The sequence below is a fragment of the Mytilus trossulus genome, chromosome 6 (genome assembly GCF_036588685.1).
Source record: "Mytilus trossulus isolate FHL-02 chromosome 6, PNRI_Mtr1.1.1.hap1, whole genome shotgun sequence".
Lineage (NCBI taxonomy): Eukaryota > Metazoa > Mollusca > Bivalvia > Mytilida > Mytilidae > Mytilus > Mytilus trossulus.
Genome location: NC_086378.1, coordinates 23,831,469 through 23,903,557, shown reverse-complemented (window position 1 = coordinate 23,903,557; position 72,089 = coordinate 23,831,469). Strand labels below are relative to the sequence as shown.

Below are 72,089 nucleotides of genomic sequence, written 5' to 3'. Positions count from 1 at the left end.
TTGTCGTAAAAGTTTCATTTAAAATACCAGAATATGTGTCATCCTCTGAAAAAGTTGACATATTACAAGTTGACATTTATGAATTTCTATCATTTTATAGGCATCACTGATTAAAGGTACAGTTGGATTTTCCAAAAAATTATTTATAAATAACGACTGTAAACAACACGATTTCTGCTTTAAAAAAGAATAAAGATAAGTTTAAGACCTCATTGATTGTTTGTTGCTATATTTCCAGTTGCATATATTTGACATATATTCAGGACAATCAGGTCAACGAATATTTTGGTTCTTGTATATCTGATTTTATTTGATAAATAAACTGTTCTCTGCTGTTCATCGTTTTTTTGTTTGTTTCTATTTCCATTCTCAATTATATTCATCTGTAAACCCGTGGTCTTGTTAGTCTTGATTGTTGAAGCCGGCCTACGGGTGCAGTACACTCTCACGTCTGGCTTATTAAATTATAGTCCTGTACATTTGATAACTTATTAAAGATACATTGGTAACTTAAGGCTTGTTTCGGATTTTGGGTCGGTGTGTTGTCTCTTTGGCACATTCTTTATTTCCATTTTCAAGGTTATCAATTTTCTCTGAATACCAGTCATGAGCAATTTCATGAAGAAAGAAGTACAGATTTGTCGCATGATATTGTCGTTTTATAAAATATACCATGATTATATATAAATAGAGATGATACTTCTCAATTAACATTATTTCCAGATAAACTGATCTATAAAATTATTCTCAAAAGCTATAGTCAAACGTGCGCTACATTGGAGTCAGGTGATAATAGCCTAAATCAAGTCAATATTAGTCTACCGTATTCCTGTTTATTTGTTTTAAAGGGGGAGGTTTCTTTTAAAGAGCTAAAAAGGATTCAGTTTTCTAAAAATAAATCGCTATTATATACTATATTTCTTTGTTCAGTTAGTGACCATCATGTACGAAGCCGGACTTTGCAAGCATTTAAGTATGTGTGTTAGTTTTCCGATATACGACTTGCACGCAATCGCAACTAATTCAACACCTCAACATAATGTGTCTTTAAAGATTTTATCAATGTGCAGTTCCGTTTTACTTTTTTAATAACTTTTGCTATTTGTCGTAGGTTTCAGGTGCTGAAAGTTGACATAGTCTGTTGTACTTTTCAATATGACTTTTTGTTTATCTTTCTCATAAGATTGCAAGAGATATTTTGGTGTCATAATGATTGTATTTTACGAATCTATATAGCTTATTATATATTATTATCTCCTGTGACAAGATACCAGACTTTAAATAATGCAATAGTTTCCCGAGAGTGGTATAACATTGAAGGCCTTAATGTTAATGATACTAACAAATCTAAAGACTCAATTATGTTATAAACAAATTGGAACATACAACAACAACGTAGGGAAATAATAAGTAAATAAACTCATCAAAGATACTAGAACTGAAAATGTGAATTAGCGCCAGACGCGCATTTTGTCTATAAAAACTCATCTGGGACGCTCGAATATTATTTTTTTTAAATCCAAACAAAGTAAGAAGTTGAAGACTGACGACCGAAAATTCTTAAAAGTTATGTCAAATATAACAAAGTCAATGTATGATAAAAAAAAATTAGCATTTATAAAATATTGTAAACAGTGAAATTAACGACAAAAGTTAAAACTTAGAAGGCAGAAACAAAAACGATTTATCTTAAGGGTATAATTAAGTATGTGGTTTCGGATTCCAAATTTCCATCGGTTATTTGCTTTGATATATACCATAATGACAGTATATGATTCGTTGATTTAACTTCGAAACGGCTAATTAAGTTAAATTTATTTGAGTATGTTTTTGAAAGATTGTAAAATTTAATGGCAATTAATTAATGACACCGGGCTTATAATTTCAGAGCTTTATATAATGTTTCATGGTTAAAGTATAAATCATAAAAGCAACAAATCGAATCACAATTTACTCAGCAGATAATATATAGGAGACACACAGTTTCTGACTGTACCAAATAAGTTGTCGTTATAAAAAATTCTTCTTTAAGACTCCTCTTGAAAGTGGTGGAATTAAACACCTTTGATTATTATGTGTCCTTTGTATTGCCTATTGTTGGTACACAATGTTACATATAAACAATCAATTCAATAACTTAGTTCAACTTTGCTTGGTGTTTCTCTTTTATATAATTGAACGAATACATTGATAATTAATGTGTCATGTTTTGTTTTAAAAGTAAATAGTTTCAAAATATAGAATTTCAGAGTCAAAGATTGATTATATAAAGTAATTAATTGATTAGAAGTCGGGACCAAAAGTTGTAAATAATACTTCAATATAGTCTCTTTGACATTTTCGCCATTTCCATTCCCAATTTTATTCAATAGTATTGCCATTAAAAGCATTCTAAAAATTCTGAAAACATTGCTGTATTTGTATTTTAGTTTGAGAAACATTATTTTCTATTATTTAAAACTGGTTTCAAACGAATATTCCAGTTTTTTCGGATCGTTCTTGTATGCTTGTGATTAATTTAATGTTTGATTGGTATGCTTCGTTTCATTCTAATGGATGATAGGATGCCATACAGATTTGTATTAATTGGTCCTATGTTACGTAAGGAGAAGATTACTCGATCACAAACATGTTGAACTCTATCATTTCATCTGTGTACCTGGAGTTTTGTGACTTTTTTTTTTTATTTAAGTATTAAACATGCCGTCGGTTTTCTTCGTGAGTGGTTTTCATGTTGTCATGCTGGAGCTGTAAACTTATAAATACACTGCGTAAGGTATTGCGTGTGGTAAAAGTCGAAGGCTGCAGGTGAAGAGTAGTTATTAGGTCTTTCCACTTTTCTGTGGAAAGACCTTTTGTTTTTCTTCTTCTGTTTTTTTTTCTTCCGCCTTATTTTGTTCTTGCAATGACTATTTGTTTCGCAATATGTCGCTTAGATATTTGGTATGTGATATCAAACAGTTTATGCGCTTTTCAAATTCACCCTGCGTACCCGAATACTTTTCTTTGTAGCATTTATCTCTCCAAACACTGTTTTTCTTGTGTCCAAGACTCCTTCGCAACCGTAAATGATTACGACACATTTATTTTACAAAATTGCTCGTTATATCCTTCGCATGATTTGTCCTTTTTTGACCGAAGCGATATGAACGCTCCATATGAGAGTTATTTCCCCTTATGCATTTGATATAAGTGATATGCATTTCTATCTTGTAAACCATAAGTGATAGAGACCTAGGATCTTTTGATTTGAGGTCCTTGGTCCAAAAAATGAAAATTTGGTCAAGGTCAAAAGTCATGATCATTTTCTTTTTTTTGAATTTGGCTTATTTCCACTCATTTCCAGAAACCGTATAAGATATCGACAAATTATTTTTTCTAAATTGTTAGTTTCGACATGTCGTAACACGTAAACTTTGATTGAAAGGGCATGTTGAACGTTAATCTGAGTTTTCTTCCCTCTTGTATCTAAAAATACGCGTATGGTAATATAACTGGTTAACCAAATATAATTAAGACCGATGGTCTTTTGATTTGAGGTCCTTGGTTTATGACCTTGAAATTGATCTCAAGGTCATAGCTTAATTTGACGTTCTAGATTTTAACCTTTGCTTCTACCTTACATGTATACATGATAAAGCCATGAGACTTTTGGCAAAAGGTATCAAACAATTTAACCTTGAAAAAAACAACCGGAAGTAGCTATTTTTTGTACTTTATTAATATAAAAGTATATAGAACCAGATATTTTTGGAATCAGTGTCAAACAAATACTTAAATATTATCGGAAGTAACATTTTTATCAAACCGGAAGTAACAAATCATCTCCCTTATTTATAAAAAAATGTATAAAAACCATATATTTTTGGAATCAGCGTACATTAAGCTGTCATTTAACGATTGAAATGTCATTTCAAACTTAATTTTACAACTTTCATATTAAAACACATTGTTTTTGGTGGAAAGACCTTCAATTGTTCTCTGAACAATTGGTTTTTAATTAAAATTATGATTGCATTGTATTAAATGGATATTTGTATCATTGACAAGGAAAACACTGAAAATTAGATTCATATTACTAACGTTCTCTATCCATGCATTTAATGCAAATTCGACCAACTGGATAAATGTTTCGATAAGCCACACTTTCATAGAACTATCGGCCGAATAGATTTGTGAAATTATACTTGCAGATTGTTTAAGTACCACTTTACCCCATTAATTCTGATATTCATCTACCCAAGATAGATTGAAATTGTCAATCTTAAAATGCTTTGAAAGTCTTAGAGTTGCATTGTACATTATGAAAATTAAGCTGAATGAAGTGCATTAATATCATATACAACTGAGTAACATGATGAAATCTTAATACAATTAATTAATTAAAAATGGAATAGCTACATCGATTTTATCAAAGTAATTTACTGAGAAAAACAGGAAGAATCTCGAAATTTTTCTATAGGTTTGACGATACAGAATCAATCATTCTTTCAAATTCAAAAGGTAATTTTGAAAATTACATTTAGAAATAGTTTACGGTGTTGTAGTTCGAGATACATATAGCTGATAGAATTGAAAACTATCGTTATGCAAAATCAGCTGTATTTTTATTTATTGTAATAGTAATTTTAGAAAAGGACATTACCGTCATTTTGTAATTAAGTACGAAGCAAACACCATACTAAAGGAAAAATCAAGATATTCTACGTGCAATTAGAAGAGTTAAAGGTGTTAATTTTATTAATAGCATTATAGTAGGCGGTTTTACAACAACGTCTTCAATTATTCATTTAATGCAACACAAAATTGTTTAAGTAATAATTTAGATAATTATATCTAGCATCAATTTGTCGGAAGAAATACTTCCGCAAATATCAACATGTATCTTATGTATTTCAATTGGAAAAGTACTAGTCTTTTATTGTCATGGGAGAATGTTGCATAATAAATTCAGGTTATTGTAATATAAAACAAAAGATTTGGTATGACTGTTTACAGTAGAGACCTTATGACTTTGATGTTGGGATCATAGGTCACCGTACGTCTTTAGCAATGAACCAATCTCAGACTAAATAGCAAGGTTTAAAAGTCAAAACCATATGAAAATTAAACAAATTTGAGATAAAAAAACAAAACAGGAATTATGTAAGCGAAAACAAAATTAAACCAATTATGATTATAAAACCTTACAATTTAGAAGCACTGAATTACATGCTCCAACTCAAGGCAGACACACAATGTGGTGGAATTAAATGTGTTTAGTGAAGACGAGGAACCCGCACTCCTACATTTACCACAAAATTGTCTCATCCAATCGATATAACACACAAACACAACTTTCAAAAACGCGTCATACAGAAAGTACGGATTTCTGGGGCATTGTAATTTTTAGAAGTAAGCAAAAAACAAATGTTTCTATTCAGTTTAAACAATATTTTATTCAAATAAATTGAATTGGATTGGGCAACAGGCATAGCCTATGTAAGCCCTCTCCACTCTATTCAATCAGTCTTGTATCTTAATCAATTATCAATGTTAGTACTATGATTAAAACATTAAACGATATGTGATTAATATAAAATGGACAACCGTTGATGCTCATTTGATTCAAATAATCAATGATCTTACATGGATCGTATTTGAAATGAGGGGCTCTGCAAAAAACATTACCGTTACAATATGGTTGCAATATTGCGTTGTAATAGCGTTATCAATTAATGACTTAAACTTCAAAACTAAACTAATTGATTTAGGAAAATGTGTTGTGAGTGCCAATGAGACAGCTCTCCATCCAAATAACAATTTAAAAAAAAGTAAACCATTATATGTCAATGTACGGCCTTCAACACGGAGCCTTGGCTCACACCGAACAACAATCTATAAAGGGCCCAACATTACTAGTGTAAAACCATTCAAACGGGAAAACCAACGGTATAATCTATATAAAAAACGAGAAACGAGATAAACGTATTAATTACATAAACAAACGACAACTACTGTACATCAGATTCCTGACTTAGGACAGGTGCAAACATTTGCAGCGGGATTAAACTTTTTAATGGATCCAAACCTTCTTCCTTTTTCTGAAACAATAGCATAACATCACAACATAGAAAACCACACAATAACATATCAATTGGCAGGCTTAACTCAATCAAAAACCTAATACACTATGAACGATTAAATTTGATCGGCAATATCTGAATGCAAATGCACAGTTAATAAAATATAAGGGACACACATTCGAGGCCAAAAAGCAAACAAACAAGTAAATCTTGAAGTTATTAAAAATGTAGTAAAAAGAAGTGAAATTTTGAGATATTCCAAAACATCTAAGCTGGTATAAAGACAAGACCCATATAAATATAAAATAACAAAAAAGCATTATAAATAGTATCAACAAATCCCATTTTAAAAATAGAAAATATTTTACCATTAAAACTGCACTAAAACGCTGTTCAGATCAGAATAATTACTCGCCACAAAAAAAGATCTTGCCAAAATAGTAGTGCATTACTAAAAGCTTCTGATTTATTATTAAACCATACAGGGAAAATAATATTTACGATATATGGTAAGCATTGACATGTTATGTATATATGGTGTCGTCCATAAATGTTTTAATGAACTCGGTCTACCATTTATCATAAATAATTGTCTATAGCTTTGACGGATACTAATTAATTTTCACCGACCAGAATAAGGAAATAATTAGATAACAAAATTGCTGGCTTTTGCTTTTAATTTTGTTTTTCATTTTTTGCTGCAATTTGATAAGCAATAATTAAACACGCAGATTAAGTTTGGGATTCCGTCTGACTACATGTATGTGCAATTGATCATAAATTTCCTTCTTGACAGAATTGTAAGAAGTGTATAGAGAAATTTTCATTTAAAACGAAATTATTTGCATTGGTTTAATTTAAGTCATTACTGTTATTATTCAGATGTAATAGTTCATCAAAAAGAAAAATCAGTCATTTCTATATGATATTCGATGCATTTAAAATGCGTACGGCACATTTTATTGAATTTTCTTCTTATATGTAAAAACTCACAAGACAAAACAAGTAGATAGGTCGAATGCATAACAACATAGTGGACCAATATTACTGCTTATTTAACAAAATGATTGTGTGTAATGGTACATGTAAATGTAAATCAAAATTATAGATTAAAACATGTATATTAATTGTTACCACTCATTTAATGTTCTTTTCCTATACTGTATGAAAAACAGTTTGTTAATTTTATGTTAAAATGAAATTAATGTAGCATGGGCTTCATCTTTATTCTATCTCATTAAATATACATGTTTTTCTATTGAAGCAGTCAATTTAAGTTACAGACATTTGACTTTCATTTACTTCTGGTTTTTTTACCCTTGCCGGTGCAATACTTCTGCCCAAAATTTGCAATACTTCTGCCCAAAATTATTGAACCCAAGATTATACTGACAGTAAGTGAAAAAAAAAGGTATTCTTACTTTTTCTATCATTTTTTTTTTTGGTGGTTGGTACAACATTTTTCTAAAGTAAACATTTCACTTAAATAATAGAAGCTGAATAGGCATTGACTGCAATCTACATTTTTATCAAAAACTCAAAGTTATAGAAATGATTTTAACTCTTAATTTTAACTACCGTTCTACAGTCATAACGATGTAATTGAACTATAAAAGTAATCAGCGACAAAAATATCCAGGAAGAAGTTATCATAAACGGCTACAGGTCTTTGAAGTAGGGACAATATTTTCCATCCCAATAAATCGGGAAGCCAGAACTAGAATAAGAATATAACACTATATTACTGACGCTTGAATAAACCGACGCATGAATACTACACATACATGTATAGGTGTGTTCGAATATTCGAGCTATACAAGCATATCGAATAAATATGTACGCAGATTGAAGTCGAATTACATAAAATAACGTACACTTCCTTAGTGTAAACCGAAGGACAAAACAGATAGGCATCGTTGTATATATGTAGTTTCAATCAAATGCAACATGAATACAATTACTAGTAGCATGATCATGACTACAAAATGTGAAATAATTAAGAAAAAAGAACTTCAATGCAAGAACTTAGTGTAAAAGGATTTGCATTATTTACTTTTGTGTTTCATGGGAAGCTTCCTGCAAGTATTCTACTTAATACGAATACAAGAGCAATTGACAAGTGATGTTGCAATTAAGTATAGACAGAATGAAAACGGACTGTTAGGTAAATATGGATCATTTAAAACATAGTCGGCTAAAAGTAAATAGTTATAAAGGGTTTTTCCCTATAAAACATTACTCTTTGACCAGTTATTAGTCCCATCCTGTTTCCTGAGAATAAAATCATGGATTTATTGACATTTCAATAACTTAGTCAGTAATTCATTTTTCTTTTGCATCACCAAAAGGCCATTGGAACATGACAATTATCAATCCTGTTATTTCGAACCATTTTGATGTGGTTATAATACAATATGAGTAAGGCAAATACATTTTGTTCCAGACGTTTTCACATATAAACTGTACCAGCAGCAGTAAAATCTACATGTCTCGGTGCATGTTATGTCCAAAAAGAAAAAAAGAAAAGTTTAATCGACATTTATCATTTTTTGCGATGTCGATTGACATTGTGTTTGTTTTACTGTAATAAGATTTTACAAAACCCTTTCACATGGTCTTGTTTTCATCATAATAAATGGTTAATAATATTTAAGGAATTCGTTGAAATGTATCTACTCTTTGTTTAACTGTTTCAAAAGAAAGAGTCCTATTCAGTCGGCACAATAAGTACTAAAGACTTGAATATCTTCGGTTATTTTGATTATAGTCTTTTCAATTCTGAAGGGAGCACTTATGGGTTTACTGGTTTTATTACTAGTCATATCCAACGTACAATAGTTGCAACCTTAGTGGGTGACTCGAGCTTGACTGATCGGTCAATGATCGGTGACAAATATTTGTCTGGTTCGGTTGACACGTCTTCCGACTGGTATTTATCTCTCAGTATAGATGCCGAAGAAGATGTACAGTGAACATCAATAAGACAATAACCATACAATAAACACTACAGATATATTAGTAGAGGATAAACATAAAATATTCAATGCAAAAAGGTGAACAAACAATATTTCAAGCTAAAAATCTGCCTTAAACTCACGCCTTTGAACAATTGAACCTTGAAAACAACATACATATACGACAACTGATTCATGACTTACAGGTACACTGACACGTATCTTGTTGTTTTTTATCCTCTCTAATATCGATCATAAGGTAACAAAACCGTTCAACAAATACAATGTAATCATACAATAAACACCACAGAGAAAAAAACAATAAACTCTACAAAATAAACGTAAATAATTACATGCAACTGGACGATACATATATATATATATATATATATATAATGAACTGGTAATTTACAACAGTGACAAGTAAATTTTGATGTAGATTGAAGTTGCATCAATGATGTCAGTGATTGAAGATACTAGACTTAACAAGTTATACCGATAAAACACTTTTCGTCTGCCAAGGACTCATCATTGATACTCGAACATAGATAAAATAGCCAAATAATTTCATATACATCCCTCAAAGTAATATATTGTATATCATGATCATATAACATAAAGACAGAAAGCTGTATAAAAACTGAAAAGACATGTTAGTAAAATTTATAAAGTGGTAATTTTTCAGACGGAAATAATTAAAATATGACAACATTTTGTTGCATTATAAGCTCTATGATTATTTTTGTATAGACAGCGTACTCATGAGTATCAATTCTGTTTCTATATTATTTTCCTAATAAGGACAGTTCATGTACAGGACATTTCAGTTGATTATATGAATCTAACATTGTAGCATATTGAAAAACCATTGATCACAGAAGAAATGGACTACTGGAGTGTAACAAATTGAAATTATAACGAATGTTTAGTGTATTTTATTACATTTTTATTACTAGGTAATATGTTAATAATGTTTGAGATCAAAAGTTCACACGAACTCGTACGTGTCTGACAGGCAAAAGTTATTGTCTAGCGTTGACCATATATAAAACCATTGACTGGTGGTGTTTATCGGATACCAGAACTCCTGACTTTCGATAAGCATAATCAGGACAAATCTAGTCAATTAAGAAAAGAATAAAAGCACCTTAACGAAGCGGGATTTCAAACACAGAACCACAGCATTGACATTTACGGGCATGAAAACTGTAATTGAACGGAAGTAATAAATCATATCAGCAGCAAATTACATTTTTAACAACACATTTTAGTTTTCCAAGCGGATCTAAAGAGATAAAATTTCAATAAGTTAATTTAATAACATCTTAAGATAAGTCCTCTCCTGATAGTTATATTTTTTGAAATATATATTCTATCAATAGAGCAATATGTTGCAACCGTAGCTAACGGAGTATTCAAGTTGTTTTAAGCAACCATACCATTTCTTCTTATTTTTATATTTATTATGTGGGCCTATCAGTGTTTTACCCAGCATTAATAATATTCAATCAAATTGTGTAGGTTTGATATAAAAAGCCATTTAAATAGAGTACAAATTAAAGCTTACTTTTCTACCTTTAAAGGTGCATACTTGTAGTATAAATCATGCATGTGTAATTTCCAGAGGAAATTGTTTTCGTATTACTGATACGACGATGTCTTGTAATGATTGGACAGTGTTGAAATCCAATTTGATTCTTTTTGGAACGTGATTGATTCCACTGCTTTTCACTTACCAATTTAATCACAGTCATTGCATTCAACCTTGTTATTTCGTGTTGACATAAGAAGATATTTATATTGTTTATAGATTTGTTTTAATCAAAGGATATGTCGATATAAGTCAATGACCCCAAGAGGCAAACATTTAACCAAAAAAAATGGTCATACCAAATTAAAGTCTATAAATAACTTATATTAGGAAGATCACTGATTGTTTTTCAACAAGGACTCTAAAGAATATGCCATCAACAACTAATTCTTTACGTTACGTTATGACTTAAAACAATTAAATACACGATTTTTGATTAGTGACTGGCTTATAACGGAGAAAGAAGAAAATTGGTACGGGACCAAGTGAAATGCTTTCTTTCATGTATATATTAAGAATTATCATTGTGGATAATTTTTATACATAAATAAGGCCGTTAGATTTTTTTCGTTTGAATTGTTTCACATTATATTTTTGGGCTGACTATGCGGTATAGGCTTTGTTCCTTGTTGAAAGCCGTATGGTGACCTATTATAGTTGTTAATTTCTGTGTCATTTTGGTCACTAGTGGAGAGTTGTCTCATTGGCAATTACACCACATCTTTTTTTAATATATAGCCACTGGTATTAGACAGTAAACACATGTAATTGTAGTGTTTGTGTATCGTAGTACTACACAGAAAAACACGAAAATAACAAATGTTGTTTCAATAGACTAATTTTTTTGTCACCAAGTAACTGGTTTTTTTGGGTCTTTTTTCATTTGTGTAGACTATATTTAGCTTTTATACTTTTATCATCTAAATTTGAAAAGGCCAATTGTGCAATGTTCACATATGCAAATTGTCAAATCCGCAATCTTCTATCTTTTTGAGAAAAATAATGTATCTGGAAATTATTTTATACTCCACCTTGTTGTGTAGTTACAATTTATGAAATACTGTTGATATTATCTGATATAAAGCCAACATAAGTAAATAACCATCCATCACTGATGACTAGAATCATTTGCTGTATGAATAAGAAATGCGAATTACAAGTAATGATCCAGAAAATTGGAAGTGTGTTCATGTTATTCCAATTAATGGAAAATTAAACAAAACACATCAATTATAAAGAATCTTTTGACTAATAATACAACAATTATAAACCGTTTATGTGTGATGTTATGTAGAATGATGTAATTGAAGTAAATGTATATGTCTCATGCAGTTGAAAGAAAACAATTAATGAAGGATGAAATAAAAAAAATATAAATAAATCTACATTCTGTTATTTGCGATATCTTTAGGCTGTTCAAGGTAAACTACTAAGAACGTTTAGTGCCGATCTAAACGCACATGTCATTGGCCACTGCTTACTGCCTTTGGTTTAATGTATTGGAGTTGAAAATTGTCTTCTTAAATAGTATATTTTAAATCAGCCAAACATTTTTTAAGAAACTGGACGGCAAGAAAAAGTCAAGGAAGACTACTAATGCCAGGGCAAAAAGTAAAACATTAAAACCATGCGTTGCTCGTGATATTAGAACTTTGTTGTCAATAGACGATTTCGCGATTTCAAAATCGACGCGTGACCTGAGAATATGCAACAACTGCACTATTGAAATCATTCAACTATCAATCTTTGTGAACATACTCTGTAGGTTAATTTATTGTAGTCAGTTAAAATCTAAAAGAAATCATGTTTGGTGGTTAGCATTCAATGTTCTGCATCTGATATGCGTAATAATTTTGTCACACAACAAAGAGTGTGGAATAACTAAAATTGTTCCCGTCCTGAAGATGCATCTAGAATTTTTCCAGTAGACGTAAAACAACCTTTTATCAATCAACCAATCAATCAATGAATCAATCAATCTATCAAATAATCAATTAGATATTCCAAATCATGCTGAAATGTTCACAATGTCTTTCTTATATTCTAAGTAACCATCAATAATTTCAGTGTAAGAACTTTAAAATTTGCTAATTTAACTCTATTTCTTAATTGTATGCATATGTGTACTTTCTTCATTTTCGAAAACAAATCTTTTTATTAGTAAAATCAAGGAATGACGTTTAAAAACAACAGATAGAGGATCGAAGCTGGCGTATGTCTTTTCATTCACAGTTAAAAATATATCAACTCTATAAAAAGTAGAAATCCCAAATAGCAAGTTTACGGGAATTAAATGTCTTTGTTATGTCGATATTTTTTCTTCAGTTGCAAAATGTGTGCAAAATAACTAATTATACTGGAAAATGACAAGGAATATTGTCAATACAAATACTGAGTTATAAAACTTTCCAAAATATAATTCTAATAACCGGGGGTATTAGAATAAGCTTCTTAATTATCAAGATATTTATTGATCATTCATAACAGTATCTACTTATGCGATAATAGAAGTTATTTCTTATTCCAAACAGTTTCGCATTTTCATGAATTAGATTGCAGCTGACTATATCTGAACAGAATTTCAGGACATATGACTTTTATCTAAATCGGATTATTAAGACTCAGCATCAGCATGTATTATACTAATTAATTAGTGTAAGATATGACAGTTGGGATATTGATGTAAATACAGAAAGCAATAGGTAGGTCTTGATTATCATTATTTAAACATTATAAATATGTTTTTGCATAAAAACAAACTTCATTCAATTTAGAAAAGTAATTTTGATTAATTTGAATGCTTTTCTTTGCAGTTTATATTCTGACGTATTTAAAATGTATTTAATATTTCCATATATCTTTTAAAACCGTTCGATGTTAAACAAAGTATACTTAAATAGAAGAGAACGCAAAATGCCCGGTACATCATTTGAAAAATACCTTTTAAATAAATCTTCCCGATTGCTAAATAATACATGTATTTACTACGCTTGTAAATACAGTCAAATGCAGTTCGTTAGAAAAATTTTTAATTAAAACCAACGGTAAAAAAGATATCAAGCAAATGCAGATAACATTCCATTGTTCATTATCAAGTCGTTTTGGTTAGTCTTTTTAAAAACCCTTTAACGGTCAATATAAAATACACCGTTTTAAGTAACACAACACAACGGACATGGTTTACTCAAAATCTTCATAATTGGAATTAAACTATGATTGAAATTGATAGTTATTGTCGATGAAAAGTGTTAAAGTAATACATGTTTCGGCTACTTTCTTTTTAAAAGACACGTTCAAACAGATTTCTTAAGTTAGATTCGCTCAGTTAGCATATTTGGCCATCATATACAAATACACGTATTATAAAACCTTGGTTAAATAATGCAACTTGCAAACTGTTAAAGTATTTGATAGGGATATGCATATCGTGATTGTGTTTTGATGGAATAAAATAGTCTGACATTGTCTCTGAAATAAATATATAATATAGAACTCACAGATATTCCGTAGCTTAATGTATACATTGTCGTGTCATAAACAAGGATTATGTAGTACGTTTATCTCAACATTGACACCATTATTATTGTAGCCGAACATCGATTAATGGTAGTAGTTCACAATCAAAGGATTCAATATTCCAGTAAAAAATCTAAGAGAACTTAGAGAAATAAATGAAAGTTGAATATTTTCATGCTTTTTCTTAACCAATAAAGTATCTCATTTCACTGAAATAATATTGTTACAACAACAACAAAATCAAATGATAAAAGAAAACATCACTATAGCAAAAACATTAGAAAAAAATATGTAGGGAAAACAATCAAATACAAACCCCTAATAGTATCAGTAAAAAAAATGTATCATATCAATAGAAGTAAAATGCTGATGATTGTTTCAATTTAAAACTAATAACATTAACGGTACCAATTTTCCTGCACCGGATGCGCATTTCGACAATACATGTCTCTTCAGTGATGCTGGTGGTCAAAATATTTTAAATCTAAAGCTTATAAAAAAGATGAAGCTCAAAAAATATAGCAAAATCTGTGAAAGGAATCAGAGCTTTGCATCAGGGAGATCCATTTCTTAAGTTATAATAATTGTTCCATTTTGTAACAGCAAATTACTATAACACGAAAAATCCGTATTTTCCAAAAGGTCAAAAATCCGTATTTTCCTAAAGGTAAAAAAGTATAGCAAAATCTGTGAAACGAATCAGAGCTTTGCATGAGGGAGATCCATTCCTTAAGTTATAATAATTCTAACATTTTGTAACAGAAAATTTTAATAACACGAAAAATCCGTATTGTCATGCCAGTACCGACGTACTGGCTACTGGGCTGGTGATACCCTCCGGGACTAACAGTCCACCAGCAGAGTCATCGGCCCAGTGGTACTAATAACATTACCGGTACCAATTTTCCTGCACCAGATGCGCATTTCGACAATACATGTCTCTTCGGTAATGCTGAATTGTAGTGTCAATTGAAATATGGCTGCCTTCTTCTGTGTTTCCTCTAAGCTTGCTTTGTATTTCATTTAGACAAATATATAATAACAATTCGTTGAACACTAATTTGAAATGACACAAGTCTTATTTTGAGGACAACCTGCATCGTTTTAATTTGGTTTTTATTTATAAGATGTTTTACATTTCCGATATCAGTTTGTTCAACGTGAGTCTTGAATTATCTTACAAATTAAAGTGCACATGGAGCAATGCATTAAGGTCGATAACTTCTACCTTTTTGTATAACGACATAAAGTTTCAACAATTGTCTGAAAACTCTCTGAAGTCTCTGTCTATAAAAACAACAGTAGTATACCGCTGTTAGAAACTCATAAATCGAAAGAAAGAAAAAAATCCGGGTTATTAAACAAAAACTGAGGGAAAGGCAATAAAATTAGAGGAGAACAACGAAACAACAGAAACATTTAAATGTAACACACACAGAAACGAACTGAGCATTAGACAAAATCCGAAGAGGAAAACAAATATAAAATCAAAACTAAATACATATATTTGGGTTAGAAAAGTACCGTGACACGTCTTATAGCAATGCAAATTTACACTCAAATAAAAGCGGAAGCAAACGATACCAAAGAAACACAACGTAATAATGTAACATTCACAGAAACGAACTAAAATATAACAATGGCCATTTTTCTGACTTGGTGCAGGACATTTTTTAAAGACAAAATGGTGGGATGATCCTAGTTTTAACGTATGCCATACCTCCCGCTTTAATGGCGATGTTAAATATAACATTTAAATGATAACATAACATAACAGGACTACAATCCAAAAAAAAAGGAAAATATACTGGACAGAGAAACACACTAATAATAGCTAACAAAAGGCACCAGGTTTAAAATTTCAAACGCTAGAAATGCGTTAATTTCGTCCACACAAGACGACGCTTAGATGAAAAAAAGTGCGAAAGCCACAATAAGTACAAAATTGAACAGCACTAGTACTGAGGGCCAAAACTTCAAAACAGTTTTGTCCAATACGGCTACGGTTTTCTGCTTGGGACAAGAACATCCTTATCATTTAGAATATTGTATACGTTTCTTCGGACATAAATTGAAAAAAAACTGCAACAAATAAAAAAAAACCTAATATTTCTAATATGTGTAAGCCAGTGATGTTTAAAAACCGAAACAGTTATAAAGATTTGGTGTTCATCATGTCAGTACCGACGTACATACTACTATGCTGGTGATTCCCTCGTGGACTGAAAGTAGTCCAGCCCATGTATCAAACCAAAGTGAAAAGCAGGAATCTATTAGTCCACTTGTCTGGACTGTTAACGGCTGATATAATTCAAGTGATTAAAAAAAAGCAATGGAAGCGGTGTTTAAAAAAACTTTTACATGTAATCCTTTATTTGTCAATGGCAACATTATTAATTTGTCTTGGATGGGTTTAGAAAAAAATCTAAATAACATGACTAAATATATATGTGTAAGGAAACAAACGAAACACATTGTCAATTAGTAGTGCAAAACAAGGTAAATCATTAAAGTAAGCTATGTCTGTCAAACAGATCAGTGGTAATACCATTTATGTTGGTTTAGTGGTCAAGATCGCAAACTAGAGAATTTACAAGTTCATTGGCTATACCCCTGTTGACCAATAGTGGTTTTTTGTTGTAAATACAAAGTATGTCATAGGTTATGTTATAGATAATGCATATTTGAAGGTTTTTCTTGTCTTAGAACCCACCGAGGGGTGTCAGGATTGATCCAATGAAAGAACGACCTGCGGCTCATTTAAATTGTGAAATAAAACTCACTAAATAATTTAGATATAAACCTTTTAAAAATTGTTATCCATACACAATAGAAATATAACTGTAACTGCATGAAGTAAGACACAAACGAATTGTTACAATTCAATAACGGTGTATGACAAATACAAGACGCATTGTAAGTTATTTATTGTACCACTTAGCTTCTGGAAAAGGGGGAGGGGGTATTTTTTTTCGTTTTGTTATGTTATTTCTATCGCGGGAAAGTTGTTATTTATTTAACCATTTTACATGAATCGAATGAAAAAATCAGAAAGATTGTTTTTCGAATAGCAATACATTTTATTAAAAGATAATCAGGATAAAATTATATACCCTCCGCACCCGACCCTTTTGTGAGTTACGTTAATGTTATTCAATAGAATATAAGATTATTTTATTAGTTGATCATTTGATAGAGTAAAATGTATACATTAATTTTAAAAAGTTATGAACTGACACGAAGACGAATATAAATACATGTAGGTTACAGTATGAGTTCCTATTCAGTGTGTATCGTTCTGAACATGCATGAAATATTTGCCACTGGACGTTAAGCAATCAACCTATTCAGTTTGACTCAATAATAGTCATCAAAGGTACCAGGATTATAAGATTTTCAAAATCTTACACACGAATATGTTAAATCTGGATTTATTTTATGAAAGTCTATGATAATGTTTCTCTATTATAGCGATAAATCAACAAAACTTCACGTTATTTGTTTTTAAAATTAAATTGCGGGTCTACAATGACGGTTTATTTTACATCTATCATCCGTTGAACTTTAGAAAATAAATTTCCAAATCGGCAACAAAAAACTATTAGACGAATAAAATTTTGAAGTAAATCATAGATTGCATGTTTATCAAGGAAAATAATGACCTTACACAGGTAATTATTTTATGCCTTGGAGCATATACCTTTGAAACATGGTATCGTCCGGGTAGATTCTGAAAAAGAATGACCTGACGTTCTGAAAGAAAATAACTCCATATAGGTATATAAGAAATAGTCTGATGTTGTCTCGATTAGAAATGTATGACATAAAATTCTAAAAAGAATATAGACTTCTTTGAATAATGTCTTTTGTAGAAGAAAAAAACAAGGACACTACCTTTGTATTGTACTATAGTTTGCCTGTTTGTCTGTTTTCTTTTGAAGCCATGGTTTTGTCAGTTTTGACTTTGGATTTTGAATATCATTGTAGTATCCTTCGCCTCTCTGGTGATTGTTTATAATTATATCGAGTATACACATTCAGATTATGCTTGCGTGCACTGAAATAGTTTGACATTGTCCGTGAAATAGACATTCCAGAGTTACCGTAGATTTATGTAGATTATGCTGTTGTCATATCCAAGGATTATATAGTATCTCAATCTCAATATTGACACAACTGTGTTTGAAGACGAGTATTATGAATGGTTCAGAATCACAGCATTCTAAGTTCAAGGAAGAAATCATACATCTAGGTTAATGCATATTGATCTGGTAGTTTCCGTCCATCAATACAATTAAATTCTTTGACCTAAAATTATTTCATAAACTTATAGTAAATTACAACCAGAAAAGACAAAATAATGCTTCAAAAAAATAAATTATATATTGAAGAAAAAAAATGACAAAATCAGCTTGATCATATGAAGTCAAGGAAGATTTCAATATGACACAAAAAAAAGAAAGAAGCGAAACGAAAGTTATAGTTTAAAAACACTAAAAATAACAGTAACCACAAATTTAATTTACCAGATGATCAATTTATAATGATTGTTTCGACCATAACTTGAATTGCAATTTATATAAAACGTTTCTTCTATCGTGTGTTCGTTCAGCATGGTTTGTATATGATCAAAAGATAAATATCATAACAACTCGTTAAATACAAATTAATGATGACAAATATTTTTTCTTTGAAACAAATCAACATCATATCATTGTAAAAACACGTGTTTCTTAAAAATTGTAGATATAAAAGTGTACAAGGCATTACATTATGTAAATGTTTAATTTTAACATACATTTCCAACGACAATATAAAGTGAGACAGCATAATATTATTGGTTTTGACATAGTGCTATAGCAAACTGTAACTGTTTTAATATACGTACGGTATCCATAGCAAAGTTCAATGATTATATAAACTTCCATTACATATTAATTACGACATTATCCGTCAACCAGATCAATCTCAGCTTGACACATTTTTTTTTTATTTGAACACTATGTAAAACGGATTGCTCTTTATATACAGCGGATTCAAAGTTCAAGTTACAAATCTTACATATCAAAGAGTATTAATGATCGACGTTATCTTTATGTTCTCGCTTACTTGATGTTATTCGGGTTTAAAAAAATAAACTGTTAATTGTTATCCCTACGTTATCTGTGACAAAGATGTTAAGACAAATTAACAACTTGTCTAGGTGGGGTTTATAAAAAAACTCTAATTGATATGACTAATATGTGTGAGGAAAAAATATATTAAATGTCATCTAGTAGTGTTAAAGCAAAATACCACATTCAAGAGAGCTATTGTCCATCAAAAGGTTCAATGGCAATAAAAAAGTATATTGGTTTACTGGTTCAGATGGCAATTTAGGCAGTACACAAACGCATAAGTTATACAACTGTTGATAAAAAAGTATTTATATAACTTTATAGTTTATAAAATAGTCTGATCTAGTCTTGATAATAAATGTATGACAAAGAACACTAAAAAGATCCATAGACTATTCAACATTGTCCTTTGAAGAAAAAACAAGGACAATACGTTTTATGATAATAAGATATGTTAATATCAACGTTGAACTAATTGTGTTTTTAGCAAAACATTTGTGATTGATTGTTAATCATAATCAAAGGATTCAAAATTCTAATCTCGGAACTATAACAAAAAAGATACACAGAAGGTTTCTTCTGTCGGTAAACTAAATGATTTTAATTCCAAATTGTTAGTAGGCTACAATAATAAACGTTACATGTGTATAGATGATAATTGATATTGACGATCGTAAAACACCAATATCATGGAATACAATATATTTGGACAAAAGTTAAACAGTTGTTAAAACCATCATTAAAAAAGAAAAAAAGTTTATGATAAAAGACGTTCTATTGATAAGGACTATATCAACCGCAACCTGTATAAGTTAATTAAATGTAAAAGAGATACATAGTTTTTCTTTTTCCTCTACCATGCATATTTTATTGGGATAGATCCATGATAGCAAATCAGTAAATACGAAGGTGAAATGACGTATATTTCTTTTTGAGGTTAAAGACATATATTATCGATAGCAGTGTAGATAACCATGTGTCTGAAATTACATTAGAAATAAAAGCACAAATGTAGCAATGCATTACGTTGATAATTTATTTCTTCTAATTTTTGTTTTGATAAAAAAAATGTCAAAGAAAACATTACCTGCAAGTTCCTATGTAATATCGTTTCAGACAGGATGCTTACCTTAAAATCTATGAAATATTATAAATAACATGGTCATATTTTCTTATATTCGAATTTGAAGTGATAGATTTTAAAGAAGTTTGGACGTTTCGTGGTGCGTTAAATATAATTAAAAAAATAGATGCAGGCTTTTATAAAGCATGTTATGTGCGGGTAGTGTTTTCATACCTGTTTGATTCTTTTTCTAGCTTAATGAACATATGAAATAAAAGCAGGAATCCATATGTCAGTCGTAATAGACCGCTTACGGTTTATGTATATAGTACAGGTGATTTGAAATATAAAACAAACTGTCATATGTAATCATTACGTTATCTATAACAGAGTTGCTAATTTATCTAGGTAAGGATTATAAAAAACTCCAAGTAAAATGACTTTAACAGTTTGAATAAAACAGTTTACGTTGTTTAGAATTAGAAGTTAGCAATAACAAACTTAAAAAGTATAATGTCCTTCAAACAGATCTTTGACTCTTTAAATTCTGTTTATAAACCGGTTTATGGACAGCGATATGCTACAATTACTTTATTAAGGTTTTAATTGAGAATAAATATACAAATGCACGTGTTATCAAAAAAAAAAGGTTTTATAATTTCTTTCGTTCGAAACGCTTTTATGGATTTACCTTCATCAGGAACGCTCAAAACCAAACATTTGAAATCCGAAGATGTATAAGTACCAAAACTGTTTGTAAAAGCTATATGTAAAAAATATATAGAATTAATAGCCAAATTCATTTAAAGCCAACTTTGCCTGAGGTAGTTGAAACCTTAGTTTCTTAATCAGTTCAAAATTTATAATTTTAGTAAAGTTTGTTTAATCATGTCCGTAACAAAGTACTGACTACTGAGCTGAAGATACCTTCGGGGATTAATAGTCCACCAGCAGAGGTATCGACCCAGTGATAATGAAATTGAAAATAACACTTTTGATAATTTCTTACAAAGCTGTGGATTTGTAATCTTACCTATTTACATTATCTAAAAGGCTATTAAACTACTCGGGCAGTATCTCAATACCAATGCATGGTATAAAATGCGTAGGCTATGGAAAACTCGGACATTATCTCGGTACAAATGCATGTCTTAAATGCGTAGGCTATGGTATTATCTGGCATTATCTCGATATATATGTCCTGCATAAATGCGTAGGCTATGATATACTTTGACATTATCTCGATATAAATGCATGGCATAATATGCATATACTATGATATTCTCTGACATTATCTGCAGATTTATCAATAATGTCCTTGTCAAAAACTAGAATTATAAGTAGGTGACTGTTTTTGTTCAACGTTGACGCTATAGTGTTTGTATCCGAACATATTTTGAATGGTTCAGTTCCCAAAAAAATGATATACAAGTAATAGTACTAAATTGTTTCAGAGACATATTTTATATTTATAAGTATTGACGGTATACATGGTACAACGGATAACTATACAAGTGTTTTACCCATAACTATTTAACTTTGAAAAATAAGCAATACAATAGATATATATTTATTTATAAAAGTAAACATTCAAGAATAACACGTCTTCTAAATTGATTTAAAAACCAATTACAGTGGGCAGAAAGGACGATTAATAACGATGATCAAGTCTTTTAAAAGAAAAACATTATACAATTAGGGACCATTGAAAAGGTGAATATCCAAATTTGTGAACACGAGAAGGTTAGATTTGTATTTCAATGCGGGCGAAGTAAACAAACTTTTAAGGGTTGACAATTTTGGATATTCATCGATTCTAAGTGTTTTATTATATCGAACTGACAGTGGAAAGGCCTTTCGAAGAAATACCAGAGTTTTTAGCTTTTACATAACAAACACAAGCTGACGTTAGAAAATACATTTGCGTTCTAGAATAATATCTTTGTGAAATATAAATGGTCCTGAAAAGGACCGTTTACAAAATACATCACCAGCTGCTGGCACACTATTCATGTCCAATGCCTTATTTCCTCGTCTCTCGGTGGGCTTCCAGTGTAATATGAACGCCGCTATTTTTTTTCGTTACGTCTGTGACGTCATTTTTACGGGAGGTAACTCAAGTACAAATCAACATATTCAAAAGGTTATTCGCCGGTGAATGTTTAGGTTATTCACCGCGGGTGTAAATTGTTTGGGTTATTCGTCCTTCCTTGCAATTCATTGAAAAACAACTAAATTAATCCATGCCTCATGTTAACTTTTCGACCAATATAATTGTTTAAAATATATGCAAGGTATAATAATACAAATTATATCAAGGAGTACATCACAATGACTTATACATGCATGTTACATGAAGAAGAGTCCCGCGAAGATAAACATCAGTTGAACATAAACACAATTCAACAGTAACATTTATTTTTATAATATTCAATCTGTTATTCCGTTTGACCTGAAGCATTCAACTGTTTCTTGTAAATCTGAACGCTATACCAGCATGAGCTGTTAATATGTGTACAAATGGTTGATTATCATCCTATAATTATTTCTACTACAGAAATTGTGAAAAGCGAGTGACGATAAATGTTGTTAAAGTAGTAAACACTTTTGAAACAGATATGAGAGATCATTGACATTAAATTTTCTTTCAATTGAATGGTTATACTTATCCAACGTATAAATATGAATTAATCATGAAATTTAATGGAACTTGATGTTTGGTATAAAGTGAACATGTTCTACTTAAAATAACAACAATTCCTTACTTTTTTCTTCGAATTGTAAATATATGACATAAAGAATCTTATATCCAGATTTTGAGTTACCAAACAAAATATTTCTAAATTTCTTATTTATCTTATCGTCGCTTTTATTGTGGTTTTCGTGTCGACTTTTCTGTTTTATCTAAAAATATTAAGTAGTTAATAGTCTATACACAAAACGAGAAGGCTTTTGTAAAGAGAAATAACTAGTCTTTGACTTGGGTAAATGCATGACATAGAGCACACTAAAATATCGCAGATTATGCAAACCGTCCTCTTTTAAAGAATTTTTCCTTGACCATTGTTGAAACTCTCGTGTTTGCAGCATAACATATTTTGAAATGTTTTGTTTCTTATCAAATTCAATTTGCGATGAAGATATAAATGTATATCAAAGTATTAATGTTGTATCATAATGTACAAATGAATATAATAGCAAAATGTTTACGTCCACCTATAAAATGCAGTTACATGTTATTGAATTTTAAGATAATTTTACACACTGGCGTTTTAATTTTACCAGGAAACGTACAATTATTAAATTTAAAATGGTATTAGATATAGAGTTTTCAATCCCTCTGATATCTTCCATCTTTTACATAAACAACTATGATAAATATATTAATAAAAATCATAGAGATGTCTTTTTGTATCTTATTTTATTTTACTTTTTATCAAGTTTGATGTTGCGGAATGGAACGTTTAGTGGAACCTCTCAGAAATAATAAATGAACAAAAAAAACAGAACTGTCAAACAATTACCAATGAATGAATGAAAACATTACAGAACGGTTCATATAAATCATAACTACATACATGTATGTCCCATTTTAAATCCAACAAATTTTTCTGTTATCAAATTTATACTCAACGAAATATCTGATTGTTTTAATATTCACAAAAATAGGTCTGGAATAACCATGGGTTTGCTTGGTGACCTAAAAAACAAATATAAAAAAAACAAAAGAAAGAAAATATTAAGCTGTGAACACGAATTATAAAAAGTCATAAAATGAAACATAACATCCCAAAAAATAAAACTCAAGATTTTCAATGAATTGTTTATGTATTTTTATCTATACCATCAGCCAAACTCAGTCAAACCGATTGTCAAAAATTATGTCTGAATAGAACAAATACAGTTGTACTGCTAAAGATGTATAATCAGCTTTAAATGATCCAAAAATAAAAATGAATTATAAAAACTATAAAATTGCATTCAATGACAAGGTTCCTGACTTTGGACAGACACACGGGTATATGAAAATGATAAAGGTGTTAAACCAGTGTTAGGATGTCCAAATCCTCTTTTTTAAATCGCTATCTAAATAAAGGGAATAAAGTACAAATAGAGAGAGGTAAAATTACAAAGTTCAATTTTACAAAAGACGGAGAATGATAAAAAGATTAATATACAGCAAAATCAAAACAATACCTCGTTGAAATATCTTTAAACATCATTTGCATTTGTTCTAAAACACGATATGTAAAATTATTTGTACTCTAACAGCAGATACCATTTCATGACAGAATAATAACAGTTAAAATCAAATGTGAAAATTTTATGTAGCTTAGACTAATTTTCTTATGTGTTCTTCGTTTTCTTTTTACCTTTGAATTAAATGTCACGTCAGTTTTCTAATGAAACAAACCTTTTACTTTCAACATGAGACTGTCAGCTAACAAATAATTAAGTTTTCTAGACAAAGAAAAACTGACAGATCAATTTAGAATTATATGTTATTTCGAGTCTGATAATTGTATATATTTTCAACAAATATTTGTTTTCCGACTGTAGGTTAATTGCTGCTGTGTAATATTACATATGAAACAGTATGCAATATATATTTAAATGGTGGGTATTATTTCGAAGAATGTCTACCATTTCCAGGTATAAATAAAATACCTGATCAAGATCTTTAAAAACAATGAGTGGGATTTCTTCAGTAATAAATAGTACTGTATGAATAAAATGGCTGCTTTTGGCATATAAAATTCTACTTTCAATTAATTCAAGAATAATATTATTCAATGATCATATAATTTCGCGATTGTTTCCCCACTGGATTGTTTGGTATACGTTCAGTATCAAATATATTTATCATGATCCAAAGGTATATCATGCATTGTGCTTTGTGCGATCGGCCTGGATGATTGGGAGGAAATTCGAAATGTCACTGCAAACTGAGGAAACCTCGGTTATGAACATACATTTATCGTGGCCCTCATAAGGCTGTAATCTACATATTTACACGAGTACGGTAAAATATACGAATAACCGAGTGTCAACATACATAATGATTATGGCGAGACAAATATAACACGTCAAAACGAAAATCAAGCATTCTAAACGAAAAACACATAGTTAAATATAATACGTAGACAGGTTTGATGTGTTAACACTTGATGTGACATACTTAACATATACTAGTCAACAAAAGAAACGATACACGACTTTGAAATAAAATTAATCAAAACGAATCAAATATAAAACAAAATGAGATACACTATTTTAAAAAGATTTCATTTGCAATGTATGCACATGTGATGATGAAAATCAAAACCACTCGGAAAGTTTCTAAATTCCGTGTAAACGATCATAGGGTGCAAATTACTTCTGCGGAAAGATGAATAAACAATCGACACATAGTTTTCGAAGTACTAAATAATATTTCAAATTTGTTTAAAATATTCATTATGCTAATCAAGTTATGTTCATGTTGTAACTAATTGGTTGAAATGTTGTTTTTTTTAAATTTGTGGGAAAAAAAGTCTTTTTTGAAATCCCAAAAAACGCAAAAATATTTTTTTTTATTTTCATCTCAAATCAATGCTTTAGATATGAATACAACACACAGTAAATTTGGAACCTTTCGAATTTGTTTTAAGATTGTTACCGCTTTTTGAATATCACTTTACACATACTGTCTATGGTAAATCAGTTGATAATGTAAATATTTTAACGATTTCTCGTGGGGCCGAACTTTGCTTAACAAATAAACGAAGAAACTGTATGATATTTAAAAACAAATTGATGGCAAACATTGTCTTTACCTTTAAACTTGGAACTTCTGTTTTCAAAATTGTCGTTTTATGTAAATTTTTGTAAAAAAAAAATCGAAAAAAAACGTCACGAAAGCAAAGAAATATATTTGTAAACAGATTTATATTTCCATAATAATTAAGTATTACTACCTTCAATATTAGTCCAATGAACGGAAAACTTTATCTTTAATTTAAAAAAAAGTCTTGTGTCGGTTTTTTTGTTGTTGACTAGTATACATTTAGAAAGGACAAACGTTATATGTATTAATGAGGATTAAATCAGTTGAAATAATATATAAGGCAAGCCAATTAATGTAAAGAAATTACCGAATCTATTAAGAATAGCATTTGCTCTCAGAAAATTTCCGATTTATCATTGCGCACCAGTAGCAAAAATTGAGTGTGAACTATTTGTTTATACGTATTTATAAAAGAAGATCAAGTCTGGATTACTTGAATTTACCGTTTGAAGAACGTCAAGATTTTTCAGACTTTGAGACGCCGGTCCGATCGATAGTTCTCACAGGTTATTCAGGCCATTCATGCAAAACTGAAATCTTGCTTCAAGTGACACGTTTAACATTTTCACATCTAGATTTTAATAGCCATGTGAAACAATTTGCAGAACTCAGAAAAGAAGGAAACGTGGTATGATTGCCAATAAAAAAATGAACTATCAACAAAAGACCACAGGACATCAATACGAAAAATAGTCATGTCACAGTGTTGATGTCAACAATGCACAAAGCCCATAACGTTTAAAGCATGGTATTAAATTCAAGGCATTACATAATTTGATATCATTTTAAATTAAAAAAAAAGAGCTAATCATGATGATGCATCAAACAATTAACCGAAATTTATCACAGCAACCAACAAAAACCACTGAACCATTTACTAGTACACAAAATATATATAAACGTTCCTGACTTTGGACATTAAAGAATGCTTTGGGTGTTTCTGTTATTCGTTTGAATCTTTTTCTTTAAATGTTGTAACAAAATATACATGTTATCACATAAATTCAAAGAATTTTCGTTTAATACTGACGTTATCATAGTAACTTGTTTCTTTCATTTTGGCACCATTAACGTTAGATGTTTCTACTGCGCTACCGATGATGACATGATATATCACTTAAACGGTCGTTACTTTTCACAAAACTTAAGTAATAAAGTTGTGTACACCCAGGCATAATTGGCGTGAGACAAATTCCTCAATACTCTTCAAATTTTAATCGATTTGGCCTTTCAACTGATTTGATTCGGGTGCTTATGATGAGTCATATGAAGATGGAAATCTAATTTGCGGCCCGAAATATAATCTACTATCTAACAAAGTATAAAACTACTGAGCCTATGCATCAACTTGAACGCATTTAATCTTCAACGGTATAATAAGCCCATTAGTCAGCAGTTGGAACAAGAACATTTATCCTTATATTTGTAAATAATTTTAAAATAATTTTTAATGGTCTTCATAATTGATTGTACGTTCCGTCCTGTTTGAGTGGCTCATCACTGATGAGTAACTTCCTTCAATTTCCTTAATTCAAATACAAACAAGCTCCAATTTTTCCAACTGTTACCTTAAGTTCTATTAATCAACCCGTTTTGTAAATTATAGCAAAGTTTAATCGAAGCAATATATGTTTATTAACACGTTATTCAATACTTAATTTCTCATTTGCTATTTCCTTTTTAAATTAGCATGGAAAGGTTGAATCGACACATACACTTTTAAAAACACAAATTTAATGAACAACTTATTTGCAATTTCCGATACATTTTTAGAAAACTTTTTAAAAATCTCTTGTAACAATCATATTGTTTTCAAATACTAGTATATAAATCACGAATCATCATAATGATCTTGCAATGTTTATATATATTTTTTTTCAATTTAGGACAAACTAGAAATATCAGATTTACAATATACATAGCAGTTGAAGAGTTGAATTTAACATCGGCAGTTCAAATATGATTACAATAAATACAATGCCAGTCTTTTGATGGTCCTCAAATATAAAAATGGTACTCCATAAACTAATCTGAACCATAAATAAAAGCATTGATATAACAATAAGATCATCATGTAGTCCTCCAATACAGAAAATATAAAACTAATGATAAATCTTTAATTATTAAAATTTACAAGTAAAAATGAATGCATCTGATGAAAGAAAGCATTCATTTACTTCATCATTATAATAAAAGTGATCACTAATAATTACACTACATTTTTTATGTTAAGTTGAATGCTTCAATCTGTTTAAAAGTTTAAACCCACTGAATTTGTATGCACCTGTTCTCAGCCAGTTCAGTGCTTGTTTTGAACACGGTTACCAATCAAAGAAAGAATGAAGTTTACACAAATATAAAAACATACATGTTGATATAAAACGTACGTTGAAAAGGCAACACAACACTTGCGGTTTTCAGTTTATAACGAAAGCAGAATCAGAAGACGGTCTTAAATAGGTATCATATACAAGTATTGTATGTCCTTATATTATCATACCTCAGTTGTTAATTAATATATATAAACATCTAAATTTATTAAAAAAAAATGCACGCATGGACTGGTCGTTTGGTATGCAGTGTATACAACATTGTACAAGAAAACGCAAACTTATTATACAATAATACGGGTTATATATTTCTCTTATATTTCATGATAATATGATACTAAGCTAGGGATTTTGCTTCATCTTCGTGTGATTAAGAAATAACCTTCCAATGAATTTAATTACGGTCAAATATTGGCAGGTTAGTAACTGCTAGTAGAATACTTATTAAAATTATGTTTCCAGTTCTTACATTCTGACTCGGATTATTTCAAAGCGAGTTTTACTGTGCTTTGTGATATGGGTATGATTATTCTACATTGGCTTTAGGTGAAGGGGATGGTTGAGATGATTTCCTAAAGATGTTAAATCCTCGCGCATTGTTGTGCATGTCCGAAGTCAGGGGCCCCTATTATTTTTTGTCTTGTATTCTTTAAATGATAAATTGATAAAAGTGTATTCCATTTGTATTTAAAGAAATATGCCAACGACTTTCCAACAGTAATTCCATGAAGGTTTGTATTGTAGAGACGAAGACAAGTAGATGACATAAAATAGATGTATGAAAATCTATCAAAACTATTTTATCTTTTGACGTACTGTAACAATCCATTTTATGTATACAAAAGACATATATTCTCAATTCCATCATCAGTAAGATTATTCTCTTATAATATTATGTAAATAAATTGAATCAAAATATAATGCATTAACATTATTAAGATATACAACTTATCTGAACGTGTTTATATAGACGGAATAGATCTCTAAAGTCATATATATTATAGACAAAGATAGATAGAAAACAATAATCAAATGAAGGACGACTTCTTGGGGTTTGTCTGATAATTTGATTATGCTTGAGAAATAGAGTCATTTAAACTAGCAATGCCAGACTCTGATCAATCATGTAATAAAATACCACAAAAATACTCTCGATAATACAATCATCTTACAGAATAAATGTTTGATATTGACATATTACAGTACAAGTGAGAGAGTTTTTTTGTGATCTGTTAAACTGATATAGGAAGATTTGGTGCGAGTGCTAATGAAATAACTCTCCATCCAAATAACAGTTTAAAAAACGTAACATTATAGGTTAATCATGTTAATTGTACACATCATATCAGTTGTGAAGAGAGAGTCACAAGGTCAATGTTTTAAATGAGGAAGCCGAAATTCCTAAATGTTACTTAAATTTTTGGTCTAAAATTATGTAAAATTTTAAGCTCTCAAAAGCTTGGTTGAATATACGGGTATCTGGCATATTTAAAATATAAAAAATGTTTTGTTAAAGTTAAACAAAAAAAATGCCAATATTCTCTTTTATTAAAAATGGGCCGGTTTAGAAAATTAACCGTTTGCAACTTCTAAACTGTGTGCCATTTCTGTAGTGTTATCCAACAGATAATAATAGTTTAGCGGGTTATATTGAATTATGATGGAAACGAATAGTTTTGTTTACACAAGTTGGTGGTACATAAAATGAAACATTAGTTCAACTCATTGAACAAAATGAAATTTTAATATCGTATGTACAGTTGGGGAATATGGTTATATTGCTGTTTATTCATATTTTTTTTATCAAAATAAGTAAATCTGGAAAATACATTGGAGATATATTTTTTTTTAAATCAGAAACTTTTATATTTCATTGTTATGTATGCATTGCTTATGACTATTATTCAAAAATAAATTTTAAAATACAAAAAAAAACATGCAATTATATGAATAAGAAATTATTTAATGTTACTAGTACATGCGTATAAAATGCTAAACATTCGTTCTTATTATGGAATAACATTGATAAATGTATCAATCGATGAACGTTAATTAGATAAAGATGTATGTCAGGAATAGCAGCTGGTAGTGGTATTTTACAAACAATTAACTTTCTCCAGATTTCACTCCAACCGGAAGCTTTTTCTTGATTCCACAATTTACAATGTTTAATAAGCGTTTAATTGATCTAGGAACATATATGGACAACAAGGGACATTATAGTACATCGATTAATGTTGCCGTACAAAAGCAGTCATAAGGTTTCAATTTGATCACATCAAGCAAGATTCCATACCAAGTCCATAGCTACATGTATAAAACTTCTTTTACAAGAGTTACTTCTTTTGACAAATTAGGTAATGCTATCTGTTTTATAAAAGCCAGCTGCTCTTTACGAACATTAGAAAAAGTTTAATACGTATTTATTACTTCTATGTTTATTAGGGCTATCGCCCCACACATATGGAAAGCCTACATTTAATACATACATATTACAATTCATGGCTATATTCATTTTACCATCTTACCATGAGATATAATAAAAGACAAACGTTCTTCGTTGTTCATTTTTTTTTACCAACTTTTAGAGCATTTTATTTCTTTTATTATTTAGACACACGTACTTAAAGACGCATTTATATTCAATTATTTAATGATGTAACTAATCGGATGTATTTATAAGCAACGTACAATAACATAGCTGTATTTGGAAAAAAAACCTTTAGGAATAGCCATTCCTCAATGCACTTCAACTTTGTACTTTATTTTGCCTTAAAGTTTTGTAACTTTTTTTTATTCGAGTGTCACTGATGTGTCTTTTGTAGACAAAACGCAGGTATAGCATGAATTAAAAAAAAAAACAATCCTGGTATCTATGCGGAGTTTATTTTTGTTAGAATGTGTTATATTTAAAACCAATTTAATAATGCAAGTCCTTCTTGCAATGGTTTTCTTCAGATCATGCCATGTCTTTGCCTTTTGGTCTCTATGGAAAATTATCTCATTTGCAATCATACAATATTTAGATCTCGTTATTTATAATTTTTGTTTTTGCTTTGGCTTTGAAGATCTGGTCGTATTTTACTAATACTTTTGGTCTCAGTTAAATTAAACGAAGCCTCTTCCAAAACTATGAATCTGTTTTAGACATATCCATAAGAAATGAATTTATTGTCAATCTGATAAATTGTTCTTTTCTGATAAATGAAAGGATATAATATATAACATTTAATGAACCTTTTGATTAGCATATGCTTGCAAAATAATCAAGAATATATTTTAATGTCGAAAAGGAAAGTGCAAACATATTAAACCCGTTGAAAAACTTGCAAATTAAAACGACAGAAAACATAAGTATCAATATAAAATAAGAGGAGAAGGTAATGTACGATAATGTTGTCAAGGATACAGCTGTCAATAAAATTATCTATAAGTATTAGTTTATAATACATGAAGACGACAACTAATTAGTTTGTACAGCTTCTCAAATAATAAAGTTTAAGCATGTTAGCATGTTATTTATTATAAAGTACTTTTCGAAACCGTTTCACAAACACATATAACGTATAGATTAGAATATTTTGAATTTCAAATCAAATCTTTTCGTTTGTAGTTTTTAAATTTTTATTGCGGAAAGAACAAGTCGCTGCATTATTATGTGGGAACCCGCAAATGTAATTAAATTGAAAACATGATAAAAGGTGGCAAACTATCGCCATGCAGAGGACTGTTTTGTAAGTGTATGTAAATGTTATCAGCATGAAATAAGAACATAAAAACTACTAAAATCAGCCAGAGACTAAACGGCATCGATGTTAGAAACACTACGTCGCAGTACAGTATTGATAAACTAGCAAAATCCAGAGCAAACAGAAAGCAACATAATGCCCATAAATTACAAAGTGTAAAATTATTAAAGTAAAAAAAGAGAGAACTAATAGGTTCATTATCTGCAAAATAACAAACGAAAAGATGGTATCTTGAGTTTCAAATCACAACCATGCAATTACAGGCTTCAAAGGTATATGCTTGTGGGAGCTCAAACCTGCCAGTAATGACAATAGCGATTTAACAGTAGAGCATAACAGAACTATAAAATACTAACTCATTTGAAAATATGAAATGATATTTACAACACTACATAAAACACTGAATGTTTTTATCTGATATATACGGAATCTTTCTATTAAAATCATTTTCGCAAAATATATTTGTTTATTGGAATTGTTAAAGGAGTCTCACAATAATAAGATAATTGGAGTTTGAATTTGAATGTGTCAGCTCTATAGTCATGCTCGTGTTCTAATCAGTTGCAATACAAGCTTACATAGTATGACTATTTTGTATTATTAAAATTTTCATTCGGACATACTTTAGTTGTAGTACAATACAAATCAATCTTTTCACCACATTATACAATCAATTATTGTATTTGTCTGGTATCATACTATCTCGATTAAATAAATCATTGAAATAGGCTGTTGAATTCACATTAAACTATGATAAAGCATCACATTAAATGCTAAAAAAAATCCGAGCTGCTACAAACTACAGTACATTTCAAAACAGTTCTACAATACAACACTCCAACAATGAAGTTGACACCATTATCAATTATAATAATACGATCCATTAGAAAATTAATTGAATATAATATAATATCGCCTAAGAGTGTTTGAATAATATGAAAAGCGTCTAGATTGAAAGATATGTCTCTCAATCAGAATTGATACTGTCTCTTATCAGTTAAGTATAGTTTATTAAATGATTCATATAAGCCCTATACTCGACATTGAAGACAAACCAGAGAATATTCAATATAATATGCATAATGCTCACATTACAAATGAAGGAACAATATAATTCAAATGCTTAAAAGAATATGCGGGGTAGAAGCCATTATATAGCAATCGAGCACAAATAACCGAAAGACATTTAGTGGGAAACATGCAAAATACGGTCACAGTATTCCTGATAAGGCAGATCCAGTAATCGGTTCGGAACCTTTAAATTTGTTAAGGGTTGATTTCATGTCCCTTTAATAAATTCCTTATAATTTGGTACTAACATTAGTTTTATAATAGTTTAGCCGGTGGAATTTACTCTGTAATATCATATTTTGTTCATGGTAATCTAATTGATTTTCAGATTAGAAGAACGTTTTTTTTGTTGTGAACAAAATGTCGGTTATCTATTTCAATATTTATATTTTGATATGCAAAGCGCTTCAGGCTGTGTGAAGCAAAACATTGACCATCGGTACACGAATACTATTCTTTTCCTGGTACTGAAATAATTATCTGCAAAATGTTGATAAACAAAAAACGTATATACATAGCTAATGTGTTTTCCTTGTACATTTTGCTTTCCCTATGCTTTGGTAATGACCTGTTTCTCGGCCTAACGCAATTTAGATTAACGTCTGGAATATTTTCGCGAATTTCTTTTCCTAAAGTGTTGATGACATTTCTTAATTAATGATCTTCGTATAGTATTCAACGAAACGCAAACCCAGTTAGATATAACATGCCCCTCAAACTCAAAATGTGAATAAATTCAAACGAGAGAAACGATGTATGATAATTTATTCAAACAGATGTTGTTGGACTATCTAACTGGTAGAATAAACAAAAAGGTTCAAATACAGAGAAGTATAGTTTGTATAGCCATCCAATAGAAAACTCTATAACAATATGACAAATATAATAACATCCTGCAAGCGACAAAGTTTTTTTGATGACCGCGAAGAAACATCTGTAAAACAAATGACCACCAGTGTATTTCATTTGTTTTAGATACAAGTTTTCAAGTTAAATATAAAAATAAATTCTTGAAAATCCAAAACTTACAAAATAATGAACAGCTGAAAAAAATATAAACAAAGACGTATGAGTAATTAGTACTACGCATGATAGATTTTTTTCTTGATTTTAAACATTTACAAACACTTTGTTTTAAACGTCCACTTTTAAAAACACAAGATTCGTATTTGCATGTTAAAACTGGTTTAGTAAATTCTCAATTAAGTAGATATAATTGTTTTTAATCTTTAATACAAGTAATAGGGTTTCACGGGGGCTAAATGGATAATAGTTCATCTACTGTATGATCATGCAGTTAACCATGACATTACGAGTTTAACTCAAATAAGTGGTATGTTCAATGGAATCTAACCTGGGTAAACTAAGTCAATCAGTTTTCCTCCCGAAAGTTGGTCGTTTTTTTTTCTGGATTTCCCTTATACTCTAACAATAATAACTGGCCGTCACAAAACTATAGACGAATGTGATAAATGTTTCGTTAAAACAATTTTGTATGGACGTTTGACACTACCTGTAGAAAACTTATTCAAAACGGGATAGCACATTCTAATAGACTATATTACCGACATTTGACTCAGGATTATATTATTTTTCGACAGGTTACCTGCGACATTCTGGTACTCGGTCAATTAAGAGCAACGTGAAGAAGTAACATCAAACATTTAATCGGTACAATTCTTAGGGGAAATGTACTGCTTCATATTTTCTTCGACAAACTCATCGGAAAAAAGTAAAAATTCCCCTCAAATCACACCGATTAAATGGTTGATGTTACTACTTTACGTTGCTCTTAATTGACAAAGTACCAAGATGTCGTAGGTAACCTGTCAAAAATAATATAAACAGGAGTCAAACGATCGTAATATGAAAATAGTCTATTTTAACGAAGATGTTGTTTACAATACCTAAAAATTTATATACGTTCCGGGTAAATTTATCGATCCTTTAATTAAACTTATTAAAAAAAGCTGAAAGTTCAGTACCTTTACTATAATTATATTCTAAATATGTTGTGTAATGGTATCAATATTGAGTCTGTTATATACGTAATTTATATGCAAACCGATATTATGGTTATATTCAGATCGACATTCAAGGTTCTGCAATCAGTCGATACATGTATTTTAAAATTGCACAAGACATTTTTATTCTGACTGATAATGACGACTTTCCACTAAATTCATTGAATGTTGGAAGTGTAGTAATCGATATTTTATATCGAACGAGTTGTCAGTAACTGGGATTGTCTGAGTAATGTTCTTTGTGCCCTTTTAAGGGATATATACATGCTAATAACACCCTGCTACATCCTTTTTATTTTTTTGTTACTTGTGTTTCTTGTATTTATTTTATGATTTATAACAATTTAATCTATGCTGTTAGATCACTGTCCATTTTTGTACATAAATTAAGTTTTCTATTTTACATGTGTCAGTTCATAGCCTTGCATAACTGACTAGCGGTACATACATGTATTTGTTTATTGTTGAGGACCGTACATTGACCTGTAAATGATAACCTCCTTCTCACTTTGACTCAGGTTTAGAGTTGTATCACTTGCAATCATACTTCTTCTTTTTTTAAATTTTTATATAAATATAAAAAAAGTTCTCAAGGATTATTAGAAATACAAAACTTTTTAATCGATAAACCATTCACATTTTAGACAATTGTAATGAAAAAACACTCATCATAGATACCAGGACTAAATTTAGTATATACGCCAGATGCGCGTTTCGTCTACAAAAGACTCATCAGTGACGCTCGAATCTAAAAAAAAATTAAAAGGCCAAATAAAGTACAAATTACTTTACTTTTTACAAATAAAGTGTGTATGTATATACTATATGCTTTTAGAATCATACTTTATATGTAGTACCCCACATTTGTTTATACATGTACACTTGTTGTAGGCACTTGTAGAAGTGTCAATTTTTTATGAAAATAAGAAGGACACATGTAACTTAGAAGACTTTATGTAAAAACAAAGGAACGATAAATGTCCAACAAACTTGCATACTAGTAATTTCACCCTTCAATGGGTATGACCAAATTTGTATTGGGAAATTATATTAGAAGTGCTTTCATTTAGTTTATAAACACTTCTTACAGAATATCATTTTAACATTGTGCTCTTTACAATATGTGTTAGGAAGAAAAATCATTAAATCGCCACGAACTCAAAATAAGAAGGACAATTGTAACTAAGAAGACTTTATGACAAAAAACGTCGATAAATGTCCAGCAAACTAACATACTGGTAATTTCACCCTTTAATGAGTATGACTAAATTTGTATTGGGAACTTATATAGCAAGTGCTTTCATTTAGTTTGTAAACACTTCTAACAGAACATCATTAATAAATTGCTCTCTACAATATGTATCAGAAAATAAGTATTGCCACGAACTCTTCAGAAACTATTGAAATTTTTTTCTTAAGATTGAGATAATTCATTTTTACAATACTCAATACAATTGCTACAAATTAGAACGGGAATGTAATGAAATACTTCTTCTTGATAATATTTCATATTAAATACCATTGAAGTTTCGGAATTGGATTAAATTTAATCAAATATATTACTTTACTGTAGAAATTGAAAATATGACATGCACATATGTCTCTTTGACATTTATACCATTTCCATTTAAAATAATATTTATTTCATATCAATTTTATTTATTATAATTTAACTGATTGAAAAATAAAAATTAATAATAATACTTATAATTTACAATAGTTCCGGTAATGAGGTAATGAAATGCGATGCATATTTCACAAATCTCGCTTTTTGATTTTTTTCCCATTTTACTACTTATTTGTTCCTTCCTGTTCCCAGATCGCTCTTTTTACCCGCATACATCCCACATTCCCTCTATTTTAACCCCCAATATTCCGCTTCACAAACGCGTGTTATCCCCATTGAAGTTAAGAAACACAATGGACATCGTACGATCAAAATGATACTTTTATATTTAAGGCATTATATGGGTGTGTACGTTTGTGTACTTTACTACATGTGCTTATATAAACCCACTTTGTATTTCAATTATTATGTAAGTATAAACAGAGATCTGTGTGTCACTTAATGCGTGTGGATACAATGCCTTTTCTTTTCTTTTTTGGTCATGGCGTTGTTTTTTATCTGTGAGTTTTACTGTTCCTCTCATATCTTACGTATCTCTTTTACAAACGGTTGTATTCGTTTTTTTCTGGGTTTTTAGTTGTCTATAGTGTATTTTGTTTACAGATTTTATTTTTAATTTTTTTTTTTGATTTTTTATGTTTTTGTTTTTTTTTAATTTTGAAATGGCCCCTTTTCTTACTAAACAAACACACTCAAAAACTCATGTCAAGAAAAATGGACTAAATTCATATAATATCACTAATTTGGACCAAAATATCATCTGAAAAGTGTATCACATATCAGCAATGTGCAGTTTTGTTCAATTTTGAAAGTTATTAAATGTTGTAAATTCAAAATAAAACCTCAAACACATCAAAGGAATGGCTAACAGCTGTCATATTCCTGAAGTTGATCTGCATAGATTAATACCAACCGCCAAACAGTCTGAACATAACCTAAAAGAATCTATAGATAAATTGTCTGCAAACTAATTGACTAAACTGTCAAGAATTTACCATAGTGGTCTTGAAATTGTCGAAAATACTGAAAATGACTTTTTTTTAATTCAGTCTGGTAAGAGCGATTAAGACCACACAGAACTTACTAGGCTCAAATTCGTTTGTTGAAGTATACCAGCCTTTAAATTGTTTTTAGTCCAGAGTTAAATAAAAGTAACATAATATTATCTACCATCAACACAAGAGTAACAGAAACTATTGACAAATCAACACACCAAATATTTTAGATGAAAAAAAGGAACACTAATATACTGAATCAAACATCATCTGATGGCGGTGACCTTGACCCTCATGCAAATGAAATTTTTTCGAGGGGGGGGATAGTTCCATTCTCATTTGACTATCAACCACTTGATACCCGCTTTTTGGTAATAATTGTTTTAAAGATAATTTTATAACTAGAATGAATTGTAATGTGATTGTTGACTCTTGTTCTTCCTATTTCCACAACTTATAAATCGGAATATAAAAAAGAAGATGTGGTATGATTGCCAATGAGACAACTATCCACAAAAGACCAAAATGACACAAACATAAAGAATTATAGGTCACCGTACGGCCTTCAACAATGAGCAAAGCCCATACCGCATATAGTCAGCTATAAAAGGCCCCGATAAGACAATGTAAAACAATTCAAAAGAGAAAAACTAACGGCCTTATTAATGTAAAAAATGGAAGTTCTTATTTCGCGTTCGAGCTAATAAATTTTATAACATCATGATTTTTCAAGTAATAAGTAGTCCATTAATATAATTTTTTTGTCATTTGTCGCAATACCGTCAATTAAGGTTTCATTATTAAAAATTTATAGTGCTTCAAATATCAAAGAATGAACGGAATACATAAACTAGTGTCCTTACTAACTCCAACAGATGACATGTCTAAGTAATTTATAAAAAAAAGAAGAATAGGAAGTAACCAAGGAATAGCAAATATTAAAAATAAGTTGTCATCTAATGATCCTGGACAGCTTGAAATGCTTACTAGTTGTAATATTTATTTTGTTCTCGTGACCATCAATTATCATCTTGACAGCTGCTACTGTCATCTTTATACGCTCCGTCCTCGGATTTTCTTTATCATGACAAAAAAAAATCAAACACACCTTGAGGTCATTATGTGGTCAGACAAACGTTTCTATAACTCTTCATGTTCTAAATAGCCCCGAGTTCTCAAAACAAAGGTGAAGTACATTAAAAAAAAACTGCTATCTGTCAACAACACGTTAAGATAACTTCTTTTTTTCTAAACTAAGCATTATGTCATGCTAGCCACAAAATGAAAAAAAGAAACTTCAAGACCATATTAGATCGTGCATTTTGCGTCGACCAAATTATGATTTCAGTGAATATGTCGTCTTTAACAATAATTTATGAAACTCGGGTACGTCATGTTTGTTGTCATATCATGGACTAGACAAGGTGGATGGGACTGTTCTTATGATACAATGTGTGGATCAATGCTTTGATTACGACCATACAGATTCCAAAGAAATTATCTTAACTTTTTCAATAAGAATCCTTGGTCCAGTAGCTTTCATTAGATATCAACCGTGTATCAACAAAATTCTGAAAAGACAAACAAACTCTTGAATAATGTATTTTCTGACAGATATATATCTATACTCCGTATGCCAGAAAAATGAAATGTTACTATATATGAGAAAGTTTCTTATTTCTTATGAAAATGCACGTGTGTCTACTAGTAAACTGAATAACGAAGTGCATCTCAAAATATTAAAAGGGTGTGCAACATATTTAATTTCAATCACACTTTAGGCGAGATAATATGTTTTACTGATTTCTTTTATTATGAATTAAGTCACATAAACTACATTTCTTATTTAGTTTAATTAACAATGAACGAGATGTATAAATCGGAGAGTATTGCGAACTTTCCATTAAGAATGTCGTAGTTTTTAAGAGTTAAGAAACGTAAGATATCTTTGTCACGAAAGAACGCTTTCAGATTATAAATCCTTTTAATAAAAACTCGCGTATATCATCACCATGGTTAATCCTATTATAGCGGTATACCATTCGGATTTACATCGAAGCTTGTGTCTTAATTGTCTTTAGCTGTATTGATCATTTCAATTGTAACAGATAATGGGAAATCAGTTCTAACAGTTACGTCCAGTGTCTCTATAACATTTGATGAGGTATTTAATGTTTAGAAACAACAGTCGTTTCAAATTGGAAATTACAGAGGTACTTTACTTATTAGTAAAATATGAAGTTCTAACAAAATGACATAATAATGCATTACTAATGATTTGAAATAATTAAAATACCTGTATTGGAATATTAGGCAAAGGAATGATGGTAAGTTTTAAGCTATATTTGTTTTACTCCCCAAGGGTAACATCAACCCAGTAGTCAGCACTAGTGTTGACAGGAATTATCATTAATATGGTCATAATAATAAGTTAACTGTTTACAAAACTTATATTTTGAAAAAAATAGTATTTACTTCAGGAAAAGATTACATTAGTTTATTTAACAAAACTTTTAGAAGTTATCTGTAATGAGTTTTTTCTTCTTCATAAAGGGTCTTAAACCCTCGGCTTGGACCGTTTGATATTGTTTTAAAAGGGTTCTTTTGATATTAGCTGGTCATAATTTGTCTTGTAAAAATTCTATATTATTAAATTTTGAATGGTGTTTGTAGTAAATAGTTGACCAATATATGAAATGTGAAGAGCATAAACTTTTAATTTTTCATGTGAAAAGAAGGAAACAGAAAGCTTATTTGCAAGTAAAATTAAAACTAATGCCTGGAAAAATGGAAACTTTTTGAGGAATTGTCATTGGAGAAAAAGATTTCGGTAACTTTTTAAGGATTTATTAGATCCCTTAGACATTTAAAATCTTTCTTTATTGTTGTTTACTTTTCTATTGTATAACTTCAATTATTATCATATTTTTTTGGTGTATGAAACAATGTCCAAAAACAAACATTACACGGATATAATCTATCGCATCTCGTTAAACATATACAAATATAATACTACAGTCCTTTTGTTAAACACGGTAATTATTAGAATAATGAATATTTTAACATTCATGAAATAGTGTATCGTTTTGTAAAATCGCTTTTGCTTTCAGTGGTCTTGTTAAATGTTATAAAAATATGAAAATATTTCATGGATTATGAAAAAAACTTCAGTTGAAATTATAATAACTTCATGTTGAAAATTTAGGTTTCTCAATATTTTTCTCAATAATTTTCTATTTTTCAATATTCTTTTTCATTCAAAAGACTTTATATATGTTATCATCAATTATGATACAAAGAGTGCTTTTCATTTAAGTTTGCAAGATACCATCTACTGACCAGTTTTGCAACTGATAAGCCTGTAACGTTCCCTTCCGAGAACACCCTCTTGACCATCAATGTTGTGGACAGTGTATCTCCTCGATTGAACGTCATTAAATTTCACACAGTAGAATTGTCCAAGAAAATGGATTAGGGGTTTCAATCTATTTTTTAGAAATTTATCTTAACAAGCAAAAAAAGTCATTAAAATTGCAAACGCCTTTCCTAATATCAAGATGATAACCCTTCCCTGGTTTTCCATTTATATTAGTACATTAAATGATTATAATCCAAAGTGACAGAACCTAAACAAATCAATTTCTGATAATTATGTAGCTTTCTCCTCTAATGATGGAAATCACATCAATTTACAAAATGAATTATCTCTATTCTCTATACTCAATACAATTAGCAAAGTTACAGAGATGATAATGTGCAATTTATAACAAATATTGAATATGGCATGTGTGAAATACAATTTGACATATATAATTTAACTAAGAGAAGATTAAGAAATCTTCATTCAATATATAGATGAATATTTTTAATTAACATTAACATTATAATTACAATTTTGTGGAAAGTATTTTGTGTTTTTCAAAGAAATCGAACGCAATAATTGTATTGGTCACCAATATGATATCTTATGTATTTAATTGTGACATATAAAAACTCAATCAGAGATTTTATTTGTTAATAGTATACAGTACCTCTTCTGTACACGTTCTTTGTTTCAATTTTGCAATTAACACTAGCATTGTAGTACATGTAGCTCGCCTAAATCGTGTGCATCATCATCTGTTGAGTAATAAAACTGCTACTGATTTTTATAGATATATGTTTAAACTAGCCGAATTCTGTATGTGCCTTTCCTATGTCAGGAGCCTGTTAATTAGTGCTTGTCGTTGGTTCGTGTCTGTTAATTTAGGTTTTTCTTAAAATAATGATATGAATACGGTCGTTAGTATTTCTTGTTTGAAATGCCTTTTTTTCATTTGACATGTTGAGCCCTCGTATAGCCGAGTAAAATGAATGAGTTTTTCTCATTGTTGAAGGCCATATGTTTGCAAATAAGTGCTCATGACCATTTCATCTGAACTATGGTGAATAGTTGTCTTATTATTTATTATTTTAAGTCTTTTGATAGCTGAGTTATCATCACCAGAGAAGTTAACTAAATTAAATATAGATGAGATATTGATTCATTGATTGGAAGTCAGCATGGCACTCTCTCTCTTAGCGAAGCCTTGGACTTAAAGTCGGTATTCCGACCGACGACGTGGCTGCGTACTTATACATCTTGCACTCTCAAACAGACAGCCTAAGGATATCTTAAAGAAGAAAGTATTTTGATATTTCATTTGCTGTCAAATAAGTTTAAATCATTAAGGTTAACATGTTAAAATAAAGATAATTTATGGATTTGTTCATATCTTTCTAGTGCTATCTACTATAATCAGGGTTGAATGAAAATGTTAATGACCCATATATCTACAATTCAAACATCGTCAAACACACATAAACACATCAAATAATTCATAAAAAGTTTTTAATAAAGTGGGTTGATCCTAAAAAGAAATGCACCATATAATTTGATTGACAGAATGGAAGCCGATTCCTAATTCTGGAGTAATTTAGTACAGTTTCGTGGGTCAGATTAATTTTATAGTATGTGTTAGTGTAAATTTATGCGGAGTTTTTCACGTGTGTGTTATTTCGCATTTCTCATTTGGGACTTTACATGGCCGACTGTACGATATGAGCTTTTCTTATTATGGAAGTCACTGAAGCTACCTATAATTGCTTATATTAGCTCCATTTGAACTCTGGTGGATAGATAGGTGTCCCATGGGTAATAACATCACATCTTTTTGTTGTTTGTAATTCATATCATCTTAAAAATATATTAAATAATCAACTGTACAATCAGTTGTATCAAATAACTTTGATTTTGTATGCAAGTATAATCTTTGAGACATCAATTCGTTTTAATGACGATGCAAATCTTTAGTACTAATCTGAATGATAAGTCAGGACACGTTATTATCATGACAAACACATTCAATTAAATGTATGAGAATGTCTCGTGTTACCAATCATTTATTTGAAATCAAAGGACTACAATTAGAAAAAAAAAGAAATGATTCATTGACTTATATGACTAAAACAATTATTTCGACTGATTGGTCACGAGAGTGGTTTATGTTCCTAAGCAACATGATAATGGTAATATTATGGTTGACGTTATGAAAGGATAATCATTGACCATCGTCTAAACATATAGTAATTTCTGGTTTTCTATTCAGTCTTTTTTGCAGTGTTTATCTCTTGTTCGTTTTCTATTTTAGCGATCCATTTGTCAGTTTGTTTTCGATTGATGAATGGTAATGAAACTCTTGTATCTATCATCAGTCTTTTAAAGAAATATGTTTACATGGTTTAGTATAGCTTATTTTTGTTTTATCTTAATGTTATTTTTGTTTCTCGGTCAATATATATTTATCATTGATGAATAAAACGAATTTTAATGGTTTCTCAAAAAGCTAGTATTTGGACAAGAATAAACGTCTGTATGTCATATCAGAAGTACTGTTGCATCAGTATTCTAGATTTGTGAACGTTTCCCTATATTTGCTCCTCCATTTCTTTTGGTCAATTACAGAGGCTCCATTGGAATTTTGTTGAGTTTCTTAAAAGGTAATGTGTTTGAAAAATGTCAATTTAAAAAAAAACGTTTTAGGTAATTCCCTAATTCTAAAATCATAATTCAATTATCTTATATGACATGCTAGATGATATATGAGATACTGTGGCTCTTTTTATGTGTCTGTATGTTTTAAAGATAAAAGGAAGGGAATACTGACACTGTGAAATCCATTCCGTTATCCTAACGGTAAACATTGTCTAAATCTTTTTAGAGCTTACACGGGTCTGGTTAGCTTTCATCACCTTTTTTTGTCTGTGTTATACCCAAAGACTTCCAAGGAAAAGGTGGGATAATGTATTTATTTGTACTATATTACTGTGACGTTACGTAGTTATATTCACGGATTGTAATTATACTGTCACATAAGCAGAAGTTTTGGCTAGCCAAAAATACAGGTTCAACCCAACCTTTTCTATTAAACGCCTTGCACCAAGTCGGGAATATGGATTCATTATTATTCGTTGGATACCAATTGTCTTGGATTTCGTGGGTACAGCAGAACCACGAAATTAAATCTTCAACGAATACAATTTTTTATATAAGCTTGTATACAGACTTCGGCAAAACCAGGAAAAATTATATATCCACGAACATGCAAGATTTTCTTAATCCACGCAAATTGGTACCCACGAACATAAATGAATCCACCGTATCATATAGTTTGTTTCTGTTGCAATTTGACTTATTTTTAATAAGATTTTTTTTGTTGCGCTTCAATGTTTCTATTATTTCGTTGTTTTTCTTGTAGAGGTGATGTGTTTTCATCGGTTTTAGTTTGTAACCCGGATTGTATTCTATAAATCTATTATGACGTTTGAACAGCGGAATACTATTGTTGTCATAAGTTGTTACCTTATAACTGTAAAACATCTATACATATTTAATCATCTTGAAGTAAAACAAATACATCAAAGACGTGATAATAATTTGACAAATACCCATGATGTCATAAGCGGTTATCATGATTTGTTAAAATTCACATATGCAAAAGTATTTTATGTTAACACATGCGCTACATGAAAATATTTTCGCTTCTAACATTCACTGGAAATCGACTTGTTTCTGTTAAATTTTGTGGACAGTGCTTTTTGTAACGACATAAAAATTAACTACACAGCAGAGTCAGAATGAAACTGGTTTCAGTCAATAAAAGTCATTATAAATTTCACGATAAACCTCTTTATGTACAAATAAAATAAACATCAAGGAGTACCTTCATATCTTTCATGGTGGGGGTTTTGGGGTATGTCTTTTTAAACAAGATAGAAATTAGTAATCGTTTTCTGCGAAATATAGATCAGTATAAGGTTACTGTAAAAATCGATTATGTGTTATATGCAAGGGTAATCATAAGTTTTCTTTTTCTGATTATTTGTTCACCAGAATACGATTTAATTAGCTTCTCCACAAACATAAATATAATAATATTAATTGCATTGAATGATTAACTTTACGTTCTAAAACAAGCTGTAGATAATGAAGTCAACGAATAATATCACCCATGTTAACCTACTTTATTCCTAACCTTGACTCAGTATATCCTCGATGCGATATTTGCATATTAAATCATCTTTATGAGTTTGAATGTCCCTCTGTTATCTTCCGTCCCTCTTTTGCATCTAGTATTAAAAAACAATGCTTAGGGTGGGTCACCCGGATACTTAAATAGTTGTTTTTAAAGGCTTCATTCAATTTCCCAGCATAGCCTTTTTCCAACTTGTTTTCCCTTAGAAACTTACACAAAATATCAAAAGAATTATAAAATACGTTTATTATTTATTTTTTTACTTGAACATGTATTTCAGTTTCTATCTTAGAAAGATAACGACTGAAATTGACACTTCAAGCATTTAATGTCCAAAACCACTAATTGCGTGAATAATTTGATGTGTTGGTGTCTCTACTGACTAGCGAAATGTTGTTTTAGATCTTAACTGATTGTGTTTTATTTCTGATTGTGCCACTTTGATTGAGTTTGAATTCGTATAGCGTATGAAGCATAAACAGCCTTAGACGATGGCTACCATTTCGACGCATCCGGTCTCGTATTTTTAGGATGTAATCCTATTTTGTATTACTTTGCTTTGTCTTTTCTTTATATATACGAGATGAAAACATATATTAACTACTGTTGCCTTCAAATGAAGTGAGGAGCTTCCTATACAAATTTTATAGTACGTATTTATAAAACCGTTTAGTAAAACGTGATTAAGATATATGAGTTCTAACGTAATACGCAAAATGTTCACGTTCTGTGTTTGATTAGGAACATCTTCACTAGTTGTCTTTAAATATTGTATCTTTTTTATTAAGAGAACGTGTTATCAAATGCAGTAATTTTAGATAGTATGGGAGAGTAGGAAAACACAGAAGAACAACGTATTGTTATTATTTGTTAATACATTAGGTCTCGTTTAAAAAAAATACATTGTCAGTTTCGCAATGACACCATATACTCTTATACTATACACTAGTATGGCCTACATCATTACTAGGGGCACTATCTTGCGAAATAAGCAAAAGGTATAGTAAAATTTTTGTTATGCCATTCACCTCTTTGAGAGGCCACATTCTTATTTTCTGTAATTCCGATTGGTCTAAGCAAGATGGGTTTTTGTTGTTATTACAGCCTGATCTGTTAAACGTTTTCCTTGTTATTTTGTTTGGTTATAAACCTGTGTGTTGCCCTCGGCAATATTGTCCTTATAAAAATAGTTTGTTCGAATCAAAAATCAAAGTATTATCTATTATCTGTAACTACAGACTCAATATTTTTGCAAGGCACGTGTACACATCAATTACAAGTGATAAAAGTATTATTATGTTTGATCAACTCTCCTTTTGCAAGTTCAATTGGAGTTCATCAACGAAAGCAAAATATCCCTTGAAACATGTACTAAAATGACATATCGGAGCGAGTTATATCATTGTATAGAAACGATTGGCAACGATAGAAGATATAGTTGAGTATCATTGTCCTGACTTGGTACTGTCTTCTATAACGATTTGCAATAGATACATATCTTTAAATTGTACAAATTGTTTATTACTGGTCGTTTAATAAAAACACTTACTGTGAAACAAAACAGAGGTTTAGGTATAGCGTTTATATGTTATTGACTTATCATTGTAATATGTTTACATCCAATTAGCAACACGGCAGAATAGTACCATCCGAAGAACCGGAGACCAACTAATGACTCACATATATATATTCTGAATTAAAAATCGCTTAGGTTTTCAAAGCCAGGTTTAGACGTTGATTGATTGAACGAAGATACTCAAAATTTCAAAATATAATCAAATCATTATTTTGGTAGCCTAGCTGAATGAAATAGGGTTTAAGTATATTAACTGATATCACGTATGAACTCACAAAAATAGTTCGTTCAAAAAGACCTTTTATTCCTTTTAAACAACGTCAATTCATATTTGTTCCATAGATAAGTCTAAAGATTGTTCCGTTTACAACAATATTCATGTGCACATGATATTCAAACACATAAGACGATGCAAAACTTTGAAATAATGGTTAAAATCCGAAAACGAACCAATTATAGAATACAAACTCATTCAGGAATACTAAAGACTGAGCGACACACACACCCCTTCCTTTTCCACGAAACGAAGTGATCTTATCTGCTACAGAAGGGAATAGTGTTCCTGTACCATATTTGGCCTCCGTTAAAGTTATATTAGAGCTAAAAACAATGCCGGATTTTGTAAATATTTGATTTCATTTTATTTGAGGGTAAAAAGAGAATATTGCAATTTCAGACTACAATACAACGAACTCTTTCAAAATGTAAAAAAAAATACCATAAGTTGTTTTCATTGCTATGTTGAAGTGTGTTCGAGTAATGTATGTGTTATTTCATATAACACTTTACCTACAAAAAGAGTATCAATAACGTTCTTCCGTAGAATATATGGTGCAATTGTAGCCATCCCCAAACATGTTTACGCCCGGAATGAGAGATCAATTTTGCTACAAAACGTATCTTTATACATATGTAAAACCTGAATACAACCATTACCTGGTAATTATGAAAATATAGCAGGAGTGTTGTTCTATTTCACGAGGAGTTAGAAAATGACAACACACTTCTTTCTATCGTTGAAACCAGGCATAAATTGTTTTAAAACGTCTACATACACCATCAAAAAGAAACAAAATACATTAACTTTCATTCTGAGTTCAGTATTTTTGTGATTTTCTTTTTGCACAAGATATACAATATTTTTTTTTATAGCACCTGGTATATTTTAAAACATTTCAGTTGCTGTGATCAACCCTGCTATCCTTGTGTAAAAAAAAATGGTATATCTTATCATATACCAAAACAGAAACAGTTTACGAATACCAAGATAGTCCCATACTGTTCATTTATTTTGTTTTAGATCTTGAAATATGTCGTTGATTTTTTGTTTGCTGTAATTGCTTTTGGTAATTATCAGTTATATAAGGGCATTTGAAATTGCGACGAGAGCATAATCAAATAATGAATATTGTTTATGATATTTCAGAGTAAAACGTTTGAAAGCGCACAAATGCAAGCAGAATAGGCAATGAAAAAAGTAAAAAACACAAAAATACTGAACTCTAAGAAAAATTCAAAAAGGAAAGTCCCAAATCAAAAGTTCAGACACATCAAACGAATGGATAACAACTGTCATATTCCTGACTTGGTACAGGCATTTTCTTATGTAGAAAATGGTGGATTGAACCTGGTTTTATAGCTAGCTAAACCTTGCACTTGTATGAAAGTCACATCAAATTCCCTTACATTGTCAACGATGTGTCAACAAAACAAACAGACATAATAAGTAAAAATGTCTAAAATAGGGGTACAGCAGTCAACATTGTGTTATCATCTTAATCACTATAAAACAACAAATGTAACGAAGAAGCACAAAAAGGCATACATCAAATTCAACATTCTCATTTTGCTTATATTTTACGATTTTATTAATCTATGTAAAATCTACCCTTAAAAGATGGAAGGTTTTCAGTACTAGTGTAAAATTGCGCGTTTCAAATTCGCACAGGTAGACATAAAATAATTTTGGCGTTCAAAGTATAACGGCATGCATTAATACAGAGTCACGTTAAGTAGATATAACAAAAACAGACTTAACATTAAAAGTAATAATAATAAATAACATAATTGTGTGGTTCAAAGTATGACGGGATACATAAGTACAGAGTCACGTCATATATATATCACAAAAAAATAGACTTAACAGAAAAAGTAGTATTTATAATTAATAAAATAGTTTTGTCATTCAAAGTATGACAAGATACATAAGAAAAAGTAATATTGATAACTAAAATAATTTTGTCGTTCAAAGTATGATAGTATACATGAGCACAGAGTCACGTCAAATGAATATCTCAAAAAGCTGACTTAACAGTAAAATAATATTAATAAAGAAAAATAAAAGAATACTATCACACGTTATTAAGATGATAGCCAACGTCAGTACGCAAAATCTATACTTCAAAACCATCTTGTATTATTTGTGAAGTTTGATACGGAATAGTTATCAACAAGTTCTTGGTACCTTCCGATAAACGTTTTTAGAAAAAGGACGAGACATTCTTAGACATACACCTGAAGTCGTTGTTGTCAAATGTAAAACCAGTATGAAAGAGTGTGATAATGATTATAAGTCTATTGACCGGGATTAAAGTATTCGAAACTATTGAACTGGCCTAGAGTGTGTTGACTAGAATAGCACTAGTGTTTCATCTTTTTTATATAGAAAAATCCTACTGACGAAATTAAAAATAAAACATTACTCATTCACATCTATTGGAAAGAAAAATAGAAGTTGAGTATACATAGATGGTGTTTTCCAAAACATAAACATATAAACATATTTATATATCAAATTAAGTTAATTTTCAGACATAATAATTTGTTTCCGTTGCTAGCTCTCATTAAACAAAATTACGCTCTTTAATGCGCTTATGGTATGGCGAATTAAGAACACCAAGAGTTCCTAATAACAGTAAGATTATAAGTAACGTATAGACAACAAGTTTAATGCGAACAAAACACGTGTCTGCAATAAACGTTCATTGAGTACATTGGCACTATAACATGTATAGGTACGGAAAGCAAAGATAGTACTAAAACTTAACAACCTATATTTTATACTCCTCTTATCAAAATCATTTGATGTTTGGGTATCAACCTTTATTTTCAAAAATTAAAATTCCTTTTCAGACATAATAATTTATTTCCGGTAATAGAGCTCATAGAACAAAGTTAGGCTCGGTAATGAGTAAAAAGTACACAAAAAAAAAGAAATCTGTATTTTATTTGGGCAAATAAAACTAATAAAATATTTTCTATAAAAGACGCACAAAGAAAATCAAAATTTTGTTTAGCCAGTCTGTAAAGCATGTAAATAATCAGATTCTTTATCCTTTTAACGGATTGGAAATTTTTTGTAAAGCATGAAACATTATTCATCAGTGATACAAACATACAGATTATAACATATACTTTTCTATATCAGTCCCTAATTTTGTGTCCTGTGTGAAATAATCTTTAATTTGTTCTAGATCAATCAATTATATTCAATCCTATTAGTTTCTTTATACGACGTTATCTTTAATTTGTAATTTTAACTTTTAACTGAATGAAGATTTATTGTTTGGATTGTTGATAGTTGAAAAATCATTTAAGCGTATGTTTGTCTTTATATGACTTTAATCATTTGCTTAAAAGTTTGCACTTCATTACACTGAAATTACACTTTACTCATCCTTTGTTCCAATATAAGAATGGAAATTTTATATACACCAGAAGCAAGGACTAATATGGACATTATCCTTGATCAACTTATCATGAAGTCATTAATTAAGCTAGCTGTCGATAAGTTTGCCGGGTTTAGAATAAACCATACAGCTGCAATAAGACCACTCCTGACATGGTTTAGTCTCCCGGTTATTTCACATTGGCATGGTATTATTTCAACAGCATTATAAGTTGAACATGATGTAGGAATAATGCACATAGAAATTAGCTTCGCACTTTTAATAATGAAATCGTATTAACTTGTATATCTTCAGAGATTTTTGAGGCAAACAGTAGGAGTTGTGGTCATTTCTTGATTATCAAATAATAAAGAAAGATTGTTTTGAATTCCCTGTGATTATCATTGGAATTAACCTATTTAAAAAAAGTCTACGTCATTTATAAACATCAACAATCGTGTAATGATAATAAAAAAACGTAAAGCAACCTGAACATCATAAAATTGGTGTTCATGATGTTCTTAACCATTAAAAAGGAAATACCTTGTATATAATGTTTTTTTGTGATCCTATAAATTTGCCGGTAGGCTTTGCATTCGGTATCAAATGAAACATTTGCTTCCCTCATTTGTTTTAATTAGTACACATGTAGTTCTTATCCACCAAATCGCATTTGTTCTTAATATTTATTCAAAATTCTTTGAATGTTTGTTTTTCTTCACAATGACAAATGACGCTGGTACAAGTCTGGCTTATCTATTGAGTACAAACATAGATGTTTATTCATTTGAACTTGCTAGATGGGGTATTTATCAATTTGAAATCAAATCAATGGCTATACGGCACATTGAAAACACAAATCAGTCAAAACTCACCTGAAGACATCTTCCATTCAAATCGTGAGAAAGTGGTCAATACATTTGACAGACATTTTCTGTAGAAATCGCATATATAACATCGCCGATAAAGTCGGCCATGGAATGTTTTAAAGCCATTTAACGTAGCAACTACTGCTGAGGCGTCCTCATAAATACATATTTGCATTTCAAAAAAGGCGTACTCACAACAAAATGAACGAACCCCATGGTAAGTTAATATGTTCGAGTAAGAGGCTTACGTTGCTTGAAATTTATTTTATTAAAGATCTTTTCATATTTGTTTTCCTTTTATTGCTAGTTATAAATCATGCGTGTCTCTGTACTTGTACATCCCGTCATTGTGATATTGTAATATGGTGAATTTGTATATTCTTGTCTTTATTTTTTTCTAATATGCATGGTCATCAGGGTTGAGTTTTTTGAAAATTTTACTTTTCAAGCAGTTGGATATTTTATGATATCGGGACCTTCTATAGCTTCTTATCTTTTTTTAGTTTTGCTTTTTTTTCGATACCAGACGGTGAGCAAAAGTTGCAAAAGTCAGCATCAATTTGGTTTATACTGGTCTCAAATTAATATGGGGATATTGAAACCTCAGCTCATATACTACCTTTCTATTTCAATATTCCGTATCTTGGACAATTGAAACTGTATTGGAAATATATAATTATCCTCAATAATGATTTCTGCAAAACATGTTTCATTTTAAAGTTAATCAGTGTTTTAGATAAAAATGTGGATAAACTCGTACATGTATATACTATTATTAACAATGGTTTACGTTAGACGAGCATTAATTTGTATCTACAACAGACATTGACAACTAATATAAATTAAAATGGATGGAGAGTGTTCTAATTGGCAGTAACATCCCATCTTTCTATATCTATAGTCGTTAAGTTCTGTAATAGTAGGTCTCCTGTTAAGAATTGGACCATTTTGATTTATCCCACCTCTTTTTTGTAATTACTCGGGTTTTTTTAATTGAAACACGTGTTAATCAGGATGTCAAGGAAACTGCTCCTACGACTTTATAACGTTCCATTGCCGACTATATCGGCGAAGGGGAATATGCGATTTCATCAGAAAATGTCTGTCAAATATATTAACCACTTCCTCCCGATTTGAATGAAAGTTGTCTTCAGGTGATAAGTTAATTTTGATAAATGTGTGTTTATATTGCGCTGATTCGCTATTGGTTTGATTTCGCAGTGATATATATCAGATATTTTAGGTCCAAGTGCATAAACATCTGTATCTGTACCTAAAAAGACAGGTCAGAGAAGTACAAACGTAATTTGATATATAATTGGAAAATATAAATATTCAAACAATGTTGAATATTAAAAACAAATGTGAATTGGTTTGCAAGTACTGACTTGCACAAATGAAGGAAGCAAATGTTTCTATTTCTACTAAATGTGAAACCTACCGGCAAATTTATATAATGATTAAATCCATTATATACAATGTCTTTCCTTATTTATCTGTAAGAATATGACGATTTTTGTTTATGAGTTTCAGGTTGTTTTGCGTACTTGTTCATCAACTTTACATGATTGGTGAAAATGTTTGTATTTATCATGTAGACTTGTTGTTTATAAATAATCAAATTTCATGAATAATCAAAAGAAATTCAAAACATGGGTTTCTTTCTTATTTGATAATCAAGACCTGAGTAGAATTCATACTTTTCATTATTGTATTGACAATCATTTTTGTTGTCAAAAGGTGCATTTGGGGCAGTAACATTTGTGTCTTTTAGTGTTCTTATTACAGGAGGGTGTCATTAAATTGTATAAATGTCCATATTCATATGTACATCAGTACCTTAAACATAGTTGTGTCTCTTAAGTCTGGTTGTTATCGCTAAACGTTTACTGAACAGAATATAAATGAGTTCTAGTCTGGAAAATTAGTCAAAGGTTAAGCAGTTTTATTTCAAACCTAACTACTACCGACGACCATATTGGCCTTGGAAAAGCAGTTCTGTATTCGGATTTAACATTATAACTGCCTTCTGTAATCTATATTGTCACGAAAAAAGTCAATTAAAAATGACATAGTGATCATTATATACTACAAATTGGTTGAGGTCGCAGGTGAAAAGAGATGGGGACTGTCAAATGCATAATTGATAGATTAAGAAAAGCATCTTACATTCTTGGTACTCTGGGGACGACAATATATCTTGAAATAGTTCTTAATGGAAAGAATGATTAAAAATTGAGTGTCATAGTCCTGATTTGGTATAGCACATTTAAGTACTTTCAATTGAACCTGCCGAAAATTTACGACCTATAATAATGTTTGCTGATGTGCAAGAATTGTCATAAGTTGTCATAATTTCTGTAATACATGTACGAACTTAATAATAACTTGGACAATATCGCTGGTGATGGACAGTCCCTAATACATTTTATACTTTGAGAGATTTGTTTCTGATGCCAAATCTTTGACAGTCTCTATTAAATTCATTTACATTTTTTGAAAGCTCAAATGAGAGATTGATATTTTAAAATGCATTCATTTATTTATCTATTGCACTTTATGTTCTACCTAAGAAAATGCCTTTGTTTATCTCACATCTTTTGATTAAAATGCAGAAGCATCAAGTGTCCTCTTTTCTTAATCTAACGAAATAAGTTGATACTGAAATGTTTATGCCTTTCTTTCCAGTATGGATTCTTATGAAGAGTAGCTGTATCTGTACTTGTAAACAACAGATAGGTCGTGGTAGTACACACTCAATAATCAGCGTAGAACTCTTATAATTTGTTTAATACAAACAAATGTAAATTGTTAAGTTGAGGAAACCAATATTTTTCTTTCACTTAAATGACAGTCTTAACGACAAGTTTCTTATGGTGATAAAAGCTGTTTATACAGAGTCTGCATCCTAATTACTGTTTAAAAACATTATGAAATGTCATTCTAGTACGATCTTTAGATTGCTTAGAGTATTCCTTCATCGTTATCAAATGATTAGGGAAAACTTGTGTGTTTCCCAGTACATGGACTTCGTGTTCATTAATAAATTCTTTGAAAGGAAAATGGAAGAATATAAAAAACATATTATATGATTATCAAGACATGGCCAGAATTCATACTTTAGACATGTAATGGAACATCACTGAAAATACAATATTCGTAGAAAAGTGCAGGTGGTGCATTAAAATTAGAACTGATTACATCTGCTTCAATTACAATGTGGTTGATAGTTGTCTCATTGGCAATCATACATTTCTTCTTATTTTTTATCATTTTGTTAATGCAGGAGGATGTCATTGAACTGTTGAAAAACGCATAATTTGTACTACTAATTCAACACAATTCTGTAACGTTATTCTGATAATTGCATATTTGAACGTTTTCAAAACAGCATAGACTAGAAAATTTGCCAACGGTTATCTTGTTTGTATTCAAACATACCATTTGCTCGCGGTTCTTCTGGCCTTGAAAAGACAATTTGTATACGGAATAACCACCATAGAAATGACGGGATTGTCTCTGATAATTACTATAAATTGTCTTCAGGAAAACATCAAATACTAGTTATAATTGAACTATTGTATATCTTCCGCCTCTCTTTTGTATCCGAATAACCATCCTTTAATTAATACAAATATTTTAAGAACTTGGTCGAAAAAAAACACGGTTGAGCACAAATAGCGTAATGCAATTTAATTTATAAAATATAATGTACATATACAGACTATTCATTGGACAATATATCCTTCGACATTACTCCCTAAATAATATATATTGTTGTCATGGTCAGCAAACATATGGTAGGAAGTCATGACTTATTTTTTAGTAGTTTTTTAAAACATTACTTGTGAATGAAATAACGTAAGAAATTGTAATTTTTTATATTAAATTTGTTTTCTGACCCTTAATTCCTTAAAGTCCATTACTCGTGACAGGAATAACCAGATTAACGATGTAATCAGGCGAAAATTATGTTCAATTAATAATAAAAAAAAGTTAAAATTAGAAAAAAAATATTTATTGTTTTTATATGCACACTAAAGATAGATTTTACTACTGTAACAAACCATATGTTTATGCATTCACAGAAATATTTGAAAAATTATTTATGTAAGGACCGGAATTGGTGTTTCCCCCCTAAGATTCACTAAAACCAATATCTAATAAAAGAAATATTATTTGTCAAATACAATTTTGTATTGAAAGAACTGAGTTCCATTCGATATAAAATAGTGGCACATGTAAAAGTGGGAAGTTTATATAGATTATATAGTTTGCATTCAATGAAATCAAACGTATGAATTGATATAATAATGTGTTTGCTATGCGAGTTCATCATTAACCAATATAAACAACTTAACTAAAATGTAAAGTAAAATTGAGAATGGAAATGGGGAATGTGTCAAAGAGACAACAACCCGACCAAAATAAAAAACAACAGCAGAAGGTCACCAACAGGTCTTCAATGTAGCGAGAAATTCCCGCACCCGGAGGCGTCCTTCAGCTGGCCCCTAAACAAATATATACTAGTTCAGTGATAATGAACGCCATACGAATTTCCAAATTGTACACAAGAAACTAATATGAAAATAATACAAGACTAGCAAAGGCCAGAGGCTCCTGACTTGGGACAGGCGCAAAAATGCGGCGGGGTTAAACATGTTTGTGAGTAAAAACATTTACAGCATTAAATACGGAAATAAACAAAGTTTATTGCAAAGAAAACACGTTTCTTATATAAACAACTATTATGTAGACTGCCACTTAAAAGTTATGGGAAGCAAAATGAGAATTTCAAGTTAAGCATAACGCCGGCGTAAATTTTGTTGTACTCAGGGTATTGCAAAGTTCTACACCAGGGGTACATATTTTGACCTGTATGTAGCATAACAAAACGTAGGGACGTCATGCATTATATATTCACACCAGATGATTTCTGTACAAGAAGCACAGTTTCAATTATAATTTTGTTTGTTAGGCAGTCTTGTAAAATTTAGAATGGAAATGGGGAAAGTGTTTGAAACAACAATCCGACTTAAGAGCACAAAACAGACGAAGGCCACTAATGGGTCTTCAATGAAACGAGAAAACATAGCGAAAGATTACATGCATATTTCAACTTTTCTATCTGCTTACGCTTTCGGAGCACCTGATGTGACCCCCAGTTTTTAGTGCGATGCATGTTGTTCAGCCGTCAGTTTTCTATGTTGCGTTTTGTGTACTTTTGTTTGTTGGTCTTTTTTCTATGTTTGCCATGTTCTTGTCAGTGTATTATATCTTATGAGTTTGAATGTCCCTCGTGTATATTTCCCCCCATCTTTTTCTATCGTTTATGAAAGTATTCAACGCTTTTTCACTTTTATAAAAACGGTTATTGCCAATGTTAATCTCTGATTATAGAAAATCAAAAGCATGTAATTAATTTTGCAGTAATATATGAACATACAAATTATTTTAAATTTGTCTTTCCATATCGGACCTAAAATTGTGCGTGCTGTGTTGAATAATCTTTTTTTTTTTTTAACTACATAATAATTTTATTCATCAAATATTGCTTGCTACATAAACCATCAAGATTCCAAGCTTCTCTTGACGTACCCTGTTACAATCCACTGACTACCCAGGGAATAGTCAGCTGATTAAATTAATTGACATACATTTTTTACAAATCTCTATATTAACAATTTAAAAATATTATTCATTGACTATGTATCTTTTTATTGAAAGTAACATTGGACTTATTGCCTTATGTCCATTAAGATTGGTATCTACTCTCTTTGTGTATTCGTTAATAAAAATTCTGAATACGTCTATGTTTTTTGTTTTCTGTTCAGATACATAGTACGACTTGTATATTGAAAAACTAATGTGTTGAATAATCTTCTATAAAACTCTATAGTATATTTCAATGATAGCAAAATAAGTCACCATGACAAAGACGAATATATATTTAACTTGAAACTTGACTTTTATCTTAATGTAGTTTATATCTTGGCATGCTCATTGGTGGAGAATAATGAAAGCTTATGTTTACCTCAATTTGGTTTTAATCATTTCTTATACGATTTTGAACTGCATCACACAGACGTTTACAACTTACCAATCCTATTGAAAAATTGAAATATTATATCCGCAAAAAAGCAAGACCTGATATGGATATAAACCTTGGTAATCTTATTATTACGTCATTAATTCATATAGATAATCAGTCTTTTGATACGGCTATAGGAGGGGCTAGTCCCAAATGGCATATGGTTTCTTGGTCATATCAAGATTTTTTCTCTTGTATTGTTTAAAATTTCGTTGTCAAATGCCAATTGTATGGCTTTCTATAAGTTACTGGGTGTTGTTCATTGTTGAAGGTCATATGGTTTACCTCCTTGTTCTTTGATCATTTGTCTCATTGATAATTATACGCATCTTTTCTGGATGCAGGGTTTAAAAAAAATCAAATATTAATACGGGTGACTATATACAGGTAAGCCATGAGCAGACTTTTGAGTTTCAACCACTCCAATAACAGTATTGAAAAAGAACCAGACATGTTGTATGCTGGAAGATCAATTATGAATCAATTTAGAGACACGTGTCAAAATGTTTGTGCGCGTTCCGTTATAAACACAATCAATTTCAGTTAATACAAGGATTTCTTCATCTTGTAAAACTTAATGTTTTATAAAATTAATCTCTTTCTTTTGCAGAATTTGAATTTACATTAAAAAAGGCTTCAATAGTCCAAAACAGTGTTAATCATTATACTAAAATCACAATGAGCACGAAAGCTAGTTCAATTTTTTGACAAAATATATTAATTGCAAGGTATCGTGTTAACATGAGGCGAATAAAAACAATTATCCTAATGTCCTAAGAATAAGATTTAATAGATATCAATGTCTTTATATCATAAAAGTTCAGAGTTTCGGAAAAAAAAATAATTACAAGATGACATTTGCATAGTATTAAATCTTTCAAAAAAGCCCTGTGAAGTAAATAATTAACGATACAAAAAGTTTCGCTTCACTGCTTTAGTTTCCTTTAATACAGATTATAGAAACATTAGTATAATATAAATGCTAATATCTTTTTAAAATGACATGCAAAAAGTTGAAGGAACAACAGTACATGAACTATATCTGAGGATTTGCCACTGTCAATTTGTGATTTGACTCTTCAACTATAATAATACTATTTTCCAAATTCCCGTAAACGTTGATTAAGATTGCAGAAGGTTGTTGCAAACGACTCCCTGACCGTCGACCATGGTATACATGGTAGACGTCATCCAATCAAAATAGGCGATGCATGCGTAATTGCTGTTAGAACTAATTTTCCATTCGGTAAACTAGTTGAAAAAAACTTTCCTATAACAATTCTTTCGACAGCATTTCCTCAGGAAAACGTTCATTTTTGGATTGTATTTGTGTAAATTCCCTTTCATGGTTATCATTGAATACAAACGCCAACTGTTTAAAAGTAAAATAATACCAAACAAAACCCTACTTCAGAGGGATTAATGTGAAAAAAAATAATATGTGATATCGTCGTTATTTATCATAAAATAAGAATATTTGTTGTCCATTTTGATCTATCTGGTTTTTTTCTTTTATTCACATTTTCAATTTTCAAAGAGTGATTTATAAAGTTTGTCGAATAGTATCCTTCTGTGGTTGAACATCATTGTTTTTGTGAATAATTGCTTTTGTGCAAGTTTCTATTTTGATGGAAATGATTTGATAGACTTCCACGACAAAGCCATACCATTTGCATGAAGTTCTTTAAGTGCATAACCATTATATAGCTCGATCATAAACTCTTTTGATGCAGACATGATGACGCGACAAATCAGATCCATGTTTTGTCACCATTTATACGCAAACGATATATTATGAAATTTTGTTCTGACATATGTCATAAAAACACGACACTGTTACGACATTGAACGTAATTACGACATTTAACGTAAATGCAGTACACCGTCACTGATTATGAAAGCAAAGAGAAGACGAGCATCAATCAAAACAGGAGTTTATCACTCATTTATCCCGTAATTATTTTAAACAAATCGTGACCTTTTTTAAAAGTTCACTTATTAAGCAACGCACACAATAGTTAATTTATTGTTTCAGCCACTTTTCAAAACAAATGAATAGAAAAACTAGATATATTAAACATTGACAGTCATTCATGGATGTGTATTATAACTCAGGAAGGCTTTCAGTTCTTTTGAGTATATGGCATTTATCTACATTAGTAAGTTAGTTCCATCTGATTCAGTAATTATCTGCAGTAAATTATATGGATTAAGAATTGGTTTATATACCGAGTGCAACAGTAAGAAATTTTTGTCTTTAATAATTTCAATAGATTATACCTTTTTTAACAGTTCAATTTTAATTTATGAATACTGTTTTCGTTATTCTAGACTATGGTTGCAATTTTGTTTAAAAAAAAAACCATCTAAGACATATTTGTCAGTGCTCTTATGTGTGTTTTGTTTTGTTTTGATTTGATTTGTTTATTATATATTGTTCTTCCCAAACTTTTCTTCCGAGTGTACTGAGCACCCATTTCAGTAGCATATACATTGTATGTTATAGTAAATATATGAGTACACTTATGGTCAGCATTTCATTGCTTTCAGGAAAGCTTTTGTGTCTGTAATGTTTTGATTTATTTCATAAATATTTTGCATCAGAATGTTTTGCTTCTGATGTCTTGAGCACACATTTAAGCATAAGCTTCATTAAAGTACATACATGAGTTCACTTTTGAATGTCCAGAATGTCATCCTTTCCAGCAATGCTTTTAATGACCAGACTGACCTTTAAAATAACATTTTGATAGATTAGTATTATTATTCGTTTCAAAGTTCGTTTTGTTAAATCAAATCTCCTAATCATGTGAAACAAACATCTGTCAATGGTAATTAATGACACATCTACGACGACAAGTTGTGCTGTCTATTGAAAAAAAGTTAATTATCTAGAGACAGACTAAGCTTCTGTATTAGGAATCAGAATACACAAAAAAAGTAATACTGTCTTGTTATATTTGGACAATGATTGATAGTCCGCGTCTTAAACTTGTTAGACAAATTAACTAAACAATATATAGAAATTGCAGACATTATTCGAACACAAGTCCAGTAAACAAGCACTTAACAGAAACCGAAAACGATCTTATTGCTATTATTGAAAAGAATTAAAAGCTTGAGTATAAGTACTGGCAGCGTCTAGTACAATCACTTGACCTAGTCAACAAGTCTAGTATTAAAGCTAGTTTGATAAAATGAAAACAAAAATAAGAAAACAATCTAATATATAGTTCTTGTTTCTTTCAGATGGTATACTATCCAATAAGTTTATGGTGAAAGGATGAGCTGACACCATCAGGGATAGTCTAAGGTGAGTAGAGTTACTTTTATTTATATAACAATATGTGTGATATTGCTACATTGTACTTTATGCATCATTCTAATATTATGTGTTTATTTCGCTTTATGAATAAACCCATGTTCTATTAAAATCCAATATTCGTATATTGAATACTGCAGACTATTGAATTTTATCAAATTGGCATGCATTTAATATATTTCATTCACTTAAAACGCTTACTGACTATCGTTCGGGCAAAAAAAATCACGAATATAATGCCTACCCGTGTTAAAACTTCAATAAAGTATAGCTTGCATCAATTATTTCTTAATAAAATTAAGGAGATATTCAGTATCTTTTAATAAAAAAGCAACCAAAAGTCAAATTTAAGAAAAATACACCAGAGACAAAATACATGATTGTACAATTTTTAAATCGCAAGTTATTTATTTGATATGTCACGCTCTTAAACCTCCCGATACTATTAAAGAGAGGCGTAAGAGAACTGACAGTCTCATGGCAAAAACGAAAAACGCAAAATCATAACAAACAACAGTCTACAATGCAAATGACTGAACAATACGAATTCCAGTATAAAGCGGCGGCGGGTGTGATTTCCGGTGGTCACATGATTCTTTTCGAATAAATATTAAACAGACCAAATTTCTGACAACAACACAACATTAGGACATAACATATACGACACACGAAAAACATTTTAAAAGATATGGCATGCACGACACATGAAACACATTAGAAAATGACATATACGACACATGATTAATATAACAACATGACATATACGACACACGACAAACATTATGACATGACATATACGACACTTGATTAATATAACAACATGACAAACATTATGACATGACATATACGACACTTGATTAATATAACAACATGACATATACGACACACGACAAACATTATGACATGACATATACGACACATGATTAATATAACAACATGACATATACGACACACGACAAACATTATGACATGACATATACGACACTTGAAATACATTAGGAACTGACATATACATGTACGACACACGAAAAACATTAGGACATGAGATATCCGACACATGAAAACCATTAGGATATGAAATATACGAGACATGAAAAACATTAGGACATGAGATATCCAACACATGAAAACCATTAGGATATGAAATATACGAGACATGAAAAACATTAGGACATGAGATATCCGACACATGAAAACCATTAGGATATGAAATATACTAGACATGAAAAACATTAGGACATGACATATACGACACACGACAAACATTATGACATGACATATACGACACACGACAAACATTATGACATCACATATACGACACTAGAAATACATTAGTATATGACATACACGACACATGAAATACATTAAGACATGACATAAACGACACAGGAAAAAAAGTAAAAAATTACATACACGACACCCTAAAGCATTAGGACATGACATATACGACACCCTAAAATATAAGGACATGACATATACGATACATGTTAAAAAACATTATAGCTGAAAAACATGAGAACATGACATACACGACACCCTAAAACATTAGGACATGACATAAACGACACACGAAAAGCATTAGGACATGACATAAGTGTACGACACCCATAAAAAGTATTAGGACACGACATATACGACACATGAAAAACATAAGGACATGCCATATACGACACTAAAAATACATTAGGATATGACATACACGACACATGAAATACATTAAGACATGACATATACGACACATGAAAAAACATTAGTACATAACATATACGATACATGAAAAACATGAGAACATGACATACACGACACCCTAAAACATTAGGACATGACATAAACGACACACGAAAAGCATTAGGACATGACATAAGTGTACGACACACAAAAAAAGTATTAGGACATGACATAAGTGTACGACACACAAAAAAAAGCATTAGGACATGACATATACGACACATAAAAAACTTTACGACATTACATACACGACACATAAAAAACTGATGACATTACATATATGCGACACACGAAAACATCAAGACAAAATCAACATCAATACATTTGTATGTGTCTGGGTTAGAATTCACCTCCCTCACTTGTTTAGTGTCGTTTAAACAATGTATGGAGCTTTTACTAATTAAACACAAACCGTTCGTAACAGATTATATAACATCGAAACGATTAAAGACGAAATAACTAAGCAATGAAAAATTCAGAAATAGACAATGAAAAAAAAACTTACGACCATACTTGCAATTTGAAAGCAATAAAATACAAGTACTGAAAATAAAAGCCACGGTAATAAGAACTTTAATTGATGTTGTGGATGAAAAAAGAAAAATGTGCATATATTCACAATCAAGTACAGCCAAATAAAACTCGTAATATCACTTAGAAGTTGCAATAAATGATAAATGATTTCAAAGGTTTTGTGTGATTTATGTGTATTTTTCCAGCCTTGATAAAGGCGTTTCGAAGGAATATTATTGATAATAAAATCAATTGCACGTGTTTGTCTTTTTTTTCTAAGATTATGTAACCCTTTTCTGATAACCATAGTTAACGTCATATAATTCACTTCGTTTACATATTCAAATTACACGTATATAACGCTACCTTGTTGATAAAAACGTACATTCAACAGAATCTTTTATCTAGAGTGTTGAGAAATTAATATGACTCGAGAATAAACAATTATGCCACATTTTTTATATGTCTAAATATATTTTGCAGGAAAATGACTAATCTAACAGATTTATTGTTGAAGTATATCACATCGCCGGAGGAAGCAGCCTACGTACTGGATTTTCTAAAAGAGCAGAACTATTCGGTTGAAAATCAAAATGATCTTATCAGTCTTATCAAAAATCTGCATTATAACGAATCGAACACACCTTCAGGTGAATTGGATGCAACTGTCGACATGTTGAAACTGTACATATCACCACTGTTACTTGTTCTAGGAACCATTGGTAATATACTTGCTTTCGTCGTCTTGGTGAAAAATTCACATAAAGTGTCAACGTACCATTATCTATACGTGCTAGCTGTAATGGATATACTCTTGTTGATGACTAACTTATTACAAGTTTGGATTAAGCAGTTGACTGGGATATTGATTCAAAACGAGGCTGATTGGTTGTGCAAATTGTTCGTGTTCGTCGGATTTTTCAGTAGTGATGCAAGCGTTTGGTTGATAATTGCCGTCACTGTTGAACGCTGGATTGCCGTCCAGATGCCTTTAAAGACGTCTATGATATGTACACCTAGACGAACAAAATTGTCGGTAATTCTTGTGCTGGCAGTTATAGCCTCGTTAAATTCACACTTCTTGTGGTCAGTTGGTATACAAGCAACCAACGGTACAGGTACATCTATAAAATATGAATGCGCACCTTCACCGGCATATGCAACGCTTATCAACACTGTGTGGCCCTGGGTTGATGCTATTATCTATTCTTTTTTACCTTTTGTGATCATAAGTGCTGTTAATTTTATGATTATCAATACAGTTTGTAAAGCAAGGCGTCGGCGAGAAACACTGTTATTATCGTCGAAACAAAAGAAAATAGAAACTCGAAGAGCTAATAGTAAACTTACATTAATGCTGTTATCACTATCGTTTTCCTTCCTGTTTTTAACATTGCCAATGAACATAATGATGATAGCTGTAGTATTCTGGAATAAAGAAAACCACTCATCAGAAGAAAACTGGACATTTTCATTAATAAGAACTATAACAGAATTACTCATGTATACCAATCATACTGTAAATTTTATGTTGTATTTCGTAACCGGACAAAGGTTCAGACAACAGTTTGTTAAAATTTTCATTCCATGCAACACCTCGTGGTCTACTGCAAATGAAAACGAAAGAACTCAACACAATACACACCACATGAAACGTGTGTCTTCGTGGAACAGTGACAAGAACGATAAAGACGATATTGCCAAACCAAGTTTTATACGCTCAAACAATATGAAACATCGTCACGGACAGTATGTTTAGAACACCAGTTGAAAGTGCAGATTGAATAATCTTTCAGTTTTAATTTCAAACTTGTATCTTAAATGAACACAAAGAATAATATGGGATATTCGTGTAATGGATAGCATTGTCTATAACTTAAACAAAATAAATTTACAATAGTAATATATTACTAAACGTTTGTCTGTTAAGTGTACACAATGAAGCTTATTCCGTTCAGGTAGCCGTTGCGGAAGTTCGTGAACAAAAAATGTGATTTCGATCCGTTCAATGAAAACAATTAAACGTTTTAAATGTATGGACATATTTTTTCCTCTATATATAAATTGATATGAATTCAAAGAAATGATAAATATATGTATCTTAGTCACTTGAAACGGGTCTGATTTTTTCCTACAAATACTAATACTTTTTAATGTTGCTCTGTCCATAAACAACAGGTTTGCTACTTTGTTTTTGGAGATAATAATTGTGGAAAACATACTGGAAGCTTTGATAAGTGAACGCGTACAAAAGCCGGCGTATTTCAGCAATTACTATGCAAGTCATCATAATTACGGAAAACTTACTTATGAGAATTTCAGACGTTATTGAATTGTTCTTGTTTAAAGACGTTAATGATATCTTGGTTCTTTCTCCTAAAATCAAGTACTACGAGTGTTCAATTTACGGTCCTATTATCATTTGATTGCCTATTTCTTTCATGGTACGCGTTTTGTTTACTTCCAGTAAAACACATAAACCATGATTTGTGCGATAAGGAGTTAAAACCTTTAAAATAGTAATTAAAATTTAAAATATACATGTATTTGCATTTGCTGACTGTTCGATAAATGCACGAAATATTTGCCACTGGACACAATCAATCAAATAATCATTCATTATTGAAAATGCCCATTAGAGGTAAAACTCAGGTCCTGAAATGAATAGATGTGATATGATTTTCAATGAGACAACTTTCCATACGAGACTCATTTAACAGTTATATAGTTCACCGTAAGGCCTTCAACAATGAACAAAGCCCTGAAGACTAGAACATTGAAAATAGATAAACCTTTAATAATTAAATGATCAAACTCTGGGTTAAAAGGTGACTACTTCTGTTTCCGCAAGATTTCGAAGGTATACCTTTACAAGGTAAAAACACATGTGGAATTCAACTGATTCGCAAGTTAACGGGTAGACAGGTGTGAACTTAACCTGTTTTTTTTATCTTTGCAGGTAGAAATTGAGAAATAGACTGCTAATTAATTTAACGGGTAGACATATGTGAACTTGTCCTGTTTTTTTTTTATCTTCGCAGGTAGACAGATGTAAAATTAGCCTGCTTATTACCTTTACAGGTTGACAGGTGTGGACTTGGCCTGTTGTTTATCTTTGCAGGCAGAAAGATGTGATATTGACTTGCTAATTAACTTTACATTTTAAATGTCCAAATAGTTGAACCCTTGCAAGTAGTATGTACATGCGTATGCACATTTAAAGTCGCTAGCACAATGAAAAGAAATATTTTTGTTACCTATTGTTAAAATTCGGCAAATCTGTCTAACACGTGTATGGATCCTGGAAATATCAAATCAAACAAAAATGAATAATGCCAATTACTATATTTTGTAATTAAGAATTCTTGTGGGCGGTATCATAACCATTATAATATTTGAATGCGTTGAATCAAGGACTCACTTTCGTTCAAAAACGAGATATAGCTGAGTAGTTGGAGGTTCTAAATCAAAACCGGCAAGGCTGTTTGGTAAACGTCCAGGGACAAATATTTCGTACATATGCACATATTCGTGACCTTTATAATATTTTAGAACTTTGAGTCAAAGCCTTATAATCGTTAAAAGATCTAAAAATGTCAAAATTAGGTACAAAACCGAAATACTGTTTGATAAACGTCCATTGCCAAATGTTTCGTACAGGCATACAAATTCAGGACAAGAATAACAAAATTCAAATAGAAAGGTTATGTAAAGTTGATCACCAAGGATATAGAACAGAAACTGCGTTAACCAACATGCTACGTCCAGACCTCCTGGAGTTGTAAGTTGAGCATCCCACATAGAATAACTAATTACAAACTGACAGTTGGATCTGCAACCTGTATTGTAGTCGTCCATATGTGATTATATTTCTTGAACTGATGAGGCAAAATTTTGAACTGCAACTAATAATGGAGGGTATGTTGGTGGTAGAAAGGGGAAGGTAAGAACTATTGTCATGCAAAAAATCCATCTATACATACTAACCCATCAAAGATTTATCAAAAAGTTGATGAAGAGAATCTGTATAATACATATGATTAAAGATTTGCTTTTACAAATGTATAACTTTTCTAAAAAAAAAGGAGTTGTACCAACGGTGGCAATTTTTATGAAACATAGTTTGACTAATTTTGAAATTCGTCTTTACGCAGTTTATAATAATTAATACATGATTAATGTTTAAGATCGACTAAATGCTTTGAACCATCTACATGGGGCCATCTGAAGTCCTCCTCCGGGTGCTGGATTTTTTCGCTGTGTTGAAGACCCATCGGTGACCATGTGCTGCTTTCTGCTCTTAAGTCAGGTTGTTGTCTTTTTGACGCATTCCCGATTTACATACTCAACTTTGTTTTATTGTCCCATCTTATATTTCTATTGTATTGGTCAAACACCGATTTAGACAGTTGTCTCATTAGAAACTTTGTCACGGACTTGCATGATGTTACCTTTGTTCTGATTGTAACTGTAAACCTTAAAGTCATATGAAACGAATGCATGGTAAAAAAAATGTGTTTCCAATTGAACCATTAAAATTGAGAATGGAAATGGGGAATGTGTCAAAGAGACAACAACCCGACCATAGAAAAGACAACAACCGAAGGTAACCAACAGGTCTTCAATGCAGCTAGAAGTTCCCACACCCGGAGGCGTCCTTCAGCTAGCCCCTAAACAAATATATATCTAATAGATCAGTGTTAATGAACGCCATACTAAACTCCAAATTGTACACAAGAAACTAAGATTAAAAATAAACCAAGACTAACAAAGGCTGGAGGTTCCTGACTTGTGACAGGCGCAAAAATGCGGCTGGGTTCAACATGTTTATGATACTTCGACCTACCTCCTATACCACTAGCCAATGTAGAACTGTAAAAGCATAACAATACGTACATTGAAATTTAGTTCCAGAGAAGTCCGAGTCTGATGTCAGAAGATGTAACCACAGAAAGTAAACAAAATTACAATAAGACATAAATAACAACAGACTACTAGCAGTTAACTGACATGCCAGGTCCAGACTTCAATTTAACTTATTGAAAGATTATGTCTTCATCATATGAATATCAGGAACAATCCTTCCCGTTAGGGGTTTAGTATCAAACCATCATAACATATATGAGTAGAACATAACCCGTGTCATGCCAACATCTGGTTTTTAAATAACTGTGTTTAGTTCCGATGCAAAGACCCTATAAGTGAATCATTATTAACGACAAAATATGCAATCTTTAATGACCTGACAACAGTATCGTTACTACAACCCTTCTTGATAAGTCTATTTAAAGGTTTTGTCAGCTTCTGAGGTGAATACTGACATTTTTGTGCTTTATAAAGAATATTTCCATAAAAAAATTGATGTGAAATATCTAAACGTATAAGAAGTCTGCATGTTGAGCTGTATTTACGAATGATGTCCTTCTACCGATGATAAAATTTAGTAAATGTTTTGACTAGTTTGTGATATCGAAAACTCTGGTGTAATAATCTTTCAGTAATACACAAATTTCCCTCGTTAAAAATCAATGCATGTATATGTTACAGGCATTTTCTAAATTTAGGCATTTTGTAAAATGACTGAATTTTTAGGCATTTTCTAAAATGCCTAAAGTTGACAGGCATTTTATAAAATGCCTAAAAAAACCTAGTCATTTTGTAAAATGTCTGACATTTTTAATGAAAATTTTACAAATTGCCTGGTCTGTTTCAGGCAAATTATGTAAATATTAAATATATGAAATAGATGATAAAAACTTTATTGTTAAGCTACAAAAAGGGTTCAGTTAAATAAATTTAAGATTATTCTTTAAAAATGTAACAAGCGTTAATAAGAAAAAATGTATGCTTCTAGGAGCCTGAATTGCTCATCTTGCAAGATATTGATAATAAAAGTATGATACACTCAAAGAATATTTTTTAAACAATTGGTCAAGTTAAAAAAAAAGAAGACATAAAGACATATGAAGATTGAGTTAACGGCTTCTGCTACCATTAAGTTGCCTCATAGGCCTATTGAATATGCATGAAATATTTGCCACTTGAAAAGCATGCACCATTCAATGTCTGATACTATAACTTGTCATTTGTGTTCAAATAAAGAGGTTATCAAAAATGATGAATGAAGGCAAGCATCAGACTCTATGACAAAACATGCTGTCAGGTTAGAAATCTATCGGAAAGTTAAAATTGAGAAAGGAAATGGTGAATATGTCAAAGCGACAACCACCCGACTATAGAGCAGATAACAGCCGAAGGATACCAATGGGTCTTCAATGTAGCGAAAATTCCCGCACCCGTAGGTGTCCTTCAGCTGGCCCCTAAAAATATGCATAATAGTACAGTGATAATGGACGTCATACTAAACTCCGAATTATACACAAGAAACTAAAATTTAAAATCATACAAGACTAACAAAGGCCAGAGTTTTGACAGAGGTAGATATTGGAGTGAATGTATTAGTAACAATTCCCCATGTGGATGGAGAGAAAGATGACCTGTGTAACCTTATGGATGTTGTTTCCGGAAAGGAAGAGCATGGTTATCAACTTGGCATTAAAGATGGAATACTACGTTGACTTTACATCAGGAATCAGTTTGAACGGTCTGACAGTTACTTTATTACTATTCAATTCGTAAATTATGATAGTGAAATATCCTACAGTAAAGCTGTCAGTAAAGTTTCTTTGTGCGAAGGCCAGGGTTTCACAAAATGTGGCCGAAGTGCTAGTGGTAAAACTAGCTGTAACACTAAACGTTGTCTTTGCAAAAAGACAGAAAAAAATGTATAACAGATGCTGTCATCCTATCATTACATGTAGCAAAATAATTGTCATATTCAGTGTTAATGTAAATGATTTAATTACAATTATAAAACTGTAACTGTTTAAATTGTATGCAATATTTAATGATAGAATAAAATCATCCCTTTGATATTTCCAGTCGTTAAATTTTGAGTACATTCCATTCAGTTTTAGTCTTTTAGGCATTTTGTAAAATGCCTTACGATTGTTTCAGGCATTTTATAAAATGCCTGAAAAAATTAGTCAATTTGTAAAATGCCTAAATCATGCAGGCATTTTAGAAAATGCCTAAAAATTTCAGTCATTTTACAAAATGCCTAAATTTAGAAATTGCCTGTAACATATATAACACAAACTTAGTCTTCTGTACTCGATTTTATCATTTTTTTACGCAAACCTATCGTATAATTGTCAATTTGTTTCTCTCTGTCTGTTATGTTGTGAAAATATGGCAACGTATTATTTGTCAAGTTTTGAAGCCGTAGTTTACCGGTAGTTACTTTATAGTAAACAATCATCAACGAAGTATGGATATTGAGCACGTGTATAACATGTGCATTGAAATAAACTATTATTTGATTTTATCCTGCACATTGGGTGTCTTATTATACAGATCATTTGCATACGGAAGTTATGTCGGCGAATTGATTTCGGGAAACAAGCAATTAAAAACAAATAAACTTCCTTCTAAATGTGGACAAATTATAGAAATATTGAACAAAAGATGTAAAATGATAGCCGTAAATTCGCTATACGTAAAGCTTTTAGCAGCTTTTATTTTAAACTCATCACATCCAATGAATTACCGGATAAACGATGTTTTCCTGATAAACTGTCGTTAGCATAATTAAGAATTTGGTGTATATGTATGAGAAGAGCTTAATAGATACATTTTAGGTATGTTTTAAAGTGCATTTTGAACTACTACTTAATTTTGAAAAAGTTTTATTTGAAATCTTTGAAAAAATCCATAGGAAACCAAATAATACGGTTAAGGTAGCACAATACAAAGATTTTAAACCTCCAATTTCCCAGTTTTAAAATGCTGTAACTTTCTTAATAATGCTTGAAAATTTAGAAAAGTGGTATTTATAGATACCTAACAGATAACTCATTCTAATTAATGCAATGTTAGTATACAACAACAATTATGTGATCAATTATAATTCTAACTGTGACTAAAAAAATAAAATAAAATTCCACTTTCAATTGAAATTAGCTTCTACATTGAGACCTCGAACGGGTTGGTTTTATGATATGTTGTCCCGAGAGCCATTACAAAAGGGTGTCTCAGATTTTGGATAGAATGTATAGATTAAATTTTACATCTAATCAAACAGATTATACTTTTATGTGATAAGAATGTTTAAACTTATTATAGATTTATGAGAGAATGATATACGATAGCGATAATTTTAAACACTCTTTTTTAGCTCCTACTGTGTTGATTAAGATAACGTTAAAATTTCTTGTGTAGTTATAGAGATGTTTGAGTTAAATTCATTCAAGTGACCTGACCAAGAATTTGTCATTAATTGCATAATAATTGATTACATAATGATTGCATAACAAAAATATTGCATTCATTTTAAAGATTAATCTTTCATCTATATTTATATACCACTTTTTTTTTTATTTAACTGCAGTCTTTAGAAAGTTACAGCATTTTAAAGGTTTGATATTGGATGTGAAAAATCTTTGTATTGTGCAACCTTAACTAGATATCTTTTAAACAGATCGAAAATGCAAAGCGGACAAATAAATATTGTAAGTATGGACAAATATCAGAAATATTATATTTTACGGGTATACATAATACTACAGGGAGATAACTCTGTTTAAAGCAGCTGAACGTTTTAATCACGTTCTATTGTTAAGGTAATATTAAGCTTCTCAATGATCACAATTATTGTTTCATGTAGTCAAACTGCTAATTATCCAATGGATTCTTTCTGATTTAGTGTGTAGTTCAAGATTTTGAAATTTTTATATTTAGTAAAAGAGTCAAAGTAAACATTTTTGGAAATCTCAAGCGCG

At 30.5% G+C, this 72,089-nt stretch overlaps 1 protein-coding gene across 1 annotated transcript; it reads left to right on the top strand.

Annotated features, from left to right (window-relative positions):
- Nucleotides 1-13,253: 13,253 nt before the first annotated feature.
- On the top strand, nt 13,254-65,168 carry LOC134723268 (FMRFamide receptor-like). Its single transcript, XM_063586887.1, has 3 exons — nt 13,254-13,312; nt 60,936-60,999; nt 63,733-65,168. Exon 3 carries the CDS (start codon nt 63,737-63,739, stop codon nt 65,006-65,008), a length of 1,272 nt encoding a protein of 423 aa, XP_063442957.1. The 5' UTR covers nt 13,254-13,312; nt 60,936-60,999; nt 63,733-63,736; the 3' UTR covers nt 65,009-65,168.
- The last annotated feature ends 6,921 nt before the right edge of the window (nt 65,169-72,089 follow it).

Coding starts and splice junctions, on each gene's coding strand:
- LOC134723268 (XM_063586887.1), top strand. CDS start 63,737: ATGACTAATCTAACAGATTTATTGTTGAAGTATATCACATCGCCGGAG.